Source organism: Oncorhynchus mykiss, chromosome 16, assembly GCF_013265735.2.
Source record: "Oncorhynchus mykiss isolate Arlee chromosome 16, USDA_OmykA_1.1, whole genome shotgun sequence".
Lineage (NCBI taxonomy): Eukaryota > Metazoa > Chordata > Actinopteri > Salmoniformes > Salmonidae > Oncorhynchus > Oncorhynchus mykiss.
The window spans coordinates 7,277,044-7,348,075 of NC_048580.1; the positions used below are offsets into that span (position 1 = coordinate 7,277,044).

General features: G+C 41.7%; 4 protein-coding genes and 1 long non-coding RNA gene across 8 annotated transcripts; 3 read left to right on the forward strand and 2 right to left on the reverse strand.

Moving 5' to 3' along the window:
• The first annotated feature begins 2,515 nt into the window (after nt 1–2,515).
• On the forward strand, nt 2,516–29,198 carry LOC110492810 (cadherin-related family member 1-like). 2 transcript variants are annotated; one of them, XM_036946071.1, is made up of 18 exons: nt 2,516–2,814; nt 2,961–2,963; nt 3,180–3,278; nt 4,408–4,553; nt 4,711–4,761; nt 4,886–4,975; nt 5,366–5,452; nt 6,311–6,427; nt 7,804–7,947; nt 8,322–8,400; nt 8,685–8,785; nt 9,855–10,061; nt 10,948–11,100; nt 13,485–13,649; nt 17,204–17,271; nt 19,383–19,611; nt 22,729–22,983; nt 23,834–26,452. In XM_036946071.1, exons 1-18 carry the CDS (start codon nt 2,742–2,744, stop codon nt 24,029–24,031), a joined length of 2,265 nt encoding a protein of 754 aa, XP_036801966.1. In that variant the 5' UTR covers nt 2,516–2,741; the 3' UTR covers nt 24,032–26,452. The 2 variants fall into 2 exon arrangements, with proteins under 2 accessions (XP_036801966.1, XP_036801965.1); XM_036946070.1 differs by having other exon boundaries at nt 2,524–2,814; nt 26,311–29,198.
• A 5,193-nt stretch (nt 29,199–34,391) lies between these two features.
• On the reverse strand, nt 34,392–39,079 carry LOC110491297 (leucine-rich repeat, immunoglobulin-like domain and transmembrane domain-containing protein 2). Of its 2 annotated transcripts, XR_005036427.1 has the most exons (4): nt 38,690–39,079; nt 37,638–38,425; nt 36,008–36,935; nt 34,392–35,958 (listed from the first exon to the last, which is right to left on the reverse strand). XR_005036427.1 is itself a non-coding variant. In XM_021564650.2 (3 exons), exons 1-3 carry the CDS (start codon nt 38,800–38,802, stop codon nt 36,088–36,090), a joined length of 1,749 nt encoding a protein of 582 aa, XP_021420325.2. In that variant the 5' UTR covers nt 38,803–39,079; the 3' UTR covers nt 34,392–36,087. The 2 variants fall into 2 exon arrangements, 1 of the variants encoding a protein (XP_021420325.2); XM_021564650.2 differs by having other exon boundaries at nt 34,392–36,935.
• A 4,353-nt stretch (nt 39,080–43,432) lies between these two features.
• Nucleotides 43,433–48,544, reverse strand: LOC110492811 (leucine-rich repeat, immunoglobulin-like domain and transmembrane domain-containing protein 1). The gene is made up of 4 exons (XM_036946072.1): nt 48,255–48,544; nt 47,210–47,673; nt 46,250–46,555; nt 43,433–45,081 (listed from the first exon to the last, which is right to left on the reverse strand). The coding sequence occupies exons 1-4, from the start codon at nt 48,377–48,379 to the stop codon at nt 43,997–43,999; spliced, it is 1,980 nt and encodes a 659-aa protein (XP_036801967.1). The 5' UTR covers nt 48,380–48,544; the 3' UTR covers nt 43,433–43,996.
• A 5,227-nt stretch (nt 48,545–53,771) lies between these two features.
• On the forward strand, nt 53,772–60,578 carry LOC110491298 (RPE-retinal G protein-coupled receptor). Of its 2 annotated transcripts, none has more exons than XM_021564651.2 (7): nt 53,772–54,225; nt 54,667–54,826; nt 56,284–56,405; nt 56,978–57,131; nt 57,850–57,967; nt 59,250–59,363; nt 59,534–60,578. In XM_021564651.2, exons 1-7 carry the CDS (start codon nt 54,150–54,152, stop codon nt 59,678–59,680), a joined length of 891 nt encoding a protein of 296 aa, XP_021420326.2. In that variant the 5' UTR covers nt 53,772–54,149; the 3' UTR covers nt 59,681–60,578. The 2 variants fall into 2 exon arrangements, with proteins under 2 accessions (XP_021420326.2, XP_021420328.1); XM_021564653.2 differs by lacking the exon at nt 53,772–54,225 and adding an exon at nt 54,296–54,449.
• Nucleotides 60,579–62,114: 1,536 nt separating this feature from the next.
• LOC118939502 lies at nt 62,115–63,230 on the forward strand. The gene is made up of 2 exons (XR_005036428.1): nt 62,115–62,327; nt 62,383–63,230. It is a non-coding gene; the product is annotated as an uncharacterized LOC118939502 (long non-coding RNA).
• Nucleotides 63,231–71,032: the final 7,802 nt, after the last annotated feature.

The following is a 71,032-nucleotide window of genomic DNA, read 5'->3' on the forward strand; positions in this document are numbered from 1 at the left end:
CTTAAAGCTTCTCTGTGGAGAACTGTCTGTGACAGATATCTCCTAGCCTCTCTGTGGAGAACATTCTGTGACATATCTCCGAGCCTCTATGTGGAGAACAGTCTGTGACAGATAACTCCTAGCCTCTCTGTGGAGAACAGTCTGTGACATATATCTCCTAGCCTCTCTGTGGAGAACAGTCTGTGACACATCTCCTAGCCTCTCTGTGGAGAAAGATTTGTGACATATCTCCTAGCCGCTCTGTGGAGAACAGTCTGTGACATATCTCCTAGCCTGTCTGTGGAGAACAGTCTCACATTTGGGGGTGAGAGCAGCAGTAGACGAGGTCTATCTAAGATGTCTGCTGTGGCTTTGAAGTAAAGAAGTACAGGTAGGATTAATACTGCTCTGAGCAACCTGGACTCAGGGGTAGACGTAACATAGTAAATGTAAATCCGGGACAGTCCAATTAGTTTGATGCAGTATACTAATGTTCTTTAGCTAGGTTTCTTAGCCCATACAGAGCATTTGGAAAGTATTCATACCTCTTGACTTTTTCCACATTTTGTTACGTTACAGCCTTATTCTAAAATGGATTACATGTTTTTTCCCCTCATCAATCTACACACAATACCCCATAATTACAAAGCAAAGACAGATTTTAAAAAAATGTTTGCAAATGTATTAAAAATAAAAAGAACAGATACCTAATTTACATAAGTATTCAAATGCTTTGCTGTGAGACTTTACATTTAGCTCATGTGCATCTTGTTTCCGTTGATCATTCTTGAGATGGTTCTACATCTTGATTGGAGTCAACCTGTGGTAAATTAAATTGATTGGACATGATTTCGAAAGCCACACACCTGTCTATATAAGGTTCCACAGTTGACAGAGCAAAAACCGAGCCATGAGGTCAATGGAATTGTCCGTAGAGCACTGAGACAGGATTGTGTCACAGATCTGGGGGAGGGTACAAAAAATGTCTGCAGCATTGAAAATCCCCAAGAACACAGTGGCCTCCATCATTCTTAAATGGAAGAAGTCAAACTGAGCAATCAGGGGAGAGGGCCTTTGTCAGGGAGGTAACGAAGAACCCGATTGTCACTCTGAAAGAGCTCTGGAGTTCCTCTGTGGAGATGGGAGAACCTTACAGAAGGACAACCATCTCTGCAGAACTCCACCAATCAGGCCTTTATGGTAAAGTGGCCAGACGGAAGCCACTCCTCAGTAAAAGGCACATGACAGCCCTCTTGGAGTTTGCCAAAATGCACCTAAAGGACTCTCAGACCATGAGAAAAAAAATTATCTGGTCGGATGAAACCAAGATTGAATTCTTTGGCTTGAATCCCAAGCATCACGTCTGGAAGAAACCTGGTGCCATCCCTACGATGACGCATGGTTGTTGCAGCATCATGCTGTGGGGATGTTTTTCAGCGGCAGGGACTGGGAGACTAGTCAGGATGGATGGAAAGATGAATGGAGAAAAGTACAGAGGTATCCTTGATTAAAAACCTTCTCCAGAGCACTCAGGACCTCAGACTGGGGTGAAGGTTCACCTTCTAACAAGACAACGACATTAAGCATACAGCCAAGACAATGTAGGAGTGGCTTCAGGACAAGTCTCTGAATGTCCTTGAGGGGCCCAGCCAGAGCCCAGACTTGAACCCGATCAAACATCTCTGGAGAGAGATGAAAATAGCTGTGCAGTGACGCTCCCCATCTAACCTGACAGAGCTTGAGAGGGTCTGCAGAGAAGAATGAGAGAAACTCCCCAAATACAGTTGTGCCAAGCTTGTAGCTTCATACCCAAGGAGACTCGAGTCTGTAATTGCTACAAAAGGTTATTCAACAAAGTACTGAGTAAAGGGTCTGAATACTTATGTAAATGTGATATTTATGTATTTTTGCTTTGCTTTGTCATTATGGGGTATTGTGATGTCATTACGGGGTATTGTGATGTCATTATTGTGTGTAGATTGATAAGGGAAAAAAAACAATTGAATCCATTTTAGAATACAGCTGTAACATAACATCATGTGGAACAAGTCAAGGGGTCTGAATACTTTCTGAATGTTCTGTATGTTCCGTTTCGTATGGGGTGTATTCATTTGTGGATGTCCATCTCCCATGATATGTTACAAATTACAACGCATATGATATATTACTAACTGCAATTCGTACAATATGTGCCGAATTTGCTAAACGTATGATAAGGTACGATATTCCAATATTATGCCACTAATGTTCCCTAGGTGGCTAACGTTAGCTTAGGGTTAAGGTTACGGTTAAGGGAAGTGTTAAGTATTAGCAAAGTAGTTGAAAAGTAGTAACTTATTGCAAAGTTGCTAATTAGCTTAAATGCTAAAGTTGTCCGTGATGATTTTTGAAAACACTACCGTTGGCATGCTGGACGTTCACGTTATACGCCCACCCATTCACCCCGACTAAACAACCTACTTTCATTTTAACCTCCTGTCTTATGTAACCATACCAAACATAACATATCATACTAATTTGAGTTTCCTGGATTTACAATTTACTATGTTACGTCTAGCCTATGAGACCAGGCTGCTCTGAGAAACTGCTCCAGCTTCTTACACAGAGCTGAGCCGTCTTGCGAGATGCCTGGCATATTGTAGACACCTCCAGAAGGACACTGACTCCGTTCCACTCAGCCTCTCAGCCGGTCTCCCCTCTTCCTGGTCTCTACCTCCGCCCTGTATGATCCTGACAAACCGTCTTCTGCCTCCTCCATCAGGATGAAGAACCAAAAGAAAAAAAGAGGGTTTATTTTTCTCTTAGTCTTCTTGGTTACTCTTCCTCCCTCGTTGGGTAGGTTTTTATTTTCTCTGTCCTGGTCTTTGTCTTGATATTGGGAGTTCACTGGGTTTTCTTTACCTTCTGTCAGATAATACCATTTTCTTAACCTCTTTTGACTTTGAACTGTCTTGTTTCTCTCTGCTTTCCTGCCGTTTCAGGAAGTGAGTACAATAATTCAAATGGAATATTCAGATAAACAGGTGTCAGACGTAACTGAATTGATTATGACAGCATGTGTTATAATTTCTGTACTGTATAAAAGTTTACTCGTCGTCCATAGATTGTCATCTAACTTTTTTTTTGCGATTGTGAATACGCTTGATAGTGCTGTTTTGTTATAAGTGACACATTTCGATTCATTTGTTTTTCTCCACCAGGGCAAACGTCAGACTATGCTCCCTATTTCTACGACAAAGGACCGAGCAGCACCGATGGGAATATGGCTCTCTTCAGTATCTCAGAAGACACACCAGTCGGTAAGTGTTGTGAACAATTAAATAAATGAGATGATTATTTAATATAATTATTCAATTGAGTCAGTGAAGTTGTGAATTGATAATATACAGTATGTCATGTGGTTTACAAATAGCATGTATAATGTGGCTAAATTAAAAGAAAATCACAGTGTGATGGATTTTGTGTTTCAAGAACAGTGTTATACAGTAGTTAAGGATCAGACCTGGCTTCAAATACTATTTGTAATAATTTCAAGGAGATGATGTGTGCTTCGTTGAGCTTGCCTAGCTTCGTTGACCAACAGAATATTCCCAAAACTGCAAACCCTGCACTCCATGCAGGCGAGAGCAAACACAAAAAAATATTTGAAAGATTTCAAATAGTATTTGAACCCAGGTCTGCTTGTGATGGACTGATCAGTGATCACTTGAGCAGCATTGAGCCTTAGATTTATCACCATAATGCCCTGCAGAGGACGGTGACGCGCGCTAACAAGCTTAGCCAGGGAAAATAATAACGAGGCATGGGTGGCTGTCAACAATAGGAAAAACAATCAGACAATACTACGGAATGCAACATTTCCAGGTTTTCCAGAAATCCCACTTGGAGGAATACCCAGATTTCCTGCTTGTTCCTGGTATTCTGGAAAACCTGGGTTTTTGGGAAAGGTTACACCTCAGAATTCCTATTCCTAAACAACTATGTCTAGGTCAGGTTAATGGTGCTGTAGGATATGCTCTCCTGTACAACTGGAGGTAGAGATGGGTTACCTTTCATGTATTTGATAGGTAATGTTATTACCAAATTCGGTAACACTTTAATATTTGAAGAGTAGCTACATAAAGACTTCATCACACATTCATAAGCATTCGTAACTCATACATGAGCATTCATAAGCATTCATAACAGATTCATAAGCATTCACCACACATTCATAAGCATTCATAACACATTCATAACACATTCATAAGCATTCATAATGCATACATAAGCATTCATAACACATACATACGCATTCATAACACATTCATAAGCATTCATAACACATTCATAAGCATTCATAACACATTCATAAGCATTCATAACGCATTCATAATGCATTCATAACAGATTCATAAGCAGGTGCTATCTCTGTCTCTAACCTTACAGGAACACAGGTATATATCCTAAATGGCACTGACCCAGAGGGGGATGCCGTGTGGTTTGGCCTGACCTTTGAGAAGGGCACCAGAGAATACCTGAGAGTGGACCCCAAATCAGGAAACATAACTCTCATTCAGGAACTAGACAGAGAGGTGAGTGTAATGCAGGGAGCTTTGAGAAAACTATATCTCTGGTAATCTCAGCAACCCAGAACCAAGTCTGCCGTCTGTCGCCAGAGACTATCATTACCCCCTAGTACCGGATGTGCTATTTAGAGTGCTGTTAACAACATGTTCTTTGTTTTGTCAGAAACAAGGTGAAATCTCAGCTCTCGTTAGCATAACAGATGGCCGGAATAAGGTGAGCTGAGCTTTGACAACAACATTTGTCTCTTCAAATGTATAGGCCAGTACACATACCAAATAATCATCCCTGGCTTCTCAGCCGGGCTGTTGTGATGTCATCTGTTTGTTCCTTCCTTTAGGTTGTCGAGACGATACGGGTGTTTGTCACCGATGCCAATGATGAAGAACCAGAGTTCCAGAACCTGCCTTTCGCCGTAGATGTCCCAGAGGTCAGTGTTAAACCCTCATCGGCATACAGACAGCTCTGTCTTTGGTTTAAAAGGTCTTTAGAGATAATGTTAAGTGATAACGACAGAGATGTCAATATTGGTTTCATGTCTTTAGAGATAATATTAAGTGATAATGACAGAGATGTCAATATTGGTATCATGTCTATAGAGATAATGTTAAGTGATAATGACAGAGATGTCAATACTGGTATCATGTTTTTAGACATAATAGGGCGTCACTACCCCAGGGGCCTGTCTGACATGCTGGCAAGTAATGACACCATTATTAAAGTCTAAGCAGATATGTACTAGATAAGTAAGTGCACAAGCACTTATCTAGTACATATTCTATTTAATGTCAAATGCCATCCATGTCTGTGTCATCTGCAGGACACTCCAGCTGGAAGCAGCATTTACAGAGTGCAAGCGGTGGATAAGGACATGGGCTCTGGAGGCAGTGTCACCTACTACTTACAGGTGAACAACGTCCATTAATCACTAAAGAAGAAGAAAATGGTCTGAAACAGGAACCCTAAAAAAAAAATGTTTATTTTCGTTGCTACTTGTTTGTTTGACCTTTATTTATCTAGGAAAGTCAGTTAAGAACAAATTCTTATTTTCAATGATGGCCTAGGAACAGTGGGTTAACTGCCTGTTCAGGGGCAGAACGACAGATTTGTACCTTGTCAGCTCAGGGGGTTTGAACTTGCAACCTTCCGGTTACTAGTCCAACGCTCTAACCACTAGGCTACCCTGCCGCCCCGTGTCATAATGAACACAGTCCTGGTTTGTCAGAGGGTTCTAATGTTATACAGTCTATACGGAGGATCCACTGTCATACTGTAGATGATCAACACAGGAAGTGAACCATCCTCGGAGAGAAAACCATTCATTTTTTTTTACACTGGAGTGGAGGCAGGAAATGGTGTTACTTTAGTGGATTACATTTCAATTACATTTCAGCAAGGTGTCGAGGGCTTAGCCGGAGCTTAGGGCTGCTTTTGGCCATCAGCAAGCAAACAGCCGTTGGCACCGTTCATATGTCGACTGGGAGATTCACAAAGCAGATTCTGGAGTCTAAAACCATCCTGATGATTTTAGATATCTGAAAGAACAACAGTAGAAAATGGTTGAAAGGCTGAAATGTAACGTTTTATCCCTCTTTAGGCCTGGATTTGATGTGTGATGTGGTCTTGGTTGTACTTCAAGTGTATTTGAAATGTCATTGAAACTAAAATCTTAATTGAATATCAAGTGCTTAGTTAGATCTGTCCTAGATCTCAGCGTACATCATCACAACGAAGGGTTTACTGATGGTCCTGTGTCTGTTCACAGGGAACTCCTACTACCAAGTTCACCATCGACGGCCACAGTGGGGTCCTGCGGATCAAACCAGGCGAGACGCTCGACTTTGAGACGACAACGTTACACTTTGTGACGGTGGTTGCCAAGGTTAGATGGCCACTAGTTATGTGTCAATCAATTATTTTTGTATTTTTTGTATTTTTATGAAGCCCTTTTTTTTATACAGCAGTTGTCACAAAGTTCTTTACAGATACCCAGCCTAAAACCCCAAACAACAATGTGTCATCCCAATCTATCCTCTCCTCTGAGTCCTGGGGGAAGGAAGCTTTCCTTCTATTTCTGTTCTCTGAGTCCTGGGGGAGGGAAGCTTTTCTTCTATTTCTGTTCTCTGAGTCCTGGGGGAGGGAAGCTTTTCTTCTATTTCTGTTCTCTGAGTCCTGGGGGAGGGAAGCTTTTCTTCTATTTCTGTTCTCTGAGTCCTGGGGGAAGGAAGCTTTTCTTCTATTTCTGTTCTCTAAGCCCTGGGGAGGGAAGCTTTTCTTCTGTCTCTATCCTCTTCTCTAAGCCCTGGGAGAGGGAAGCTTTTTTTCTGTCTCTATCCTCTTCTCTAAGCCCTGGGAGAGGGAAGCTTTTCTTCTGTCTCTATCTATTTCTGTTCTCTGAGTCCTGGGGGAGGGAAGCTTTTCTTCTATTTCTGTTCTCTGAGTCCTGGGGAGGGAAGCTTTTCTTCTGTCTCTATCCTCTTCTCTAAGCCCTGGGAGAGGGAAGCTTTTCTTCTGTCTCTATCCTCTTCTCTGATCCCTGTGGGCTGGGGGTCCCTCTGTCTTTAAGCCTCAGGGGGAGGATCAGCTCCTCTCCTCCATCCTTGGATCCGTCTCTAAGCTCTCGGGGAGGGTCTGCCCAGATTATTTAAGGCCACACTACGGCTCGGCCCTTGATCCCACACCATGGCAGTTGATTGACTAATTGTCTCGTGTGAAGGAGCATGTTGTTTAGGCCCTTTACTGTGCGTTGAGTGTATTTTCATGGGAGCCAGATTCTGAAGTTCACACACAAATAGAAAGCTGTTGAAATTCACATATCTAGCAGATGGAGATGTGTGACACTGAGTTCTCAGCCTGAAGTGTCGCTCCTTTCGCAATTGAAGAAGGCCTTTTTCCTTAGGGCGATGGAGGAGGTGGTACTCCTCACTAAGCAAACAGTGTTACATCCTTCCACACAGAGTATTTAAATGTTTTGGTATTTAATTAGGCAAGTCAGTTAAGAACAAATTCTTATTTTCAATGAAAGCTTACTGGGGAACAGTGGGTTAACTGCTTTGTTCAGGGGCAGAACGACAGATTTTTACCTTGTCGATCCAGCAACCTTTCGGTTACTGGTCCAACGCTCTAACCACTAGGCTACCTGCCGCCTTGTTTAACTTATGCAAACAGTACTGTTGCTTCGCAATTGTTTTTAGCGCTAAATAATCAGTCAGCACATGTGTCGTCGTCCAATGTCTAACCTTCTGTTGTATCCATCAGGATGGGGGTGGGCAGTACAAAGGGAAGCATCAGGTGTTGACATCTACAGCCACCATAACCATCAACGTCCTCGACGCCCAAGACACTCCTCCAGCCTTCGTTGGAACTCCTTACTTTGGCTACGTCTACGAGGTCTCACTTCCTGTAAGTACAACACAACCTTCTTACTTTGGCCACATCTACGAGGTCTCAGTTCCTGTAAGTACAACACAACCTCCTTACTTTGGCTACGTCTACGAGGTCTCACTTCCTGTAAGTACAACACAACCTCCTTACTTTGGCTACGTCTACGAGGTCTCACTTCCTGTAAGTACAACACAACCTGATGATCCTCTGGTCTTTCAAACATAGGTTTTAAAACTTTTGGGAACTTTTGCAAGCCATTTCTTTATATTCAATAAATTGTACTTTAATTATTTTGAATATCATGTCGCCGTATTAACATACAGTATGTTCAACAGATTTTTTGGAAAACTTTTCCAAGCCATTTCTTTATGATGTATAATTTCTATTTGCAGGGTTCTGAAATAGCCACTGTGTTTGCCAAAGATGGTGACGAAGGAAACCCTAATCCTATTCATTACTCTATTACCAATGGTAAGTTGGTAATACACACACACACACACACACACACACACACACACACACACACACACACACACACACACACACACACACACACACACACACACACACACACACACACACACACACACACACACACACACACACACACACACACACACATCACAAACTGATAATAACCTATCATTGTCAGCAGTTGAGCATGTGTGTGTCTACAGTTTCACAGGTATTTGTGATTTCTGTATGCGCCATGATTCACATACTATGGTGATGTTCTTACCTTTCTCCTCCTTCAGGTAGTGAGGATGTCTTCACCATCAATAGCACAACTGGTTGTATCAGCCTAACAACTTATCCAGTCACTCTGAGGAATGAATTATATGAAATCAAAGTCAAGGTAATAAGAGCTTTCTTATTCTGTTATTAGTGTCAGTGCTCTGTTATTAGTGTCAGTGCTCTGTTATTAGTGTCAGTGCTCTGCTATTACAGTGTCAGTGCTCTGTTATTACAGTGTCAATGCTCTGTTATTAGTGTCAGTGCTCTGTTATTACAGTGTCAGTGCTCTGTTATTAGTGTCAGTGCTCTGTTATTAGTGTCAGTGCTCTGCTATTACAGTGTCAGTGCTCTGTTATTACAGTGTCAATGCTCTGTTATTAGTTTCAGTGCTCTTTTATCACATTACTATTGCTCTGTTATTACAGTGTCAGTGCTCTGTTATTAGTGTCAGTGCTCTGTTATTACGGTGTCAGTGCTATGTTATTACAGTGTCAGTGCTCTGTCATTAGTGTCAGTGCTCTGTTATTACAGTGTCAGTGCTCTGTTATTAGTGTCAGTGCTCTGTTATTAGTGTCAGTGCTCTGTTATTAGTGTCAGTGCTCTGTTATTACGGTGTTAGTGCTATGTTATTACAGTGTCAGTGCTCTGTTATTAGTGTCAGTGCTCTGTTATTACGGTGTTAGTGCTATGTTATTACAGTGTCAGTGCTCTGTTATTAGTGTCAGTGCTCTGTTATTACGGTGTTAGTGCTATGTTATTACAGTGTCAGTGCTCTGTTATTAGTGTCAGTGCTCTGTTATTACGGTGTTAGTGCTATGTTATTACAGTGTCAGTGCTCTTTTATTACAGTGCCAGTGCTCTGTTATTACAGTGTCAGTGCTCTGTTATTACAGTGCCAGTGCTCTGTTATTACAGTGTTAGTGCTCTGTTATTACAGTGCCAGTGCTCTGTTATTACAGTGTTAGTGCTCTGTTATTACAGTGTCAGTGCTCTGTTATTACGGTGTTAGTGCTCTGTTACATGTTTAGCACATATTTTTTATTGTCTGATCTCTTTCGCTTGTGTGTGTCTCTCTCTCTCCTTCTCTTTCTCCTTCACTCTCTCTCTCTCTCTCTCTCTCTCTCTCTCTCTCTCTCTCTCTCTCGTGCTGTTGCTGCCATTCTCTCTGTCTCTCTGTCTCTGTGTCTCAGGCCACTGAGCTGGGGCCTAGCGAGGAGCTGTTGGACTACAATGCCATGACTATGGTGACGGTTCGAGTGGTGGATCTCAACAACCACCCTCCTACCTTCTACGGAGAGAACGGGCCCCAGAGCCAATTTGAGGTGACCATGTATGAGCACCCTCCAGAGGGGGAGATCCTCAGGGGGCTGAAGATAACGGTCAACGACTCAGATCAGGTACTGGAAGGCAAAGTCTGTTTCCCAAATCGCACCCTATTCCCTATATAGTGCACAACTTTTGATCAGTGCCCTGTGGGCCCTGGTTAGAAGTAGTCCGTTATATTGGGTAACATTTCGGATACAACCGGAGACATTCTATTTCCCACCTCTCGTACTTTCATGGAAATGACTCCTTTATGCTTCGTTATAGGCGTTGAGCCTGTCTCCTAAACATGTTTGTTAGCCCAACCCCAGAACACTTGACTGATACTAAGGGTATTGATAGCTCCAACGATGACTTTAGTGCTACAATCCCCGTTGTGTTTTATTAATGGGTGCTGGTTGTATTGTATTATATTATGTGATGTATTTGGCCGTAAAAATCTACATTTCATAAAGGAGGCTTTCATTAACCCCCACCCACACACACACACACCCACACACACACACACACACACACACACACACACACACACACACACACACACACACACACACACACACACACACACACACACACACACACACACACACACACACATACATACACACGCACACACACACACACACACACACAAAACAGTATGTGACATTATGTAAACCCATTTTAGAAATAAATATCTTGATCCCCATATTTGCCCAATAATACTATTAAGCATCCCAGGAATGTCAATAGTTAATTTAGATTAAGATGGCTGTCATTATCATCATTATTCCCAGAATTCTCATCTGCAATTTTTTTTACATTATATAATAATTGTATCCATTGACAGTTTTTTTTCCCCTCTCAGCCCATTAGATAGATTAAAATGATTGTTGTCAAACAGAGGTCAGAGATCTTGGTATCTGCCATGAATGTTGTCATAGATGGCAGATTCATGTAGGTGTGTGTTTTCTCTGACAGGGGGCGAATGCTAAATTTAAACTGAGATTGGTGGGGCCTGGTCGTGTACTCAGAGTGGTGCCCCAGACGGTCCTCAATGAAGCACAGGTCACCGTCATCGTTGAAGACTCTGCTGCCATCGACTATGAAAAAGGCAAATCCTTAACATACAAGGTATTTCACACCATTTTCAGCTGCATTTACAGTACCAGTCAAAAGTTTGGACACACCTACTCATTCAAGGGTTTTCTTTTAAAAAACAAAGATTTTCTACATTGTCGAATAATAGTGAAGAAATCAAAACTACGAAATAACACATTTGGAATCATGTAGTAACCAAAAGTGTTACACAAGTAGCCACCCTTTGCCTTGATGACGGCTTTGCACACATGGCATTCTCTCAACCAGCTTCACCTGGAATGCTTTTCCAACAGTCTTGAAGGAGTTCCCACATATGCTGAGCACTTGTTGGCTGCTCTGTGTCTCACAAAGACACAGCGGTTGGAACCCAAAAATCTCAAATTTGGATTTCCACCGGTCTAAGGTCCATTGCTTGTATTTCTTGGCCCAAGCAAGTCTCTTCTTATTATTGGTGTCCTAGAAGGGGTTTCTTTGCAGCAATTTGACCACGAAGGCCTGATTCTCACAGTCTTCACCGAACAGTTGATGTTGAGATTTGTCTGTTACTTGAACTCTGAAGCATTTATTTGGGCTGCAATTTCTGAGGCTGGTAACTGTAATGAACTTATCCTCTGCAGCAGAGGTAACTCTGGGTCTTCCTTTCCTGTGGCGGTCCTCATGAGAGCCAGTTAACTCTAATGAACTTATCCTCTGCAGCAGAGGTACCTCTGGGTCTTCATGAGAGCCAGTTTCATCGTAGAGTTTGATGGTTTTTGCGACTGCACCTGCATTTTTTTTAAAGTTCTTGAAATGTTCTGTATTGACTGACCTTCATGTCTTAAAGTAATGATGGGCTGTCGTTTCTCTTTGCTTATTTATTGAGTTTTTCTTGCCATATTATGGTATTTTACCAAGTAGGGCTATGTTCTGTATATCTTCTACCTTGTCACAACACAACTGGCTCAAACGCATTAAGAAAGAGAAAGAAATTCCACAAATTAACTTTTAAATTAACAAATGAACTACCTCATGAAGCTGGTTGAGAGAATGCCAAGAGGGTGCAAAGCTGTCATCAAGGCAAAGGGTGTCTACTTTGAAGAATCTAAAATCTAAAATATATTTAGATTTAACACTGTTGTTCTGGTTACTACATGATTCCATATGTGTTATTTCATTGTTTTGATGTCTTCACTTTTATTCTACAATGTAGAAAATAGTACAAATGAGAAAAACCCTGGAATGAGTAGATGTGTCCAAACTTTTGACTGGTACTCCATGACAAACTGGAATAACAAATGTTTGATCCTAAGAGGGACAATGTAGATTGGATATGATTTTATTTTGATGGTACAGAAATTACTAGGTATTTACTAAGAAATTACAATGGTAATTATACAGTTAGAAATTACAATGGTAATTATACAGTTAGAAATTACAATAGTAATTATACAATAAGAAATTACAATGGTAATTATACAATAAGAAATTACAATGGTAATTATACAGTTAGAAATTACAATAGTAATTATACAGTTAGAAATTACAATGGTAATTATACAGTTAGAAATTACAATGGTAATTATACAATAAGAAATTACAATGGTAATTATACAGTTAGAAATTACAATGGTAATTATACAATAAGAAATTACAATAGTAATTATACAATAAGAAATTACAATGGTAATTATACAATAAGAAATTACAATGGTAATTATACAGTTAGAAATTACAATAGTAATTATACAGTTAGAAATTACAATGGTAATTATACAGTTAGAAATTACAATAGTAATTATACAATAAGAAATTACAATGGTAATTATACAATAAGAAATTACAATGGTAATTATACAGTTAGAAATTACAATAGTAATTATACAGTTAGAAATTACAATGGTAATTATACAGTTAGAAATTACAATGGTAATTATACAATAAGAAATTACAATGGTAATTATACAGTTAGAAATTACAATAGTAATTATACAGTTAGAAATTACAATAGTAATTATACAATAAGAAATTACAATGGTAATTATACAGTTAGAAATTACAATGGTAATTATACAATAAGAAATTACAATGGTAATTATACAATAAGAAATTACAATGGTAATTATACAATAAAAAATTACAATGGTAATTATACAATAAGTCATTACAATAGTAATTATGTGGTAAGCAATTACATTGGTAGTTATACAGTAATAACCTATGACTTATAAAATAATAATAATTTAGCAGACTCTTTTATCCAAAGTCACTTAAAGTAGTGCTTCCATATATTTTGTATTTTTGACCCCAGTGGGAATCTAACCCACAACTCTGGCATTGCAGGCATCATGCTCATTCCTTCAACAATTCTTTACTATAGTATAACAGCAAGAATAGCAGTGAGTATTTTATGGCTTTAACATAGCATTTTCCTCTACCAGTTACTGGCTGTGGAGATTGACACCCCTGAGAGGTTCAGTGCGACAGCTGACATTGTGATTCACCTTTTGGACACCAATGACAACACTCCCAGGTTCACCTCAGAGTATTACATCGCACGTATCCCGGAGAACTCCCCCGGAGGCTCCAACGTTGTGTCTGTCACCGTGAGTACATCTGGATTATTCAACTCTACTCAAACATCACTGCCACCAAAATATGATTATGTAATCTCACAACAATAATCCACCGATAGATGGATATTAATGGTTATGGGTAATTGGAAGCTGAGAGGAAGCAGGGATTTCCAGCTTGAGGGATTTCCACAAAATGCCCGTAGAGACGTAATGCTTATATGATTGACTTTCTCCATACAATACTCAACTATGGAACCAGATTCAATAAATGCAAATAAATGTATTGAAACAACAATAATAGGAAAAAACAATACTCCAATATCAATTTTATTTCAATGTTGTTATCTGTATTTATTTTGGGATGAATCTGCTTCCATTCTACGAGTATTTATAATGTTACACTACTAGTAGTTACCGTTTAGCAGGAATTAGAGTTGGTGAGAAGGTAACAATTCTTTAGGGTCAATCATATTGGCCTTTACACTGTGGTGTCCCTGTGGTGTGACTGTGTCCTAATCACCCCAGGGAATGGGAGCCTAGTAGACAGACCCTGCTGGGGTGAAATCCTCCCCACATTGTTCGGTGTGTTTTAGCTTAGAGTAAGATCCTCTCTAGTGTGTTATCCTCAGACTGTTCCAATCAGCAAATGGACAGTGACCTTCAATCAATGACCTTGTGTCCCAATGGACACCCTACTCAACAACATTGTCCCCAAAAATCAGTTGTTAAAACGATAAATATTCATGTGGAAATTGTTGTTATTATTATGAATAATATTGTTATATAATATTGGAAAAATTAAATATTTGATATGCGTTTATTTCCTGGGTGATTGGATTATTTTTAAAGAGCCCTGACATGCTTATGCATAGGTACAAAAATTCTAACTCCTCTCCTCTCTGTTCCGTTCCAACATTCTACCTCCTCTCCTTTATGTTCTGTTCCAACATTCTAACTCCTCTCCTTAATGTTCTGTTCCAACATTCTAACTCCTCTCCTCTATGTTCCGTTCCAACATTCTAACTCCTCTCCTTTATGTTTCGTTCCAACATTCTAACTCCTCTCCTCTATGTTCCGTTCCAACATTCTAACTCCTCTCCTCTCTGTTCCGTTCCAACATTCTAACTCCTCTCCTTTATGTTCCTTTCCAACATTTTAACTCCTCTCCTCTCTGTTCCTTTCCAACATTCTAACTCCTCTCCTCTCTGTTCCTTTCCAACATTCTAACTCCTCTCCTTTATGTTCCGTTCCAACATTCTAACTCCTCTCCTCTCTGTTCCTTTCCAACATTCTAACTCCTCTCCTTTATGTTCCGTTCCAACATTCTAACTCCTCTCCCCTCTGTTCCTTTCCAACATTCTAACTCCTCTCCTCTATGTTCCGTTCCAACATTCTAACTCCTCTCCTCTATGTTCCGTTCCAACATTCTAACTCCTCTCCTCTATGTTCCGTTCCAACATTCTAACTCCTCTCCTTTATGTTCCGTTCCAACATTCTAACTCCTCTCCTCTCTGTTCCTTTCCAACATTCTAACTCCTCTCCTCTATGTTCCGTTCCAACATTCTAACTCCTCTCCCCTCTGTTCCTTTCCAACATTCTAACTCCTCTCCTTTATGTTCCGTTCCAACATTCTAACTCCTCTCCTTTATGTTCCGTTCCAACATTCTAACTCCTCTCCTTTATGTTCCGTTCCAACATTCTACCAAAATTCTAACTCCTCTCCTCTCTGTTCCGTTCCAACATTCTAACTCCTCTCCTTTATGTTCCGTTCCAACATTCTAACTCCTCTCCTTTATGTTCCGTTCCAACATTCTAACTCCTCTCCTCTATGTTCCGTTCCAACATTCTAACTCCTCTCCTCTATGTTCCGTTCCAACATTCAAACTCCTCTCCTCTATGTTCCGTTCCAACATTCTAACTCCTCTCCTCTATGTTCCGTTCCAACATTCTAACTCCTCTCCTTTATGTTCCGTTCCAACATTCTAACTCCTCTCCTTTATGTTCCGTTCCAACATTCTAACTCCTCTCCTCTATGTTCCGTTCCAACATTCTAACTCCTCTCCTCTATGTTCCGTTCCAACATTCAAACTCCTCTCCTCTATGTTCCGTTCCAACATTCTAACTCCTCTCCTCTATGTTCCGTTCCAACATTCAAACTCCTCTCCTCTATGTTCCGTTCCAACATTCTAACTCCTCTCCTCTATGTTCCGTTCCAACATTCTAACTCCTCTCCTCTATGTTCCGTTCCAACATTCTAACTCCTCTCCCCTGTTCCGTTCCAACATTCTAACTCCTCTCCTCTCTGTTCCGTTCCAACATTCTAACTCCTCTCCTCTCTGTTCCGTTCCAGCATTCTACCAACATTCTAACTCCTCTCCTCTCTGTTCCGTTCCAACATTCTAAGTCCTTTCCTCTATGTTCCGCTCCAACATTCTACCAACATTCTATCTCCTCTCCTCTATGTTCCGTTCCAATATTCTAACTTCTCTTTTCTCCTCTCTGTTCTGTTCAAGCATTCTACCAGGATTCAAATTTCTCTGTTCCCTTCCAGTATTCTGACTCCTCTCCTCTATATTCCTTTCCCAGCAATCTACCAGTATTCTGACTTCTATCCTCTCTGTTCCTTTCCAGCACTCTATCAACATTCTGACTTGTATCCTCTCTGTTTCTTTCCAGCACTCTATCAACATTCTGACTTCTATCCTCTCTGTTCCTTTCCAGCACTCTATCAACATTCTGACTTCTGTCCTCTCTATGTTCTGTTCCAACATTCTAACTTCTATCATTTCCTTTATGTTCTGTTCCAACATTCTAACTTCTATCCTTTCCTCTATGTTCTGTTCCAACATTCTAACTTCTATCCTCTCCTCTATGTTCTGTTCCAACATTCTAACTTCTATCATTTCCTCTATGTTTTGTTCCAACATTCCAACGTGTGTCCTCTCTATGTTCTGTTCCAACATTCCAACGTGCGTCCTCTCTATGTTCTGTTCCAACATTCCAACGTGCGTCCTCTCTATGTTCTGTTCCAACATTCCAACGTGTGTCCTCTCTATGTTCTGTTCCAACATTCCAACGTGTGTCCTCTCTATGTTCTGTTCCAACATTCCAACGTGTGTCCTCTCTATGTTCTGTTCCAACATTCTAACTTCTATCCTTTCCTCTATGTTCTGTTCCAACATTCTAACTTCTATCCTCTCCTCTATGTTCTGTTTCAACATTCTAACTTCTATCGTCTCCTCTATGTTCTGTTCCAACATTCTAACTTCTATCATTTCCTCTATGTTCTGTTCCAACATTCCAACGTGTGTCCTCTCTATGTTCTGTTCCAGCATTCCAACATGTGTCCTCTCTATGTTCTGTTCCAGCATTCCAACGTGTGTCCTCTCTATGTTCTGTTCCAACATTCCAACGTGTGTCCTCTCTATGTTCTGTTCCAGCATTCCAACATGTGTCCTCTCTATGTTCTGTTCCAACATTCCAACGTGTGTCCTCTCTATGTTCTGTTCCAACATTCCAACGTGTGTCCTCTCTATGTTCTGTTCCAACATTCTAACTCCCTTTCTCGTTTTTTTGCATTCCAGGCCAATGATCCAGACTCTGGCCTTTGGGGTGAAGTCAAGTACTCCATCTATGGATCCGGATCTGATTTGTAAGTACAGTGGAGTCCTGCCAATACCAATGATTGTTGAACATGAAGAGTTGAATAAAAGCCATTCATCTGTTGGTGTGGAGCCAGTTGAATAGACCAAAATGGGCAGAAATGATCACTTAAGCAATATAATAATTTGTTATGCCTGATTATGCGTGAGGACAAACGTGGGGAAACCCGCTGGGTCTTTGTATTATTGGGTCCCAATCGTTTAAGCAACAGTGATAGAATGGTAGAAAAACGTGGGGAAACCCGCTGGGTCTTTGTATTATTGGGTCCCAATCGCTCAAGCAACAGTGATAGAATGGTAGAAAAACGTGGGGAAACCCGCTGGGTCTTTGTATTGGGTCCCAATCGCTCAAGCAACAGTGATAGAATGGTAGAAAAACGTGGGGAAACCCGCTGGGTCTTTGTATTGGGTCCCAATCGCTCAAGCAACAGTGATAGAATGGTAGAAAAACGTGGGGAAACCCGCTGGGTCTTTGTATTGGGTCCCAATCGCTCAAGCAACAGTGATAGAATGGTAGAAAAACGTGGGTTCACAGTGAATAAAGTACAGCGGAGTATATTTTATATGGCTTTTTCCGGCAATAGATGTGAAAAATTTAAAAAAGTAGTGTAAACGGTGTTTACTTGTGTCTACTCTCCACCCAGACCTAACAACAACGCTCACCATCAGATGAACCAACCTCCTACTGACTGATCAGTCTCAGAGAGATTCACATTTTTCATGGCATTCCATCTGTGATTATTGTGGATAAAAATGAATGAGTTTGACTTGGGTTAACTAATCCTGCTCCAGGTCAACCATCTCTCAACTCAGATTCTTCCCCTTTGATTGGAAGATGGGAGAAGACAGTATTTCAGTATTAGGTTGGCTATGCTTGTAGCTCTTCTCCTCCCTCCTGTAACAGCTTACTCTTAAGATTGGGGCACGATACTGACTGGTTAATCTTGTAATTGGATTGCAGGGTGAAAAATAGCCTGCCAGGCCTGGATGTCTCGTGTAGAGAGGGCCAATTAACATGCAATGTGGCAGCTGGAGCTCTGCTATGGAAAGTAAGGCAGGCAGGCTGCAATACAGGCAGAACATTGAAAAAAATAAGTGTCAAGTTATCTTCCAGTTTTGCTTGCCGTCTTGACGCAGGAAGTAAATGATAAATGTGTGAAAGTTAACAGTTTGCCTCGTATTTGTTAATTTTCACAGGGAATACGTTCTAAAAAAAGAAAATGTTGGAAAATGGCTGAATATGTGCCACTTTAACAGAATATTGGACAAAAAAAAATGTGTACTGGACAAAAAAAACGACCTTGGTGATAATACAGAATAATTTATCATCTGCAACACGGGTCTTGATATATTTTTCCCATGAGATTTAATCCAAGATTAAACTGTTGTGCACAGTACATACAGTAGTGCATAACCTTGATTGTTACATAACTCCCAATATACTGCTAATGCACTGCTAAAATACTGCCAATATACTGCTAATGCACTGCTAAAATACTGCCAATATACTGCTAATGCACTTCTAAAATACTGCCAATATACTGCTAATGCACTGCTAAAATACTGCCAATATACTGCTAATGCACTTCTAAAATACTGCCAATATACTGCTAATGCACTGCTAAAATACTACAAATATACTGTAAAAAAATACTGCCAATATACACTCTTAGAATAAAAGGTACCAAAATGGTTCTTCGGCTGTCCCCTTAGGAGAACCCTTGATGGTTCCAGGTAGAGCCCTCTGTGGAAAGGGTTCTACCTGGAACTAAAAAGGGTTCTTCGAAGGTTTCTGCTATGGGGACAGCCGAAGAACCCTTTTGGGTTCTAGATAGCAACTTTTTCTAAGAGTGTACTGCCTAAATACTGCCAATATACTGCTAATATACTGACAATATATTGCTTGTATACTACCAATATACTGCTAATATACTGACAACATATTGCTTGTATACTACCAATATACTGCCAACTTACTCTTAATATACTGTCAATATAATGTTAATATACTATCAATATACTGCCAATATAATGCTAAAATACTGCCAATATTCCGCTAATATTTGTCAATATCCTGCTAATACACTGTTGTGTATTCCAGGTTTCTCATCCACCCGTCCTCAGGCATCATCTACACCCAGGCCTGGGCCACTCTGGATGCTGAGGTCAAGTCCAAGTACAACTTCTACGTGAAGGCAGAGGACACAGAGGGCAAGTACAGCCTGGCGGAGGTGTTTGTCACTGTCCTTGACATGAACGACCACGTTCCAGAGTTTGATGACAGCTTTGTGGAGAGGACCATGATCATCGGTGCACCTGTTAGGGTAGAGGTATGTACAGTGGCAATAAGATAGGATAAGATAGCACTTTATAGATCCCTAAAGTAGAGGTATGTACAGTGGCAATAAGATAGGATAGGATAACACTTTATAGATCCCTAAAGTAGAGGTATGTACAGTAGCCATGTGGTGTGTAGAGGTATATTCTAGAGCAGTGGTTCCGCAACGGTGGGGCTGTAATAGTAACAGTAGAATGAAGGTGCACTTTCACAATTGTGTAGTGCATCATCAGTGTTCCTCTTGTCATGTCAGTCATTGGATATCTTCCAGAGTTATTACCAACTGGTCATGTCCAGATCAACTATCCCATGTTAGCTAACGTTATTTAGCTAGGTTTCTTAGCCTATACAGTGCATTCGGAAAGTATTCAGCCCCCTTGACTTTTTCCACATTTTGTTACGTTACAGCCTTATTGTAAAAAATATATATATATTTTTTCCCTCATCAATTTACACACAATACCCCTTAATGACATCACAATACCCCATAATGACATCACAATACCCCATAATGACATCACAATACCCCATAATGACATCACAATACCCTATAAGCACAAAGCAAAAACATGTTTTTAGAAATTGTTACAAATGTATTACAAATAAAAAACCTGAAATATCACATTTGCATAAGTATTCATACCGTTCACACAGTATTTTTTTGAAACACCTTTGGCAGCGATTACAGCCTCGAGTCTTCTTGGGTATGACGCTACAAGCTTGGCACACCTGTATTTGTGGAGCTTCTCCCATTCTTCTCTGCAGATCCTCTCAAACACTGTCAGGTTTGATGGGGAGTGTCGCTGTAGAAAAGGCCCATGGAGTTGGTGGAATAATCCTTTAATTCATTGCCATTTACTCAGCTGGGCCAGGGGCGCTTTAATTAGGTCAGGTGGAAATGTCTGTCAGATCTCAACTCCATAAAAGGCGGAATTTGCCATCGCCTGATCTCGCTGCTTTCTCTTCCTTAATTACATCTGATCCAGAAGTTCTGTGCATCCATGAATCCACGTAAGTCCACCGACTCTGTTACCGTTCATCTGAACTATCTGTTGCGATCCGGAGATGGGCCATCAGTTATTGTTTATAGTTATTGCGGCTTGGAGCGCACGCTTCAAACATATTGTGTAATGTGAATTGTCAATGATCCCGGCCCTACGGATCCTCATAGGCCAATTATGCAATCGATATGGTTCATATGTTTTGAAATTAATTATATGTACACATGAAGACAATTGAAAGAGTGAAATGAGAAACATCATTGTTTACTAACTGATTGACTTTGATAATGGGGATTATAGATTGTATAACCATTCACTGTTTGTATTCTTTCATGATTTATGATAAATAGTTACGAGCCTAAATGACTCGCGGATGATTACTATTGACTTCTTAATGAACTGGACTGTTGAATTCCCTAACTTGTGTTAATAATGAATGATCTGATTTGATCTTTGATTATGAATCTGATTGGATACATGTTATTTGTTTCCTTTGTGATGCAACACAGACTACTCAGTAAATATACCACTTTATGGTTAAAGGAATTCCTGCCTCAGTCTCATCCATTCCTCTGTCACCTGACACGTGACCACCTGTTCACCTTTACTGTCAGTCATCCTACCTGTCCAGCTACCCACACAGATTCCACTAATCTTTCAGTCGCTGCACAGCTATTTTCGGGTCACTCCAGAGATGTTTGATCGGGTTCAAGTCCGGGCTCTGGCTGGATCACTCAAGGACATTCAGAGACTTGTCCCGAAGCCACTCCTGCTTTGTTTTGGCTGTATGCTTAGGGTCGTTGTCCTGTTGGAAGGTGAACCTTCACCCCAGTCTGAGGTCCTGAGTGCTCTGGAGCAGGTTTTCATCAAGGATTTCTCTGTACTTTGCTCCGTTCATCTTTCCCTCGATCCTGACTAGTCTCCCAGTCCCTGCCACTGAAAAACATTTCCACAGCATGGTTTTGCCACCACCATGCTTCACCATAGGGATGGTGACAGGTTTCCTCCAGACGTGACACTTGGCATTGAGTTTGGCTGGGCGGCCAGCTCTAGGAAAAGTCTTGGTGGTTCACTTCTTCCATTTAAGAATGATGGAGGCCACTGTGTTGTTTTTGATACCCTTCCCCAGATCTGTGCCTCGACACAATTCTGTCTCCGAGCACTACCGGCAATTCCTTTGACCTCATGGCTTGGTTTTTGCTCTGATATGCACTATCAACGGTGGGACCTTAGACAGGTGTGTCCCTTTCCAATTCATGTCCAATCAATTCAATTGACCACTGGTGGACTCCAATCAAGATGTAGAAACATCTCAAGGATGATCAATGGAAACAGGATGCACCTGAGCTCAATTTCGAGTCTTATAGCAAAAGGTCTGAATACTTATGTAAATAATGTATTTCTGTTTTTTATTTGTAACAAATTAGCAAACATTTATAAAAAAAAAACAGGTTTCGCCTTATCATGTGTAGATTGATGAGTCAAAACATTTTCCCTGATGCTGGAAGGGGGGCCTGAGTGAAAAGGTTTGGGAACCCCTGTCCTAGAGTTGTAATGGTTCACTGGCCATCGGTTCGGTTTGATCCTAAACACTGTGTGAATCATTACACCCCTGGTAAACACTGTGTGAATCATTACACCCCTGGTAAACACTGTGTGAATCACTACACCCCTGGTAAACACTGTGTGAATCATTACACACCTGGTAAACACTGTGTGAATCATTACACCCCTGGTAAACACTGTGTGAATCATTACACCCCTGGTAAACACTGTGTGAATCATTACACCCTTGGTAAACACTGTGTGAATCATTACACCCCTGGTAAACACTGTGTGAATCATTACACCCCTGGTAAACACTGTGTGAATCATTACACCCCTGGTAAACACTGTGTGAATCATTACACCCCTGGTAAACACTGTGTGAATCATTACACCCCTGGTAAACACTGTGTGAATCATTACACCCCTGGTAAACACTGTACATTGAATGCTTGTTTTTGTTGGATGATAATCATCTGAAAGAACCGTTCCAGTCCAGCGCAATTTTTAAGTAAATAATGTGTTTCGTTTTTCTGCTTTTTCGTTTTTTTTTATCCATTCAGGCCATAGATGCCGATGCAGAGTCGCCCAATAACGTCATTGAGTATTCCATTATGCAAGCTGAGCCGGACAACATCTTCGACATCAACGCAGAGACTGGAGAGATCAAGCTCAAGTCGTACATCAAGTCCATGGAGATCGTGCAGAACATCACCAAGCAGAAGGACTGCAGGTGGTCTCTGGTGGTCCAAGCCCGGGATCGAGGGTCTCCGTCCTTCAGCACTACCGCCGTGGTCAACATCGACATCACTGAGGCGGTAGGTTGAATATTTCCTGATCTTAACCGTAGAGTAATAACCCTAACCTAACTGCCAAACCCTAACTGCCTAACTACTTAATTTCCTAACCCTAACTGCCTAACTTCCTAACCCTAACTGCCTACTGCCGAATTTCCTCACCCTTACTGCCTAATTTCCTAACCCTAACTACCTAATTCCCTAACCCTAACTGCCTAATTTCATAACCCTTACTGCCTAATTTCCTAACCCTAACTGCCTAATTTCCTAACCCTAACTGCCCAATTTCCTCAACCTTACTGCCTAATTTCCTAACCCTTACTGCCTAACCCTAACTGCCCAATTTCCTAACCTTAACTGCCCAATTTCCTAACCTTAACTGCCTCGCCCTAACTGCCTAATTTCCTAACCCTAACTGCCTAATTTCCTAACCCTAACTGCCTAATTTCCTAACCCTAACTGCCTAATTTCCTAACCCTAACTGCCTAATTTTCTAACCCTGCTGTCACACCTTATTCATAGGCTGCTTACAGGGTAAGGAAATCAATAATTTGGGTAAACTAACGCCAGCAGCATTAGCTCTGTCAAGCCTGTTAAGTGATATTTTAAAAACAAACTCTCCTCTAATAGAAACATGAAGAAAGTGCTATTTCAATTGTTTATATTTTGTTTGTTTTTATATTCTAAAAATGTACATACTCATTAAGTGTATTTTTGTTTCCAAATTTGCATTCATTGATTGCATGAATTTTAAAGCCTACCTTCCTCTTTGTTAACTTTAACATCATATCCGAGAAGAATAGAATACCACAATATTATCTCTGTGTGAATATTATCTCTGTTGTCTTCTGTGTTGCATTGTGCTTTTCAGATCAAAGCTCGAATAATTGCAAACTTCCTGAACCTCATCAAGCGCCCATCAAATGTTATTGGACTTTTTTTGGGCATAGTCGGCTTCACAATCTTACTAACAATCTGTATATCCACTACCTTGTACTGTAGAACAGTGAAGAAAGCTCGCGTCAACCCCCAGGCCAATTTCATCAGAGTTATCCGAAGGCCCAAATGACCATGAGACCCATCCCACTGGACTATACAGACTACATTTTATATATCACCTTATTATGTCTGCAAGACATTACTTTATGATACTTTAAAGACAATATATTTTTTTTACTTCTTTGTCTGTAAAAGAGTAGCAAAGCACATTATAAAGGATAGGATTTTTCTATTGGATTCTTGTATTGGTATTTGGTATGTTATTAGGATCCCCATTAGCTGTTTACAAAGGCAACAGCTACTCTTCCTGGGTTCCACACAGAACATGAAAATTGACATAATACGGAACATGAATAGACAAGACCATCTCAAGGACGGCACTACATACTGGAGTACATTATATAGGAGAGTACTGGAGCACATTATATAGGAGAGTACTGGAGCACATTATAAAGGAGAGTACTGGAGTACATTATAAAGGGGAGTACTGGAGCACATTATAAAGGAGAGTACTGGAGCACATTATATAGGAGAGTACTGGAGCACATTATAAAGGAGAGTACTGGAGTACATTATAAAGGAGAGTACTGGAGTACATTATAAAGGGGAGTACTGGAGCACATTATAAAGGAGAGTACTGGAGTACATTATAAAGGGGAGTACTGGAGCACATTATAAAGGAGAGTACTGGAGCACATTATAAAGGAGAGTACTGGAGCACATTATAAAGGAGAGTACTGGAGCACATTATAAAGGAGAGTACTGGAGCACATTATAAAGGAGAGTACTGGAGCACATTATAAAGGAGAGTACTGGAGCACATTATAAAGGAGAGTACTGGAGCACATTATATAGGAGAGTACTGGAGTACATTATATAGGAGAGTACTGGAGTACATTATATAGGAGAGTACTGGAGCACATTATATAGGAGAGTACTGGAGTACATTATAAAGGAGAGTACTGGAGCACATTATAAAGGAGAGTACTGGAGCACATTATAAAGGAGAGTACTGGAGTACATTATAAAGGAGAGTACTGGAGTACATTATATAGGAGAGTACTGGAGTACATTATAAAGGAGAGTACTGGAGCACATTATAAAGGAGAGTACTGGAGTACATTATATAGGAGAGTACTGGAGTACATTATATAGGAGAGTACTGGAGCACATTATATAGGAGAGTACTGGAGCACATTATAAAGGAGAGTACTGGAGCACATTATAAAGGAGAGTACTGGAGCACATTATAAAGGAGAGTACTGGAGCACATTATAAAGGAGAGTACTGGAGTACATTATATAGGAACAGTAAATAAGTACACACACACAAAGGTTTTGACCGGTCGTCATTGTAAATACGTTTTTTTTTCTTAACTAACTTGTAATATGATTATATGATCATATTGTAATATGATATTATATAAAACAATTATAGTTCTTTCATATCCATCTTTTATATTTGATTGGGATATGTTTTTCTACTCCTAAAAATGTATTTTTATCTACTTTATTTTTATCTCTATTTACTGTTTTGATCATATTGTCAAATTCTAGTGCTAGTATTATAGTATGTAGGACTTATTTTATAGTAATTCTCCTACGTCAGAGCATATTTTAAACAGTTTGACTATACTGAAGTAACAAAGATGAAGTCATTTACTTTCAAGCCAGTGTCTTAAACTCAAGGTTAATCCCTTTGTCAGAAGAAGAGTAATCTCTATTTTTCCATTTTTTTTCCTTCATATCCATGCAAATAATACTCTCAAACCAAAGACCCAGTAGCATTCAACGTAGGGCTTTAGGAACCTGTCACAGGAAGTTAATCCACAGTACAATCCTTATCGGAAAACATGTCACGGCGCGTGAACAAAAAGAACAAACTGTTCTGATGCACCTGCCACACGCCCGACAACAGTCAGTGTGTGTATGACCCAAATGGCACAGCCTAAAGTAGAGCACCACACCCTAAATCATATCATATCATACAGACACAGCAGTTTGGGATGAAAGGGTGTTTGGCAACGTATCATTACAGTGAGAACATACATTATTAGTACATGTATGGACTAGCTGTGGGAATTGAACTCCCCAACCCTGTTGTTGTTGTTAGCCCCGTGCTTTTACCAACTGAGCCACACAGGACTTCCTGCGGCCATCATGCTGCTAGCGTTATAGAGATGTTGTCTGTCTGGGGCTCCTCTGTCAGTGCTTGGCTCATGTCTGACCTCTGACCCTGCTGCTTGCCTGCATGCTTTTGGACCAAAATATGAAACGTTTTAAAACGTTTGATGATCTAGTCCCCGTGGATGGGCATGATTAAAAGTATTATCTTTGTGCTCTTTTACAGACTCAACTCAAGGGGCCTATGGCAGCCTTTTTATTGCAAAGTAGGCACAACCCAATGAAGGCCCTAGGCATGGTCGCTGGTGTCATTAGCATATTGGTAGGCGTCACTGTCTTGATCTCCACGGCTATGTTCTTGCGCAACACAAAGTCCAACAGGATAATGCCGGCGCGTCGCATCATCATCAGACGGAGACCGTCAAGAGACCGTAAGCCGTGGACGTTTAACGTACCGTTCCGTGGCGGCGGTGGAAATGACCCGTTGAACAAGTTTGTTGTAGGCGACCCGGAAGCAGGGAGTGTCAGCATCAACCCCAACAAAAACATCAGACCCCGGTGCTCTAGATCAAAGCCCAATCCTCTGCCCCCCAGAGCCCCCTGTCTGTCTCCTCCATCCTGTCCCCCTCTGTCCGCCGACCCCAGGCCCAGTGAGAGGCCCCGGGCTGCAGTGCCGACCGTCTCTGGGGCCCTGGCTTCAAAGGGCTCCAGGAGATCCAGCCAGAGCAGAGAGAGCAACATCAGCTCTGAGACTACTAGAATCCCCGTCAGCTCAGCCCTGGTCTCTGAACTCAAAAGGAGACTGGAGCAGAAAATCATTGAGAGCAACTCAAGCTATTATTGAACCTGATAGGTGTGGTGTGCTGGCGCTCTATCCAATCTGTCAGTAAATTGTCTGGACTTGCTTAATGTGCTCAGTCCTAGGATTGTAAAACTGCGATTGTAAAAGAAGGTTGAGGACAGTAGGTAAATTCCCTTCAAAACTGTATTTGTTTTCAATGCAAGTCCTCTGTCAAAGCAATGTTGCAACACTGTCCTATTATTGAACCTACTGAATTCTAACGAGCTCTACACATTTTCTTCAAGATGTTATAACATAACGTTGGACACTTGGATCCATGGGCCCCGGTCCAGAATAGTGCAGTTTACAGGGAATAGGGTGTCATTTGAGACACACACTGTCCTCCAGAAATAACTAGAGATGTTTCTGCACTGCCATCTTGAGATGTGTAATGGGATCCTTGTTAGATACGTCTCTGCATTGCTGCCATCTTGAGATGTGTAATGGGATCCTTGTTAGATACGTCTCTGCATTGCTGCCATCTTGAGATGTGTAATGGGATCCTTGTTAGATATGTCTCTGCATTTCTGCCATTTTGAGATGTGTAATGGGATCCTTGTTAGATACGTCTCTGCATTGCTGCAATCTTGAGACGTTTAATGGGATCCTTGTTAGATACGTCTCTGCATTTCTGCCATCTTGAGATGTGTAATGGGATCCTTGTTAGATACGTCTCTGCATTGCTGCAATCTTGAGACGTTTAATGGGATCCTTGTTAGATACGTCTCTGCATTTCTGCCATCTTGAAAAGTGTAATGGGATCCTTGTTAGATAAGTTTGCATTGCTGCCATCTTGAGACGTGTAATGGGATCCTTGTTAGATAAGTTTGCATTGCTTCCATCTTGAGGTGTGTAATGGTATCCTTGTTAGATAAGTTTGCATTTCTGCCATCTTGAGACGTGTAATGGTATCCTTGTTAGATAAGTTTGCATTTCTGCCATCTTGAGACGTGTAACGGGATCCTTGTTAGATACGTCTCTGCATTTCTGCCATCCCGAGGGGAAACAACATGTTAACAAGAGTGACTAAGGGGGAAATACTGGACCATGTCTGAGGAAAAGACTACTGCATATTTCTGTGTCATATTCCTGAAACGTTTAGTTTAATTTGTTTAAGACCCTGCAATGTTTTCAAGAATAGTGCTGAAATATATGATTAGGATTGATATGTAGCCTATGTTGCCAGAATGCAAAATGGAATTCAAATTACGGAATTAATTTGGCTAAAAGGACGCCTCAAAATAGCCTCAATCAGCCTTGCTTCTGTAGCTAGCTAGCTAGCTTGTTTACAATGATTTGATGCAGTCCAGACGGGCACTAGCAGATGGCATAATAGGTAACATATGGCAGCAAGGAGTTGGTGTAACTAGTGCCGCACGCCGGAGCCCCTATTCCTCTCTCCACTCACCTCTTCCCCACCTTTCTACTGATACAAACAAAGGGACTGCAGCGAGCAAGTCTCCATTGAAGTTTTCCAAAACAACTGTTTTCTTTAAAACACGTAGTATTTCTACTATCATGATTTTGTTGTAACAGTGAAAACATTTCAAATGGCCCATCTCTAAAAAATGTACCAACTTTGACTTGTGCGTCAGATCGAAGCAGCTATACGACACAGCTATAAAAAAAATAAACAAGAGATATTTTTGACAGGATAAATGCCATTGCTTAAAACACGAGTGCTCGTGGACCTGTGTTTGTGACATTCTAATGGTGTTTGTCATATTTAGATAAGTAGATGTTCAAGGATTATGATGTGCCACTGCCTGTTTCCAAGACAACAAAAACTCTTGCTTGTTTGAAATCAGTAACTTTTTTTCTTTATTTTATTTTATTTTATTTTGCTGAAATGCTTTTTTATTTCAAAAGGGGTCTTCTTTTAATTTGGGGGGGATTGGTGTTGGATTACTCACTTAAATGAAGGAATCATTTTGTTGTTTCAGTAAATATCAAACTGTATGAACGGAGATGTTGTAAAATTGGCCATAAACTAAAGCATTAATTTCCACGCTGTGCAAACTACATGAAAATTAATGGGATACATAACGATACAATATATTCTATATATGTGTGTGTGTATGTATGTATGTATATATTCAATAATAATAATGTATGTGGTGTAACACTTGCCTGTTTCTTGAAGTGAAATCTTGATTGTCTTTCTTTTTTTGTTTTGAATAAATGTATGAAAAATAATTGTTGTGATTTTGTTGGTTCATAACTAGCGAGATATACAGTACGTTTTAGACAACAACAATAAACGGAGAGAAGAAAAAATAAGTAATCCGCACACTGCTCTTGATCGTATCACTGCTCTTGATCGCATCACTGCTCTTGATCGTATCACTACTCTTGATCGTATCACTACTCTTGATCGTATCACTACTCTTGATCGTATCACTGCTCTTGATCGTATCACTGCTCTTGATCGTATCACTACTCTTGATCGTATCACTGCTCTTGATCGTATCACTACTCTTGATCGTATCACTGCTCTTGATCGTATCACTACTCTTGATCGTATCACTGCTCTTGATCGTATCACTGCTCTTGATCGTATCACTACTCTTGATCGTATCACTACTCTTGATCGTATCACTGCTCTTGATCGTATCACTGCTCTTGATCGTATCACTGCTCTTGATCGTATCACTGCTCTTGATCGTATCACTGCTCTTGATCGTATCACTACTCTTGATCGTATCACTGCTCTTGATCGTATCACTGCTCTTGATCGTATCACTACTCTTGATCGTATCACTGCTCTTGATCGTATCACTGCTCTTGATCGTATCACTACTCTTGATCGTATCACTACTCTTGATCGTATCACTACTCTTGATCGTATCACTGCTCTTGATCGTATCACTGCTCTTGATCGTATCACTACTCTTGATCGTATCACTACTCTTGATCGTATCACTACTCTTGATCGTATCACTGCTCTTGATCGTATCACTGCTCTTGATCGTATCACTGCTCTTGATCGTATCACTGCTCTTGATCGTATCACTGCTCTTGATCGTATCACTGCTCTTGATCGTATCACTGCTCTTGATCGTATCACTGCTCTTGATCGTATCACTGCTCTTGATCGTATCACTGCTCTTGATCGTATCACTGCTCTTGATCGTATCACTGCTCTTGATCGTATCACTGCTCTTGATCGTATCACTACTCTTGATCGTATCACTACTCTTGATCGTATCACTGCTCTTGATCGTATCACTGCTCTTGATCGCATCACTGCTCTTGATCGTATCACTGCTCTTGATCGTATCACTGCTCTTGATCGTATCACTGCTCTTGATCGTATCACTGCTCTTGATCGTATCACTGCTCTTGATCGTATCACTGCTCTTGATCGTATCACTGCTCTTGATCGTATCACTACTCTTGATCGTATCACTACTCTTGATCGTATCACTGCTCTTGATCGTATCACTGCTCTTGATCGTATCACTGCTCTTGATCGTATCACTGCTCTTGATCGTATCACTGCTCTTGATCGTATCACTACTCTTGATCGTATCACTACTCTTGATCGTATCACTGCTCTTGATCGTATCACTGCTCTTGATCGTATCACTGCTCTTGATCGTATCACTGCTCTTGATCGTATCACTGCTCTTGATCGTATCACTGCTCTTGATCGTATCACTGCTCTTGATCGTATCACTGCTCTTGATCGTATCACTACTCTTGATCGTATCACTACTCTTGATCGTATCACTGCTCTTGATCGTATCACTGCTCTTGATCGTATCACTGCTCTTGATCGTATCACTGCTCTTGATCGTATCACTGCTCTTGATCGTATCACTACTCTTGATCGTATCACTGCTCTTGATCGTATCACTGCTCTTGATCGTATCACTGCTCTTGATCGTATCACTGCTCTTGATCGTATCACTACTCTTGATCGTATCACTGCTCTTGATCGTATCACTGCTCTTGATCGTATCACTACTCTTGATCGTATCACTACTCTTGATCGTATCACTACTCTTGATCGTATCACTGCTCTTGATCGTATCACTGCTCTTGATCGTATCACTACTCTTGATCGTATCACTACTCTTGATCGTATCACTGCTCTTGATCGTATCACTGCTCTTGATCGTATCACTACTCTTGATCGTATCACTACTCTTGATCGTATCACTGCTCTTGATCGTATCACTACTCTTGATCGTATCACTGCTCTTGATCGTATCACTGCTCTTGATCGTATCACTGCTCTTGATCGTATCACTACTCTTGATCGTATCACTGCTCTTGATCGTATCACTACACTTGATCGTATCACTACTCTTGATCGTATCACTACTCTTGATCGTATCACTGCTCTTGATCGTATCACTGCTCTTGATCGTATCACTGCTCTTGATCGTATCACTGCTCTTGATCGTATCACTACTCTTGATCGTATCACTGCTCTTGATCGTATCACTACTCTTGATCGTATCACTGCTCTTGATCGTATCACTACACTTGATCGTATCACTACTCTTGATCGTATCACTACTCTTGATCGTATCACTGCTCTTGATCGTATCACTACTCTTGATCGTATCACTGCTCTTGATCGTATCACTACTCTTGATCGTATCACTGCTCTTGATCGTATCACTACTCTTGATCGTATCACTGCTCTTGATCGTATCACTGCTCTTGATCGTATCACTGCTCTTGATCGCATCACTGCTCTTGATCGCATCACTGCTCTTGATCGCATCACTGCTCTTGATCGCATCACTGCTCTTGATTGCATCACTGCTCTTGATCGTATCACTGCTCTTGATCGTATCACTGCTCTTAAATTAGCTTTACGCATCGCCCTCACAGCCTTTGTCAGAGCTTAAGATAACAATAGACTACAATACAGAAATAATTTTGTGATCTGCAATAAATTACATAAAAAAAGAAATACATGTTTATGTGTAGATGTGTACCAGTGGAGGCTGCTGAGGGGAGGACGTCTCATAATAATGGCTGGAACGGAGCAAATGGAATGGCATCAAACCATGTTTGATGTATTTGGTACCGTTCCACTGATTCCGCTCCAGCCATTCGCATGAGCCCGTCCTCCCCAATTTAAGGTGCCACCAACCTCCTGTGATAGGTACGGTACTATATGTCATTATTCAATCAAAGGCGTGTTGTCGACAAGTGCATTGCACTTGACTTTTAAAGATAATTCACACACATGAATGGTCTCAGGATGCTTTACTGTTGGCATGAAGCAGGACCGATGGTGGCGCTCACCTCGTCTTCTCCGGACAAGGTTTTCTCCGGACGTCCCAAACAATCGGAAAGGGGATTCATCAGAGAAAATGACTCAGTCCCCAGTCCTCAGCAGTCCAATCCCTGTACCTTTGGCAGAAAATCAGTCTGTCCCTGATGTTTTTCCTGGAGAGAAGTGGCTTCTTTGCTGCCCTTCTTGACACCAGGCCATCCTCCAAAAGTCTTCGCCTCACTGTGCATGCAGATGCACTCACACCTGCCTGCTGCCATTCCTGAGCAAACTCTGTACTGGTGGTGCCCCGATCTCGCAGCTGAATCAACTTTAGGAGACGGTCCTGGCACTTGCTGGACTTTCATGGGTGCCACAACAATTACACCGCTCTCCTTGAAGTTCTTGATGATCCGATAAATGGTTGATTTAGGTGCAAACTTACTGGTAGCAATATCCTTGCCTGTGAAGCCCTTTTTGTGCAAAGCAATGATGACGGCACGTGTTTCTTTCAGGTAACCATGGTTGACAGAGGAAGAACAATGATTCCAAGCACCACCCTCCTTTTGAAGCTTCCAGTCTGTTATTCGAACTCAATCAGCATGACAGAGTGATCCCAAGCCTTGTCCTCGTCAACACTCACACCTGTGTTAATGAGAGAATCACTGACATGATGTCAGTTGGTCCTTTTGTGGCAGGGCTGAAATGCAGTGGAAATGTTTTTTGGGGGGATTCAGTTCATTTGCATGGCACAGAGGAGATGTGACAGTTGGAGATTGTCCGAAAATTGCTAAGAGCTGAAGAATCTATATTACTTTCCTTCAGAAGGGGTTTCACCATAGCAGTTTTTAGTGAAGTGGGGAAAGTGCCTGTGAACAGGGAGTGATTAACAACAGCTTGCACTTCTTCAGATAGGCAATTAAAAACTATTTTGAAGAAGGTTGGGGGGGGGGGGTAGGATTGAGAAGGCAGGTAGAAGGCTTAAATTGTGATATAACTTTTCCTGAGCATATCTGTGTCAAATCCATAGTGCCTTTGTGTGGTAGACTAGGGACAATATCATCAAGCTTCTCATCAGACCTTGCTTATGCAGCACACTCCTCATATTTAACCTTGGAAGAAAGTTCACATAGGTTTGAGGTAGAATTTATGAGTTTATGGTCCCGTGTAGCTCAGCTGGTAGAGCATGGGGCTTGCAACATCAGTGGTAAGGGTTCAATTCCCACGGGAGGGCCAGTGTTAAAACGGTATGCACTCTGTACTGTAAATTACTCTGGAGAAGAGTGCATGCTAAATTACCTCCACAAACATGAGGCCATCAATGGTTGAGAAGAGCACTCTCAAATTATTCTGATTAAGTTAGAAAAATGAACACGTCTGCAATGTCTTGTTATACAGGATATGCCAAGTTGCTCTTAGAATATAATAATGGCAACCAAATCTCTCTTAGGGCCCCCAAAAGGCTATAGCCGGCCCTGATTGTCTTCATAAGTGAATGCTGTCCCTGGGTAAACGGGTGATATTAACCCTTTAAACCTTACCATTAACACCCTATTCTACAGTCAAACTGACCTGCTTGACCCTCTCGTCTCTATTCACTCATTCATGGGTAATGCTCACTTAGACATAATTGGCTTTTGTCTTTTGGCGGCTGAGAATGTTGATAGCAAATTCCGGTGAATCTTTCAACTGGGAAACCTGAACATTTTGTGAAAGTTATCTGAATTTTAGGCGTAATAAATTGAAAGACGTAAACTTACGATGATACAAATCAAAGAAGTAGAATATCTTTGACTCCACAATAGATGTGCTTTTATTCAAGACTATACATGTTTTGATCACATTGGCATGTGAAAGACAGATATTTTAGGCAATTGTTGAATACAAAAATACATTCAAGTAAATTAAGGACTAAATGATTTACCCCCTTAATGTGACAGACAATATATATTTTATATAGATAAAAAAAAAAAAAAACTAATATCAGAAATGATCATCTAATGCAGCTTTCAGTAAACTCAGAGAATATCTCATGTTGTCTATTCTCTCTGAGAGACATGGTTAGGATCTATGTGAGACCCAAATGGGACCCTATTCACATTGTAGTGCACTACTTTTTATCAGGGCCCATACGGAGTAGTGCACTACTTTTTACCAGGGCCCATACGGAGTAGTGCACTACTTTTTACCAGGGCCCATACGGAGTAGTGCACTACTTTTGTCCATGTCCCACCGGGAGTAGTGCACTACTTTTGACCAGAGCCCATAGGGGTAGTGTACTGTATAGGGAATAGGGTGGCATTTGGTACACAGGTGTGGTTAAGATTAAGATCTAGAGAGATACAAGATACAGATGATAAAAAAAACAATATATGATAATCTCTTTACCAGTGTATGAATAAACACGCACCAAAACAACGCTTCTACATAACACATCCTTTGGAGTTGTGGTGCTAAAATCAAAGTGTTAGTCTGTGAACATGCACTCCCTTCCTGTTGGCCCTATCCCTTGGATGTTTACAGATCTGCAGGAAGTCCCACAACTAAACCTCTTATACCTATCCTATCCTATCCTATCCTATAGGATAACCTATCCAGACAAGGGTTACGAAATGACAGTAACTTTCCTAAAATTCCCAGGTTTTCCAGAAATCCTGGTTGGGCAATTGCAGATGTCCTGCTTATTCCCTCCTGATTCCATGAATCTCCAACCAGGATTTCCTGATTCCATGAATCTCCAAACAGGATTTCCTGATTCCATGAATCTCCAAACAGAATTTCCTGATTCCATGAATCTCCAAACAGGATTTCCTGATTCCATGAATCTCCAACCAGGATTTCCTGATTCCATGAATCTCCAACCAGGATTTCCTGATTCCATGAATCTCCAACCAGGATTTCCTGATTCCATGAATCGCCAAACAGGATTTCTGGAAAACCTGAACATTTTGTGAACGTTACCAGAATTGTACAACCCTAATCCAGACCCTTCAGATTTGTAAACATCAAAAGCTTAAGGTCAATGGGATCTGGGTAGGGAGCAATTAGGATGGTGTTGTCTCAAGTGTCCATCTTCACCCCTAACTCTAATCCCAACAACCTTCACCCCCAAGTCTAATCCTCACCATCCCACCCCCACGATCCCAAAGTGAGTCAAAAACAGGAAAAGAGTAGCAAAGAAGCCTCATACATTACGTAGGTAGTAGTGCAAAGGCTGTATACAGTATGTATTCATGTATATTTAACTGAACCTAGGAGAGGTTCATCGAACCGTGAAGAAATGCAGTCCATTACATTCTGAAGACAAGAACATATGTGCAACTATATTGCATGTACAGAATTAACAGGTTTTTTTTTTGCCAGATGAGATGAATTCTCCATTTTTCTTTTAAAACAGAGATCAATCAAGATAAATAGATACAGTATATAAACTCATTAACAATATACTCTTTCTACAGACATGGAGAAAGGCGTTTCACTCTTAACATGACAACTTGAAGCTTAACAAATGTATTTCCTAACGCTTCACTTCACATAAGACTGTTCCCCACTATTACAGATAAGTGTTCCTCTAGACGTCTTGTACACGTTTTAAAACGTTAAACCTACAGCGAATATAGCTTTGTCTCCAGTGGTTGTCTCTAGTGGTTGTCTCTAGTGGTTGTCTCTAGTGGTTGTCTCTAGTGGTTGTCTCTAGTGGTTGTCTATAGTGGTTGTCTCTAGTGGTTGTCTCTAGTGGTTGTCTCTAGTGGTTGTCTCTAGTGGTTGTCTCTAGTGGATATTTTTAAACTTTAAACCTACAGCTAATATAGCATTGTCTCTAGTGGATATTTTTAAACTTTAAACCTACAGCTAATATAGCTTTGCTCCAGTGGTTGTCTCTAGTGGTTGTCTCTAGTGGATATTTTTTTACTTTAAACCTACAGCTAATATAGCTTTGCTCCAGTGGTTGTCTCTGGTAGATCTTGTGCTTTTCCCCTGTGGTTGTTTTTTTCGTCTGAGGACTTACTCCTCTTCTTCATCACCTCTTCAGAGTCTCCACAGAGTCCTTCATCGCTGGCGGCCTGGAGGCTGTCGAAGGTCCCCTGTCTCTCCCCATTGGTCCTCAGGGTCTTCTCCTGCCTCCTCCTCCTCTTACACTGCTCCGTACAGCGGTCCAGGCAGCTGAACTTACATCTGGTGTCGGTGGTGCAGGCGTACATCCCCACGGGCACCGCCAGCACCATGGCGCACACGATTACGATAATATGGATGAGCTTCTCCCGTTGTTCCAGCTGACTGATGTCACTTCCTGTTACAAACACGATGCACTGGCCGGCGCGGGGCATCTGGTTCTTCAGCGTTACACACACCTCGTATTTAGTAACCGGTAGGAGGTCGTTGACCGAATAGGTGTTGATGCCCGGGCCGATGTATGTCAACTCCTTTTTGTCAGAGTGGTATTTCCCCAAGTGGATGGTGAACCAGGTCTCTGCAGGGTTGTCCGTCGCAGCGTACCACTCCAGAGTGATGCCGTAGACCGTCTGCTTGGAGATGCGGATGTCAATGTAGACGTTCTCGTCGGCTGAGGCCAGGGGGAACGGGGGCAGAGACATGGCGGCACCGACGGAGGAGGAGGATGCGTTGAAAGACTTGATGTTGACCAGGACACTGACGGAGGAGTTGCCTATGAAGTTGTTGGCGAAGCAGGTGTAAGCGCCTCGGTCCGCCAGGTGAAGGGATGGGATGACCAGCTGAGATCTGATGGTCTCATCGTCCACACGGGTCTCTGAGACTGGAGAGAAAGGAGAATTATGTTACAACTTAATCAACAAGGGTGGATAAAAATCAACATATTGTACATGTATAATATGCAGTACTGTTTATGTTATTTGTTGCATTAGGCATTATTGTTGAGTTTGCCTACAAGAAAGGCAGTGTCATACACTGTTTAAAGCAATCTATAAACATCAATAGCCAACCAAACCCCGTTTCAATCTATAAACACCAATAGCCAACCAAACCCTGTTTCAATCTATAAACATCAATAGCCAACCTGTTTTAATATATAAACACAAATAGCCAACCTGTTTTAATCTATAAACACCAATAGCCAACCTGTTTTAATCTATAAACACCAATAGCCAACCTGTTTTAATATATAAACACTAATAGTCAACCAAACCCTGTTTCAATCTATAAACACTAATAGTCAACCTGTTTTAATCTATAAACACCAATAGTCAACAAAACCCTGTTTCAATATATAAACACCAATAGCCAACCAAACCCTGTTTCAATCTATAAACACCAATAGTCAAATGAATGTATGAAATAAACATGCTTTAGCCTACTTGGCTTAAATCCTGTCATCAGAGTGGTGTAGTTATGAGTGACTGACATGTGATATCAGTCACTGGTAAATACCCTACCGCAGCAAAGTCACAGCAATCTAATAGATGGTAGTTTAGAAGTTGCAATTAAATAAAACCTTTACCAGTAAATCCCCGTATAATCTTCAGGCTGTATGACCAGTGGATGGCGGGGTCAGGCCTGGCTTTGACTAAGCACCGGAGGGTTACCTTGTCCCCCAGTGACACCGTCATGTTGCTTTCTGAGGCCGAGGCCTCGGGCTTCATACATGTTTTCAAACCGACTTCGTGGAAGAACTTTCCCGCTCTGGAACTGGGGCCCGTGCACATCAGGTACGAGTTCATCAGAATTAGAGGCGGACTAACACTTTTGATAAACTCTACGAAACCTTTGAGGCGGCAGTCACACAGCCAAGGGTTGTCGTGCAGCGCTAAAACAACGTTGGCCTCTCCACTGCTGGGCTCTGTACCTCCTTTTCTCTCCTGAGCGTTGAGGAGAGGCCAGTTGAGGAAGACATCCCTGGATATGACAGTAAGCTGATTGAAGGATAAGTCTAAATAGGTCAGGCCTGGAAGTTGTCTCAGGGCAGATTCCGGGAGCACGTCTAGTCGGTTATGTTTCAGGTCCAAAATCTTCAGGTTCGGCGTATCCTGGAACGCTGTCCATGGGACTGAACGCAGCTTGTTCCCCTGTAGCCGTAGTTCGGTTAGATTCGTCAGCCCCTCCAGACTCTTGATGTTCATTAGGGTGATGTCGTTGAAATTCAACCACAGAGACACCAAGGCACTAACTTTAGAGAAGGAGCCGCGGGGTAATTCGGTCAGATGAGAATTCTCTATTCGAATTTTACTGAAATCATTTGGAACATTGTCTGGGATTCGTCCCATGGCTGTTTCCATGCAAAGTAGGGATCTAAAATGAAACAAAATTATGTTGGTTAGAGTTATAATTTAATGTTTAAATGAAATAAACAAAACTAGGTTATTTATGTTCTCTTAGAGTAAGTTATCTCTCCACATTGTGCATTGTTAAAACAAGTTCTGAAAAACACCATTGAGTTTAGCAATAGGCTAAAGTCGATCAGTCAATAGGTCTACTGCATAACGTACTGACACGGTAAAGAAACTCGGTACAAAACTAGTTAGCCTACAAAATAATTGACAACAAACAATTTACCTTCCCAAGTTGTCATTTGTGCAAGAGCAGCCGGGTAAACAAGATGTTGATCCAGGAGTAACTCGACAGAATAGCAACGCTATAGTTAAAACTGAATACAAGGTGGCGGCCATATTCCTTTAACAGAAACGCATGTGAAGCATTTGAGCAGGGCATCTCCACCGGGACGGACCGTATAGGTAAAGCTATTACTTTAATCTTCCTAGTGACGCAATTTCTTAAGACCCCAAAGGACATGATAAACACACCGGAGGTTTGTATTTTTAGCAATGAGCCTCATTGACTGACTGTCTATATGTGCCTCTACTAAACATATGTCCACTAATCCCTATGAATTAATGGGAAGGTTTTCAGGAATAATACAACTTGATATTGAATATGTACTGACAGTGACCTGGCCCCAAAAAATAAAAATAGAAATAGATTATCAGGGAGCATAATACGCAATCTATAGATTTGTCTTACTACAAACCAGCTGAGAAAATGGCACCATATACCCAACACCTATTATTTGTATACTGCGTGAAACCAAGGATCACAAAAAAAACAAAGAGCTCGCGGTGCCTTTTTAATTGAGGAACGTTGGAAGAGGTCTTCAGACATACATAGTCTGCAGATGTTAGTGTACAAAGTAAAGGACTTACTGGGGCGGCAGGGTAGCGCGTTGGACTAGTAACCGGAAGGTTGCGAGTTCAAACCCCCGAGCTGACAAGGTACAAATCTGTCGTTCTGCCCCTGAACAGGCAGTTAACCTGTTCCCAGGCCGTCATTGAAAATAAGAATTTGTTCTTAACTGACTTGCCTAGTTAAATAAAGATAAAATAAAGTGACCATGACACAAACAAACACTGGTCTAATGTACTTAATACTGGAAAGTACTACTTAAATCGTTTTTTGGGGTATTTGTACAGATGTTAGTGAACAAAGTAAAGGACTGCAGTGACCATGACAAGGAAACAAGTTGTACACCAAACAAACACTGGTCTAATGTACTTAAGTAAAAATACTGAAAAGTACTACTTAAGTTGTTTTTTGAGGTATTTGTACTCTATTATTTATATGTTTTGCCAGTGTTTACTTTTACTGCATTACATTCTTAAGGAAAATGATGTGCTTTTTACTGCATACATTTTCCCCGACACCCAAAAGTACTCATTACATTTTGAATGCTTAGCAGGACAGGAAAATTGTCTAATTCACACACTTATCAAGAGAGAATTTCTGGTCATCCCTACTGCCTCTGATCTGGCGGACTCACTAAACACAAACTTCGCATGTAAATGATGTCTGAGTGTTGGAGTGTGCCCCTGGCTATCTGCAAATAAAATGGCGCCATCTGGTTTGCTTAATATAAGGAATTTGAAATTATGAATACTTTTACTTGTACTTTTGCTTTTGATACTTAGGTATATTTAAAACCAAATACTTTTAGACTTTTACTCAAGTAGTATTTTACTAGGTCACTTTTACTTGAGTAAAAGGTATCTATACTTTTACTCAGGTATGACAATTGGGTATTTTTTCCAACACTGCACAGAAAACATATCACGTGGCACTATCCATGGTGCTGATCGCAACCAATTATGTATATAATACATTAGATGACTGACAGGGGGCGCTGTTTTGAAGCCACCGAGCTTAAACAGACGGATTTTGATGTGGATTTGTGTATTATGCTAATTAGATGTCCGTGCTAGACATCGACTCTAGGGGGTTAAAGTATAGTTTTTAAGAGAGTACCAATATCACTGTCCCCACTACAGCAAAAAAAGATTAAATGCATTTGCTCCCGAGTGGCGCAGAGGTCTAAGGCACTGCAGACGCCGTGGTTTGAAACCAGGCTGTATCACATCCGGCTGGGATTGGGAGTCCCATAGGGCGGGGCACAATTGGCTCAGCGTTGTCCTGGTTTGGCTGGGGTAGGCCGTCATTGTAAATAAGAATTTGTTTTTAACTGACTTGCCTAGTTAAATAAAGGTTAAATCCAAATATATATATAGATATATCAAAAATTGTCCTTGAAATATTTCATTTAAATACTGAAGAATTCTATTACAGTTTTTTTACAATCACTTTGGCACTAATTTCGGAACCTTGATGTCATTTTTCAAAACTCCAGACACAAAACTCACAATCAAGGATCAAAATGCAAATTTTTCAAAACTCTAACACTAACACTTTTTCCACGGTGTTGTACGTTAAGAGATGCCCTTCTGCACACCACTGTTTAAAACAGCTGTTATTTGAGCATGTGTGGCCTTTCTGTTAGCTTGAATGAGTCTGGACATTCTCTTCTGACCTCTCTCATTAACAAGGTGTTTTTGACCACAGAACTGCCGCTCACTGAATGTGTTTTGTTTATCGCACCATTCTCTGTAAACTCTAGAGACTGTAGTCTCTATCCCAGGAAGGCAGCTGTTTCTGAGATGCTGGAATCACCATGTGTGGCATCAACAATCATACCACAGTCAAAGTATCTTAGATTATGCATCTTGCCCGTTCTAATGTTAGGTCGAACAACAACTAAAGCTCTCTACTCTTGAGTTTCAGGCAGCCACATGATTCGCTGTTCTAATGTAACCTTCTTTGATGGGCTAAATAAGGTCTAGAGCTGATGGCATGACCTACAGTATGTCATTGTGTGGGATAATGTCAGGTTCCACCATGCTCAAATGGTGCAAGCATGGTTTCAGGCCCATCCACAATTTACTCTCCTTTCCTAAAACCAGATTGAGGAATTTTTCTCCACATGGAGGTGGAAGGTATATTGTAGGCGCTCTCATGAACAGGCCACCCTTCTCCAGGCCATGGATGATGCATGCAATGACATCACGGCAGATTAGTGTCAGGCCTGGATTCGCCCGAAGATTCTTCCCAAGATGTTTGGCTAATGAAAACATCCATTGTGATGTGGATGAGAACCTGTGGCCAAATCCACAAGACAGGGTTGATGGAAATATAGAAGTACAGTAATCAATCCTTTGTTTTTCTTTTTACAGTAAGCCAGGTGAGGAACACTGCAGTGATGTTTCACAGTAAGCCAGGTGAGGAACACTGCAGTGATGTTTCACAGTAAGCCAGGTGAGGAACACTGCAGTGATGTTTTACAGTAAGCCAGGTGAGGAACACTGCAGTGATGTTTTACAGTAAGCCAGGTGAGGAACACTGCAGTTGATGTTTTACAGTAAGCCAGGTGAGGAACACTGCAGTGATGTTTTACAGTAAGCCAGGTGAGGAACACTGCAGTTGATGTTTTACTGTAAGCCAGGTGAGGAACACTGCAGTGATGTTTTACAGTAAGCCAGGTGAGGAACACTGCAGTTGATGTTTTACAGTAAGCCAGGTGAGGAACACTGCAGTGATGTTTTACAGTAAGCCAGGTGAGGAACACTGCAGTGATGTTTTACAGTAAGCCAGGTGAGGAACACTGCAGTGATGTTTTACAGTAAGCCAGGTGAGGAACACTGCAGTTGATGTTTTACAGTAAGCCAGGTGAGGAACACTGCAGTGATGTTTTACAGTAAGCCAGGTGAGGAACACTGCAGTGATGTTTTACAGTAAGCCAGGTGAGGAACACTGCAGTGATGTTTTACAGTAAGCCAGGTGAGGAACACTGCAGTTGATGTTTTACTGTAGTTTTTTTCTTTTTTTGTAGCAAATTATTTTTGCTTTAATTCAAAGAAATCTATGAGTGATTTTATTGTATTTCATCAATAAATGTCATATTTTGTTCAATGATTCCACTGTGTCTGTAGTATTCTCTCCACTAGTCCTTTTACAGTGATGTATTTACGTGTAGTACCATAATGAAACATGTATCACATATTTTGTACTACAATATTTAATGATTGAACGAACAACTACACAGTGAAACTATCGGTATCTTGTGTGTGGGTGATCTAAATGAATGGTCCTATGGTATTTCATGATAAATTAGTTATTTGAACCAATGATTCTGCAAGTGCAAGGTTTCTTTAAAGATATGAATGCACAATGCAATGTTTTGAACATTGGACAGCCTGTGTTACAAGTGATGACCGTTTTGAGTTTTGTGTCTAGAGTTTTGAAAAATGACCACAAGGTTCTGAAATTAGTGCCAAAAGGATTGTAAAAAACGGTAATTCCTATGGATGGTTGAGCCTTCTGAAGAGTACCAATATGGCTGACCGGTGGCTTCAAAGCCTCTCATTGGCCAATATGGGAGTGGAGCTGGAATGGAGCGAGGAGTGGAGCTGGAATGGAGCGAGGACGCTCAATTTGACTGGAGCGTGGAGCGAGTTTCCCAAAGGCTGGAGCGCCGGCCTTCTCGCCCGCTCCAATTTCGCTCCAGTAGCGCACCAGGAACGCTCACGGTATGCCCGGACCAGCATGCATTTGTAGTCTACTTGTGTGCTGCTATAGCCCCTTGCTTTAGCCACTGTCAGGGAGTTTGCTAAATATTTAAAATGCCTAAAGAAAAAAAATATATATTGGGAGGAAAATGCTTTTCCGGAGCAGGTAAGGATTTAAGAGGACACAAACATTTATAAAAAAAAGTTTTAATTTTGTCATACATTTATACATACACATCAGATCATAGATACATATTACAAAATACATAGTATGTTAGCTTTGATTGGACAGTAAAGCTGGCACATTAACATATATGGTAAATACAAAAAAAAGTATAAAATATCACTAGAGATGAGTTCTGCTTCAACAATACTTTACAAATACTTTATTTTGTCAAATAACAACAATTCTGAGGTCAGATTAATTTCAGAACAACTCTGCCATTCCTCTTTCTCCTTGCAAAACTTCATTAAGAAGATGGGCTTAATGTATTCTAGTAGAATGGGCCATTTAGAGTTCCTTATTCCATTCTGAATCTGGGAATCTTCCACACAAGAGTTTCTGTAAAACCTGGGAATTTTGGAAAAGTTAAATACTGCCCTTAAAAGTGCATGACAAATACAAAATGTTTCTTTGCAGATCAGAAATCATTTATGACAAAAAAATATATAATATATATAAAATATATAAAAAAGTTTTTTATTACAGTTCACCAGGTCAAGGGTTGCCTGTATTCCCATAATCACACTTATGTCGACAGTTATTTATCTAACTCACATATTCACCACACGTTCTTTTTTTCCAAAGGAAAGAGTGTCAATGCAACTAGCCTTTTGTTTCTGTCCAGTCTCTGAGCAGTTTCACTCATGCTACTGTCAACTACTGGCTGAAATCATACAAAACCTTAGTAACAAATATTTAAGTTCTACTTGGAACTTAAGTTCTGCTCTAAAGGCTTGAGGCCATCAGTTGGTATCAACAAAAGTACTCGTTAGGCGGTCCCTCAGTCCTACAAATGGCCTCGGAGTCCACACTGCACCTAGCAGAGAGCAGTCTGTTGGACTCGTCTGGCTGTTGCCTGGCAAGGTACTCCCCCTCCATCCCCTTAGGGTTCTGTCCCGGGGATAGGGTCTCGAATGTCACATATGATTCTTGGATATCTTTGGATTTTCTCCCCAGTAGCTTTTTGCAGCGCTTCTTGAGCGCCCCGCAGCAGACGATCAGTGTCAGGGGGACAGCGATCACGCAGGCCACGGTGATCACCACCACGTTAATGAGCTTCTGGGTGCCGCTTGCGCTGGCTGCCTCGTCCGTCGAGAAGATTACACACTGCTCCTTTTTAGGGATCAGGCCTTTGACGCAGACGCAGGCGATGTACTTTGTCCTTGGCACAAGGCCCTCAATTGTGATCCGGTTCTTTCCCGCAGCAACGTTGATCCTCCGCATGTCCCTCTCGCCGAACACGGCGTACAGGACGCTGAACTCGGTGGTGTTCTTTGCCGCCGGGGCCCGCCAGTTCAGGGAGACGGTGTGATCGGTGTCCCCGATTATCTTCACCGAACGCACCACCCGTTTCTCCGGCGGTTCCGGCGCCTGTAAAGAAGAGGCGTCGGCTGCTAGATTGCTAAGGACCTCCTTCTCCACTTCCTGCATCGCCGTCTCCGTGATGGGAGGACCGGGCGTCTGTCCGTCAACCACGCTGTTGGAGATATCGTAGCTCTCGATATCATACTTTCCTGTAAAACCGCCCGGTCCTAGTGGTTCGATGATGGGCGTGACTGCCGTGGTGGTTGGTGGAGGTAGGTATTTTGCAACAAGTTTATCCTGGTAGGCAGCTTTCCCAAACCCACCGGTTTTCCGTCCCCTTTGTTTTTTAGTCTTGGAGCTGCCACCTTGTTCCTCATTTTTTAAGGAGTCTGTGATAACTAGGGAGATGATGGCATCTGCAGTCCCCAGGAAGTTGGTCGCTTTGCAGATGTATTTCCCAGAGTCCCTGTAAGAGACAGCACGAACACTCAGGATGGACCAAATGATTCCCTCCTTTGAAACTTCTTCCTGAACTATCAAAGAAATACGAAAGAAAAAGTGGTTAGATCAATTAGTGAAAAGAAATCAGGCCACCCATCTGTAATCTAGGAAATAAATCCATCCATCTGTAATCTAGGAAATAAATCTATCCATCTGTAATCTAAAAAATAAATCCATCCATCTGTAATCTAGGAAATAAATCCATCCATCTGTAATCTAGGAAACAAATCCATCCATCTGTAATCTAGGAAATAAATCCATCCATATGTAATCTAGGAAATAAATCCATCCATCTGTAATCTAGGAATTAAATCCATCCATCTGTAATCTAGGAAATAAATCCATCCATCTGTAATCTAGGAAATAAATCCATCCATCTGTAATCTACGAAATAAACCCATCCATCTGTAATCTACGAAATAAACCCATCCATCTGTAATCTAGGTAATAAATCCATCCATCTGTAATCTAGGAAATAAATCCATCCATCTGTAATCTAGGAAATAAATCCATCCATCTGTAATCTAGGAAATAAATCCATCCATCTAATCTAGGAAATAAATCCATCCATCTGTAATCTAGGAAATAAATCCATTCATCTGTAATCTAAGAAATAAATCCATCCATCTGTAATCTAAGAAATACATCCGTACATCTGTAATCTAGGTAATACATCCATCCATCTGTAATCTAGGAAATAAATACATCCATCTGTAATCTAGGAAATACATCCATCCATCTGTAATCTAGGAAATAAATCCATCCATCTGTAATCTAGGAAATAAATCCATCCATCTCTAATCTAAGAAATAAATCCATCCATCTGTAATCTAGGAAATAAATCCATCCATCTGTAATCCAGTCTATTTCAGCTTCTGACTGTACAGTGCCAAAAATAGATTTCCTAAGTACGTACCTTTTTTAGGCAATAGGCAGACATGTATTCCCTGGTCCCAGATCTGCTTGTGCTGTCTTGCCAACTACGCCAAACATGACCAGAAGAGTTTCCAAGACAGCACAAACAGATCTGGGACTAGGCTACAACCTGCCATGACTGGAGCAGGTTTAGCCAAACTAACTGTTTTGTGTTACCCTTTATCCCTTTTTTTAACGTATGTACTGTAGCTACTGCTTGTTCTTGGCTGTATATCTATTTGTTACACATTAAATGCATTCAATCAATAAATCAATGGAACTCACCAGTGCCGTTCATCTGTTTACCGTCTGCCCGGGTCCAGGACAGCTCTGGTACTGGGACTCCGATTGTCCCACAGCGCAGCAGGACGTTGTTCCCCAGGGAGCTCCTGACCCGGGCCACAGCCGTGTGGACACGGGGCTCCTGGCACTTCCGGAGCTCCGTCTCGCTGAATGACACTCCCGACAGGCTCTCTGGGTCCGCGCAGTGCAGCCTGGTGTCGATCAGAGTCACGGATGGCGACGGAGACTTCTGGAACTGGACCACGTCATAGAGCCGGCAGTCGCACAGCCACGGGTTGTCATGGAGACCTACGTCAATGAAGAAAATAAACATTTCACCAGAAAATACATTTTTGTTTTTGTTTATTAGACGCTCTTATGCAGAGCGACTTAAGAGTGAGTACATTCAACTAAAGTAGGTAAGGTAACAACAATGGTAGCTAAACAAAGGTAAAATAAAAACAACATCACTTTTAGCATGGCAATAGATAAGATAGATATGCTTTTTGGTCTTAACGTTTTTGCTCTGTCTGAACTATGACCATGTATTATGTGTTTACAATGGCAGTTTAGCAACAAAAAAAAAAGTAATTGAAAGTAGAAGTAATCATGCTAGTTTGAAGTGAGACTAGTGAATGTAGTCACAATTAACACTACAGTATGGCTACCTTTACTATAATTAGAGTAATCCTTACACTACTCCCAAATGCTGATGCTGTCTCCTCCAACTGTCCATGTAATGCTATGTAACACACCAAAGGTGCTCATGAAATGCATGTTGGGATAAAACCACCTTGACAAGCAATGTTGTAGATAGCATATTTTTAAAACCTTTTCCTGTGTATCAATTTCATGTCATTTAAGGCTTGCAAACCAAATGGGATTCCCTCTAGGTAAATAAAGATAGCTTTAATTGGAATTGATTGATTAATTAATTGCTTAATTGGTTGTTTAGATCCTTACCTAGAATATATTTGGAACTTTCCCCATCTCCTTGAGATGGTTTCACAGATAACCACGTAAAGAGAACCTCAGGAGGAACCGTGACTAGGCTGTTGCTAGATAAGTCCAGGTAGGTCAGGTTCTTGATATAGATGGCCGCCTCGGCCGGGATCGACGATATCTTATTATTATGCAAGTCCAGTAGCCTCAGGTCGGGCATATCAGTCAGAGATTCCCAGGGGAAAGAGGTGAGAGCGTTCCCTTCCAGTCTCAGCTCATCCAGACTTCTCAGGCCACGAAAGCTGTCTACATTCAAAGAGTTCAGAGAGTTGAAAGAAATGCAGAGCAATTCCAAACTGTTGAGGTAGTGAAAGGTTTCGCTGGAGATCCTTGTGATGGCAGTCTTCTCGATCCGCAGTTTCGAGGTGTCTGTAGGAAAGTTGGGTGGGATTAGAGTGATCTCTGGGTCATTGCAAAGGACACTCCTAGATCGATGGAAAGAAAGGTAAACACAGGTTAGTGAATGTCACTGTATAACCTATTATAACAGGGTTATGTAGATAATTCAACTGTATTACAAGGTTGACTCAATTAACCGTGTGTTCATGACATAGGATAGCTTGACAATTAATGCATACAAAAAAAATCACACTAAATATTTGATTTGCTCTGTTTTTAATCGTTGGTTTTTTCGCTTATTTTATTCCTCTGGGTCTAAACGTGGTGAATACACCAGGATCAATGAAGAGCGGTAGATAGCCGAGTGTGTTGGGCCAGTAACCAAAAGGTTGCTGGATCGAATCCCAAGGTTAAAAATCTGTCATTCTGTCCCAGAACAAGGCAATTATCCCACTGTCATTGTAAATAAGAATGTGTTCTTAACTGATTTGCCTAGTTAAAATGAAAGGGGATTAGAGCAGCGCAAATTAATCCTCAGACCTATATAAACAAATAAAGAGCTGATTTTACCTGCATATTCCGACCCAGTAGCACACAACAGAAAACAACATATAGAAGGTGTTGACATTAAGATTTTAATTATTTGTAATAATTGCATTGGTCTTACCTTGCTTTGGATCCGTCCGATAGTTTGTGAAAGAAACAGCTACATTGAAACGGACACGTGCTGCATACACACCGTCCGAGGCAAAGTAATGCCAAGCAGAAACACAGACTAAAACCTTGAACCATTTTCTCTCCGAAACTTCACTATCAAATATAGAAGATAGTTAGATCTTTTTTAAAAGTACTGTTTATTTTGTTCTTCCCGAGCCTGCGATGCATCATGTGTGTGTCCTGCTATCTCAGTATCCCATATTGGTCTGAACGTCGTTCCCGAAGCCTGAGATAAAAAAGAACGGAGGGATTAGTGGAAAGGAATTGGTTTATTTTCATTTACGCGAGTATTGCCTTCTGGCCTGGCAGTTGATTAACGAGCTGTGTAAGTTTGCTTATTTTTATATGCAGAGTAAAAACGCTTATCTATAGTTGGGGTTTATTATAGAGATGGGAGTGCACCATCAGTCTAAATGCAGAGTAAAACACTTCCCTATAGTTGGGGTTTATTATAGAGATGGGAGGGGACCATCAGTCTAAATGCAGAGTAAAAACACTTCCCTATAGTTGGGGTTTATTATAGAGATGGGAGGGGACCATCAGTCTAAATGCAGAGTAAAACACTTCCCTATAGTTGGGGTTTATTATAGAGATGGGAGGGGACCATCAGTCTAAATGCAGAGTAAAAACACTTCCCTATAGTTGGGGTTTATTATAGAGATGGGAGGGGACCATCAGTCTAAATGCAGAGTAAAACACTTCTCTATAGTTGGGGTTTATTATAGAGATGGGAGGGGACCATCAGTCTAAATGCAGAGTAAAACACTTCTCTATAGTTGGGGTTTATTATAGAGATGGGAGGGGACCATCAGTCTAAATGCAGAGTAAAACACTTCTCTATAGTTGGGGTTTATTATAGAGATGGGAGGGAACCATTAGTTTATATGCAGAGTAAAACACTTCCCTATAGTTGGGGTTTATTATAGAGATGGGAGGGGACCATCAGTCTAAATGCAGAGTAAAACACTTCTCTATAGTTGGGGTTTATTATAGAGATGGGAGGGAACCATTAGTTTATATGCAGAGTAAAACACTTCCCTATAGTTGGGGTTTATTATAGAGATGGGAGGGGACCATCAGTCTAAATGCAGAGTAAAACACTTCTCTATAGTTGGGGTTTATTATAGAGATAGAGATGGGAGGGGACCATTAGTTTATATGCAGAGTATAACACTTCCCTATAGTTGGGGTTTATTATAGAGATAGAGATGGGAGGGGACCATTAGTTTATATGCAGAGTATAACACTTCCCTATAGTTGGGGTTTATTATAGAGATAGAGATGGGAGGGGACCATTAGTTTTGGTGGGTTATTTATTTTTATAGAAGCACTGCATGCATTTTCTTGAATGTGACAATATAAGGTAAGTGCAAAAGGAAGCTATTATTTTTTCAAACATAACTATTACCATAGTCTGTCATTAAAAGGTTGCATACCGTGATTTTGACATAGAACTCATTATTTCTTACATTTTTGAAACTTTGTGCAGTATTTTCAGGCTAAATATCTATTAACAAAGTCAGACCGATGAACGATATCCACCAGTATTATCAAAACCCATACCAGTAGCAGCCTCCTTTCCCCCAATGCACTGTGGGGTACAGTGTTCTAGACCCCCGTGGGACCCTACATAACATGGAACGCACCACTAGATGGCAGCGAAGAGTAATAGAAAACAATCCATCCATTTGATTTGTAAACTTTCTTAACCTGTATATTTTGGTGAGTCAGGGTCAGGGTTTTAGAGTCAGAGTTGTGGTTCTAGAGTCAGAGTCAGAGTAAGAGTTATAGAGTCAAAGTCAGGGATCTAGAGTCAGAGTAAGAGTTCTAGAGTCAGAGTAAGCGTTCTAGAGTCAAAGTCAGTGTTCTAGAGTCACAGTTCTAGTCAAAAGTCAGGGTTCTAGAGTCAGAGTAAGAGTTCTAGAGTCAACTTCAGGGTTCTAGAGTCAGAGTAAGCATTCTACACAAGGGCTTCTGACGGTTTCAACATTCTATGACTATGCTTCTTCATCCACTTAATGTTTATAGCCCCTTGTTCCTGTAGGTCTGGACATCTATTAGTCTGCAAAACTACTGATCCCTCCCCATGACACACTTTCCATCTGTGAGAGTGGCTTAGTGTGAGTACACAGTCTGTCCCCGGTCTCTGTTCAGACACTGATGTAAAATGCATCACGAAATGGCACCCTATCCCCTATATAGTGCACTACTTTTGACCAGGGCCCATAGGGTAGTAATGCACTATATAGGGAATAGGGTGCGGTTTGGGACCGGCCCATAAACAGCCAGGTGCAGACAAAAGCTTTAAAGATTTCAAGCGAATTTGCGACCAGGAGGCAAATCCCAGCCCCCAAACAACTATGTGTCTTTAATCCAGTCATCTATCTATGGCCCTTATTAATACATCTTAAACCCACTTTCATTCTGGAGGGGTTTTCTAGCACATGAAAAAAACCTCCTCCACTAGCATGTTTTATCTGGGCTCTAGGTTGTGTGTGTGTGTGTGTGTGTGTGTGTGTGTGTGTGTGTGTGTGTGTGTGTGTGTGTGTGTGTGTGTGTGTGTGTGTGTGTGTGTGTGTGTGTGTGTGTGTGTGTGTGTGTGTGTGTGTGTGTGTGTGTGTGTGTGTGTGTGTGTCCTAAGTAATGTGAATTAGTATTTATAAAGAGGGCTGCCTTCTGCTTTAGTAATAAACTACAGTCTAGGGGCTGACAGATCGAGGAATGAGTTGAGTTTTGAAATGTTAAACAATTGTGTGTTATTCAATGTCTAAAGTCCAAACTAAGGCATCTGGACTTACATCAACAGTGCAATCTTTGTTTTATTGCTACATCAACAGATTATAACGGTAGGTGAAATGAACTATGTCCCAATAGGCAACACAGGCACACTACACTAGCGGTAGAATTGATTAAAATCCATATCGGAATCTGTGGGTGTTGTTTCTCGTGCCATAAAAGTTGGGGTCTTTGATTACAATGTAATATTATTCATCCAGTTTAAGTGGGATTCAAATTCTACCCTTTTCCCTATGTAGTGAACTGGTCTGGTCCTGGTCTCTGGTCAAAAGTAGTGAACTACTGGTCCTGGTCGCTGGTCAAGAGTAGTGAACTACTGGTCCTGGTCTCTGGTCAAGAGTAGTGAACTACTGGTCTTGGTCTCTGGTCAAGAGTAGTGAACTACTGGTCCTGGTCGCTGGTCAAGAGTAGTGAACTACTGGTCCTGGTCGCTGGTCAAAAGTAGTGAACTACCGGTCCTGGTCTCTGGTCAAAAGTAGTGAACTACCGGTCCTGGTCTCTGGTCAAAAGTAGTGAACTACTGGTCCTGGTCGCTGGTCAAGAGTAGTGAACTACTGGTCCTGGTCTCTGGTCAAGAGTAGTGAACTACTGGTCCTGGTCTCTGGTCAAGAGTAGTGAATTACTGGTCCTGGTCGCTGGTCAAGAATAGTGAACTACTGGTCCTGGTCGCTGGTCAAGAGTAGTGAACTACTGGTCCTGGTCGCTGGTCAAGAGTAGTGCAGTAAATAGGGAATAGGGTGCCATTTGGGACGCATTCAAGCTCTATTGTTTAAGTCTTTACTGTTGTTACAGTACATTAGGACCATCTCTAGGCTATCCAACGCTTTGGGCTCTACTGATGAAGTGTGAACCTGGGACCATCTCCAGGCTATCCAACGCTTTGGGCTCTACTGATGAAGTATGACCCTGGGACCATCTCCAGGCTATCCAACGCTTTGGGCTCTACTGATGAAGTATGACCCTGGGACCATCTCCAGGCTATCCAAGGCTTTGGGCTCTACGGATGAAGTATGAACCTGGGACCATCTCCAGGCTATCCAAGGCTTTGGGCTCTACGGATGAAGTATGAACCTGGGACCATCTCTAGGCTATCCAAGGCTTTGGGCTCTACTGATGAAGTATGAACCTGGGGCCATCTCTAGGCTATCCAAGGCTTTGGGCTCTACTGATGAAGTATGAACCTGGGACCATCTCCAGGCTATCCAAGGCTTTGGGCTCTACGGATGAAGTATGAACCTGGGACCATCTCTAGGCTATCCAAGGCTTTGGGCTCTACTGATGAAGTATGAACCTGGGGCCATCTCTAGGCTATCCAAGGCTTTGGGCTCTACTGATGAAGTATGAACCTGGGGCCATCTCTAGGCTATCCAAGGCTTTGGGCTCTACTGATGAAGTATGAACCTGGGGCCATCTCTAGGCTATCCAAGGCTTTGGGATCTACGGATGAAGTATGAACCTGGGGCCATCTCTAGGCTATCCAAGGCTTTGGGCTCTACGGATGAAGGATGAAACTGAGCTAATGTATCACATACCAACTCAAAGAGCCTAGTCATAATGCCATCTAATGCTTTGACCCATATATATATATATATATACATATTGATATTGAATTTATAACTTGTAAAATTACATAGAGATATCAGTTGATATCCGTTTTCTCCATCTTGATGTACTGTACTTGGCATTAACACTGAAGTAGACAATTCATTTATACTATAGGAGGCTTGATCTGTTCCCGGTGACATGAATACATTAAACTGGCTGCTTTCTTTTTGATTTGTCATGCTCCCTGTATGACAATATGGTGTCGACTGTGATTGCTTTGTCTGTTCCGATTCTTGGTGTTCATTTTTGTGTTGTGTGTATATATATATATATATTTATTATACAAAATGTCTTAATGACAATAAATGTATAACCAATATCCTGTGTACAGGTTGGGGTGACGTAGGGACATCGCTAACAGAGTTACGTTCCGTGGAAGTCAGATTTGATTTCACCCACCAAGTTTAGCCAGACTGAAGGATTATTAAATGTCAACATGTTGCTTTGTGAAAATGGTGAAACCGATAATGCACTGGACCAGGGTCTGTCAGTCCATTCAATATGCTTTGTCAGCTTCCAGCTAGCACTTTAAGCTACTGTAGGTCTATGTTTATGATGTCATGGATGGTGAAGGCAGCAGGTAAAGATGTAGGATCTTAATTTGATCACTCTTTGGTTGCTGAGCATTTTCCTGCATAGTAGGAAATTCTAACTTGTAGTGTATTCGAGGTTTAAAAAGGCTTCTAAAGTTTGTAATTTATACTTTAAAATGTCAGACTTGATTAGCCCTATCCGTTAATTATAATCCACATAATAATTCACGTTTCCCGTTGGTGCTGGATCATTTTCCTGCCATAGCAAACTGGCTCAAACTAAGATCCTACATCTGTAGGCCTACCTATCTAAATATATATTTATATGTTATTTAAACTTTATTTAACTAGACAAAGTCAGTTAAGAACAAATTCTTATTTACAATGACGGCCTTACACCGACCAAACCCTGACCAGGACGACGCTGGGTCATTTGTGCGCCGTCCTATGAGAGATATCCTTCATTGTCATGTGCCGTATAATGTCTACTAAGGATAATCTACGACCTGTGGGTTTAGAGTTCAGTGACTACCACTGGTCAGTAGTAGCCTATAATGTGAGATAGGCGGGCTCCTTATCAGTTGTTTTATAGATCGGCGAGCTGCGCATGCGCACTAGGTGCGCAGAAACCACCACAATGAACACAAAGAAAAATATATTTTCGGAAAAAGAAGAAAATAGTTAATATCCAATGTGTAGCATACTCTATCATTATCACTGTACCTCTAATTAGAACATTCCTGTAGGGATCGGTAAGGTTTTTTCTTGAGATAAGTCCTTGAATGCCTTTTCACGTGAAAGAGCGTTTATAAGGAGTTCAGTCTTAGAAACCTCTGGGCACTTTTAGAAGCGAAAATAAACGTAGAGGAATTATCTGTAGTGTCCCGACAATTATAGTAGCCATTAAAAAAATGACAGCATACACATTACCGGAGGGATTCTCCGATTTTGACATGTTTGCATTCGGTTCAGCTCTTCTTGTTGGGGGTAAGTGAAATATTTTATGCTAAATATGTTGAAACGAAAGTTGTTATTTATTTGCACTAGAGAAACGGCTGCCAGAGGATGGAGCCCTGTGGGCTTTTAAAGGGATCTTAAATGGATAGGCCTAAAGAATTTAAAGTCGGACAAAACAAAAATAATTTGGCCCGGGAAATGCTTTGAAGATTCTTCAAGTAATGACAGCAATTTGGCAACTTCAAATCATCCATGTATGTCAATGTGATAATTGCTATTATGTGCTATAATTGTAAGATTATGTTTTTGTAAGGTTGAAATGTGAAAGTGAAATAAAAGTATGTGTGCTTAAAATTCAACAATTTCGGACATATCCAATACGTGTAACCTCCATTTAGTCTGTTTATATCATGGAATCTATCACAAGTTGTTTCCCTTGATGCTTTCTTTCTTTCCTGTGTGTGTTTTTAGGTCTTCTTGGATTCTTCCTCAACGCCATTTCAATATTGGCCTATATTAGCGTAAAGCAAATGCGAACTCCCAGTAATTTTCTTGTGTTTAACCTCGCTGTGGCTGACATCGTGCTCAATTTAAACGGCCTGATCGCTGCTTACGCCAGTTTATTTTATAGGTATGAATTTTTGTCCTCTGACACTGCATTAACTCCTTTGGAGGTTGCCTAATTTATGTGTACATTAGTTGTTGCAAAACATGCGTTTATGCATTGATCTAAAAGTGGTTTACAGAATGATTTGTGCTGACATCCTTTCTAGAGAGGCATTCAAGTAAGGCACATGTATCATGTATTTCTGAGTAGCTATAATGGATATATGCTATACTACACAAAAGGGTGATTCCTCACGAAACTAGGGAAAAAATGACTCTTTTTTTTTTTAGATTTTCATGAAATGTAATCCATATAAGGGTCCTTTGGAGGAAGCATTGTTGACATGTATCTGACATTTGTATCTTCAAGCATAATTGAACATTTTTTTTTTAATGCAGTTTGAAAATTTGTGACATTTTGGCCTGACCCAGGTCTCCTTTAAGACACCAACAAAATGGGCGTCAACTGTAGCTTTTCTACTTGTTCTCTAATATGAGTAGTAATTTGATTTCAAAAACATATTTTATAATTATTGAAAAATATAGAAATGTTGGTTAGGGCAAATTGTTCAACATAAATGTTGAACATCATATACTCTACGGGCATATATACGTTCCAGAGGGATCTCTGCTAGTTTTAAAGTTATGACCCATTTTATACAGAGAAAATGGTAGAGTAGGCAATGTGACCAATCACAGCCCTCCTTTTATTTGTATAATTTCACATCCTGCAAATCACCGGTAGAGGGTGATAATTATTTTAATCAATTTTCGCATTCACCCTGTTGGTAATGCATACTAATTGGATCATAACTCTAAAAGTATCAGGGATTCCATGGGTGGAACTTTGATATGCCTGTTATTATGCAAAAAAAACAATATTTAAAAATACTGTATTTAATGTATTTATATTTTTCAATATTGACAAATTAATGTACTTTATAACAAGCAGAACAAGAACAAGCAGCAGAGTTTCATATGACACTGATTTTCATCTACAGATGAAACAATATGGAGTCTTAAGGGACGAAAGGGTAAGGCCAAAATGTCACATATTAAAATGTCAATTAATTATTTCTCAATTATGCTTTTTAAGATACAAATGTCAAATATATATCAAGAATCCAACCACCAAAAGGAACCTTCTATGGATTAAATTATGTAAAAAATCCCCCAAAATCATGGTCTTCTTTTGTTACGAGAGGAATCGCCCATAACTGTAATGTTGAACAGTTGTTAATGTATGTGATCCTGATGTCATAGTTCAACTGTATAGAATCACAACCTAAAGCAGGTGTATTTGATATAACAATTTGCAGCAATATGAGTCACCATGTTTATGCCTGATGGGAATACATATATATAATTTTTTGTTGTTTGACCAATCAGATCGATCTTTTGTAAATAATCAGGCAAAATATCGGAATTGGGCTGCCTGTGTAAACGCAGCCTAAATGTGCTCCTCTCGTCTCGTCACCCTAGACACTGGCCCTGGGGCCAAGACGGATGTAGCAACCACGCCTTCATGGGGATGACAGCAGTTCTGGCCTCTATCAGTTTCCTGGCTGCCATCGCCTGGGACAGATATCACCAATATGTGACCAGTGAGTAGTATCCTACTGTACGGCGACAGGTAGCCTAGTGGTTAGAGCGTTGGGCCAGTAACCGAGCTGACAAGGTAAGAATATGTCGTTCTGCCACGGAGCAAGGCAGTTAACCCACTGTTTCCCGGGCGCCGTGGATGTTGATTAAGGCAGCCCCCCTTGCACCTCTCTGATTCAGAGGGGTTGTGTTAAATGCGGAAGACACATTTTTTTAATTATTTAAAAAAAACAATTTTACCCCCTTTTTCTCCCTAATTTTGTGGTATCCAATTGTTAGTAATTACTATCTTGTCTCATCGCTCATCTCGCTCATCTCCCGTACGGGCTCGGGAGAGACGGAAGGTCGAAAGCCATGCATCCTCAAATGCGGAAGACACATCTCAGTTGAATGCGTTCAGTTGTACTACTGACTAGGTCTCCCCATTTGCCCTTTCCCAGTATGTGTTCATGTCATTTACTATAGCGTTATGGATTTATTAAACATTTTATTTATTGATGTATACTATATACATCTACAAAGCTACAAACATACTCTTGCAAATTCCAATAAACATAACTTCATTATGTTCCAGATCAGAAGCTGTTTTGGAGCACGGCCTGGACTATTTCAATCATTATCTGGGGGTTGGCCATCATCTGGGCGGCCGTCCCTCTGATTGGTTGGGGAGTTTATGACTTTGAGCCCATGAGGACCTGCTGCACACTAGACTACACCAAAGGAGACATGTAGGCTACGTTTATATTAAATTGTAGGTTATTTAGCAGACATTCTTATCCAGAGCGACTTACAGTCAGAAAATGCGCACACCCTCATGTTCTCTCTCATCTGTGGTGCAGGGAATTCCAGACCTGAAGGTAATTTAATTGTAAAACAACAACTTCCTCACACACTGTTACCTCTACACATGTTGATGTTTCAACCAGAGACCCTACAAGTCTTTACAAAGTCTAAAGATTGACTCCCAAATACCCTTCTGTCTAAACCAGCTGTTGACATCACTGTTTTGCTTAGTCAAATGTCAACAATGGAATAACAGAAACTGGGATTTAAGACAACCAAGCAGATTACCTCAAAAGTAGGCTCTTTACCCCAGTTGAAAACATCCAACATTTCACACACAGAACGAGCACTTCCAAAAAAATCTCTAATGGATTGGGATTATTCATTTCGGACAATAAAAACAACGCTGTCTAGCAATGTCTCCCGCTGACTATGGTTGCAACATTCCAAGGTTTTCCATAAGTCCCAGTTGGAAGATTCCCGGAATCAGAAGGGAATAAATGAGGAACTGAATCCTCTAGGATTTCTGGAAAACCGTGGAATTTTTGGAAAATTACCAGAATTTAGCAACTCTAGACAAGTGAGGATACCCCATGTTTTAAAGATGCACAGTATAATACAGTGTATGTCGTTATACCGTCCGTGTTCATCTCCATTCAACAGGGACTACATGACCTATATGGGGGCCCTGACGGTCTTCTACCTTATCTTCCCTGCTTATGTCATGAAGTCCAACTACGACGCCATTCACGCATACTTCAAGACGATCCACAAGCACAGGGTAAATAAACCCTCCAACATTCCACCGTTAGAACATGTGAATGTTCTTTGGAACATTACAACGCATTATAATAATACCATTCATATTTGGCCAGAAAAACATACTTCTCAATATACAGGGCATTCGGGAAAGTATTCAGACCCCCTTGACTTTTTCCACATTTTGTTACATTACAGTCTTATTCTAAAATAGATGAGAAAAAATACACACAAATACCTCACAAAGCGAAAATTATTTTTTTGACATTTTTGCAAAAAAAACAAAACAGAAATACCTAATTTACATAAGTATTCAGACCCTTTGCTATGAGACTCGAAATTGAGCTCAGGTGCATCCTGTTTCCATTGTCACTATGTTCTGTGTGGGGGTACATATAGTCACTACATTCTGTGTGGCGGTACATAATAGTCACTATGTTCTGTGTGGCGGTACATAATAGTCACTATGTTCTGTGTGGCGGTACATAATAGTCACTATGTTCTGTGTGGCGGTGCATAATAGTCACTATGTTCTGTGTGGCGGTGCATAATAGTCACTATGTTCTGTGTGGCGGTACATAATAGTCACTATGTTCTGTGTGTCGGTACATAATAGTCACTATGTTCTGTGTGGCGGTACATAATAGTCACTATGTTCTGTGTGGCGGTGCATAATAGTCACTACATTCTGTGTGGCGGTACATAATAGTCACTATGTTCTGTGTGGCGGTACATAATAGTCACTATGTTCTGTGTGGCGGTGCATAATAGTCACTATGTTCTGTGTGGCGGTGCATAATAGTCACTATGTTCTGTGTGGCGGTACATAACAGTCACTATGTTCTGTGTGGCGGTACATAATAGTCACTATGTTCTGTGTGTCGGTACATAAGTCACTATGTTCTGTGTGGGGGTACATATAGTCACTATGTTCTGTGTGGGGGTACATAATAGTCATTATGTTCTGTGTGGCGGTACATAATAGTCACTATGTTCTGTGTGGCGGTACATATAGTCACTATGTTCTGTGTGGCGGTACATAAGTCACTATGTTCTGTGTGTCGGTACATAATAGTCACTATGTTCTGTGTGGGGGAATATAACAGTCACTATTTTCTGCTCTTTTATACATTATGTGATTTTGATATGTTATTGTGTGACTTCAAAAGCCAGAAAAGTCTAAACAGGATTAAAGTAAGTGTAGGGGTTAGAATGTATGGTAGGGACATCCCAAGGATTCCAGATAGCTCTAACCCTTAAAAGTCCCATTCAATACAACTTTATTGACTGTCCTTGTATTCCAGTGGAACACCAGCATACCACTGAGGGTTCTGTTGTTCTGCTGGGGACCCTACGAAATCATGTGCATCTACGCCTGCTTTGGCAACGCCAGACTGGTCTCTCCAAAGCTGAGAATGGTGAGCAGTTATTTTTCTTCTACCTTTTTCCCCTTTATTCTATTTTTTTTGTCTTTTTTTTCCTGTTCCTTTCTCTCTGTGCTTGATAATTCTTTAGTTCAATGAAATTTGAATGGAGATTTGTTTTATTTACATCTTTTAACAAGAAAACATCTTTATTCATCTCCTAGTTGCTTCCTGTTTTGGCGAAAACGAATCCTATTTTCAACGCGTGGCTCTATTCCTTTGGGAATGAGTTCTACAGAGGAGGGGTGTGGCAGTTCCTGACTGGCCAGAAGTTTACTGAGCCGGTCGTTGTGAAGTTAAAAGGAAGATAAAGGAAGTTTTCCATTCTGACATTCTAATTCCATGGTTACACTACTGTACAGGCCATGGAATTAGAATGTTCCATTCTCACATTCTAATTCTATGGTTACACTACTGTACAGGCCATGGAATTAGAATGTTCCATTCTCACATTCTAATTATATGGTTACACTACTGTACAGGCCATGGAATTAGAATGTTCCATTCTCACATTCTAATTATATGGTTACACTACTGTACAGGCCATGGAATTAGAATGTTCCATTCTCACATTCTAATTCTATGGTTACACTACTGTACAGGCCATGGAATTAGAATGTTCCATTCTCACATTCTAATTATATGGTTACACTACTGTACAGGCCATGGAATTAGAATGTTCCATTCTCACATTCTAATTCTATGGTACAGGCTATATCCAAACAACATCCTCATCATGCACTCTCATTGCAGTAGGTTTCACATTGGAAGAATGGTATTTGTACAAGGTGGTGAACTTAATGTTAATTGTTTATTTAGCTGGCTTGGGAAACCATGGGTCCAATGTAGCTTGTCAATAGCGGTATGGTGGCTGACTCTCCATTCAAATAGACTTTGGGGAGAAGCACCTGCTATTAGATTGAAGGATGTCTCATGATTGACTAGACATAGGACACTCAGTGACCTACGTTGTAATACAAATACCACAGTAGTCTTAATGCCATGTTCATGCTGAGGGATTTGAAGGTAATACGATCAGAGATCAACTTAAAAGTGGACCAAACTTAAGGTTCAAGCCATGTTAATGTAATGCCGTTTTTTAAATATTTTTTTATAGCCAATAGCTTTACTTCTAGAAGTTTCCCTGATGTATCCCTCCAGCACTGTAATAAACACAGCAAGGTATTCTGCCAGGCAGCCGCTCTTCAATCTGACTCCACTGACCTTACCTGGAAATGGTGTGATTCTCAGCATGCTGCTGTACCTGTACAGCTGTAAAAGAATGAGACTTCAAAAAAGAGCTATACTCTTACCAGACCTGGGTTCAAATACTATTTGAAATCTTTAAAATACTTTAACCTGCCTGGAGTGCCAGATGGGCAGGGTATACAGTTTTTTAAACTTTTTTTTTTTTTTTTTTTTTACAGTATACAGTTTTAAGGCAATCTCAATCGAGCCAGGATAAAGTATTGGAAATTATTTCAAATAGTGACTGAACCCAGGTGTCATTCAGCCAAGACATTTCATGCTATGGAGGTTGTTGTGTTGTTCTGACCAAGTAGATTTATTGTGTCACTTTTGGTTCCTGAGGAGTTTTAGGATTGTGTCCCAAATTACACCCTATTCCCTATTTAGTGCTATTTAGTGCACTATGCCACTGTCATGGTTCAATTTGAAATCTGAAGACAAAAGCCTTGATGTGATGTAACCTCTTCACAGTATAGCCACCAATCTTTCTGTGAAGAACTATTCTCTGTAGATACTTACTGTGGAGACAGAACTTAAAGAAGCAGGATCATCAACTTTTTTAAAGGAAGTGGCGAAAACCACTTCCTTTAAACACTGAATCCCACGGAGGAAGTTTGTGAATGACCAATGCTCCCCATGTTGCGTTACATAGTCTTACAATACATTACATCCCCATATAGTCTGGGGTAAACTAGATTTAACCTAATAATGTTTGGTGTATTGAATGTGTTTTTATTTTGGTTCTAATATAATATGCCATTTAGCAGACAGATTGACAGTCATGCGTGCATATATATATTTTAACGTATTTGTACGTTCAAACCGTAATCTTAGACTGTCACATTGTGTCACGTTGTGACGTTTTAACTTCGTCTATCTTTGTGTAGCAGATGCCGGCATGCATAACCTTACAAAAAAAAAAACAGTCAATCTACTCCATTGCAGTTGTTTGCAATGTTGTCTTTCTCAGTTTTGTCTCTACTCCCAGTCATGTGTTCTGGTCCCAGGTGAGGTAAGCATGGCAGACATCAACACAGTGGTGTAACGCGCCAGCGCCTGTCACTGTGTCGTCTGAGCTGCTTAACATGGAGTCTCCAGTCCTGAAATAAACCTTTAACGAGTGGAGTGAACTAATGCAACTAAGTCCCTGACACAGCCGCCTGTCACAGTAATCCTGTTTGGCACAGCACCAGGGCCTGTCAGAGCCACATCACCCAATCAGCAGGGGTGTTGCAAATGGCAACCTATTCCCTATATAGTGCACTACTATGATCCAAGACCTAATAGCCACCTATTCCCTATATAGTGCACTACTATGATCCAAGACCTAATGGCCACCTATTCCCTATATAGTGCACTACTATGAACCAAGACCTAATGGCCACCTATTCCCTATATAGTGCACTACTATGAACCAAGACCTAATGGCCACCTATTCCCTATATAGTGCACTACTATGAACCAAGACCTAATGGCCACCTATTCCCTATATAGTGCACTACTATGAACCAAGACCTAATGGCCACCTATTCCCTATATAGTGCACTACTATGAACCAAGACCTAATGGCCACCTATTCCCTATATAGTGCACTTCAACAGAGTGGGGAATAGAGTGTCATTTGAGACGCAAACTGCAAATAGACAACAGCCTTCCTCCGGGGGAGGAGTCGGCTTTCTCCTAACTCACCTGGATGTTACAGTTTGTCAGGTTCAGAGAACCCTGTTGACCAATAAAAAGGGTCCTGGATGTTACAGTTTGTCAGGTTCAGAGAACCCTGTTGACCAATAAAAAGGGTCCTGGATGTTACAGTTTGTCAGGTTCAGAGAACCCTGTTGACCAATACAAAGGGACCTGGATGTTACAGTTTGTCAGGTTCAGAGAACCCTGTTGACCAATAAAAAGGGACCTGGATGTTACAGTTTGTCAGGTTCAGAGAACCCTGTTGACCAATAAAAAGGGACCTGGATGTTACAGTTTGTCAGGTTCAGAGAACCCTGTTGACCAATAAAAAGGGTCCTGGATGTTACAGTTTGTCAGGTTCAGAGAACCCTGTTGACCAATAAAAAGGGACCTGGATGTTACAGTTTGTCAGGTTCAGAGAACCCTGTTGACCAATAAAAAGGGACCTGGATGTTACAGTTTGTCAGGTTCAGAGAACCCGATTGACCAATAAAAAGGGACCTGGATGTTACAGTACTCTAAGAAAGTGATTACTACACACCATCATTACAGTATGTTTTAGGAGTGTTGACAGAATGATGTAACCAACCATTTATTTTTATACAAATTGGGCAACATCTTGTATTTTCCTGAAATGTATACAAAATACAGTTCTGAGATCATTTTTAGTGAGAGCAGAATTGGTGGAAATGACAGAATGCCAACTAGTTCTGGATAAATCAACAAAATGTTTAATTTTTTTTAGCTAGATGTGGAGTTTTTTAAAAATGTAGCGATAAATTAGATCAATCCTGAACTGTGAGATGTAGTAGGGAGTTGTAATTTCCAACAGGCCAACATTGTACATAGTTTACCGCAGAAAACTTGGTAATTAACTACAATGACTATAATCTTTCCCGCTGAGAGAAGAGAGAAGCACCGATCGAGGGATAGAAAGTTTAGCGAACCTGAAAATACGTGATTTTAGATTTTCAGCCGTCATAAAAAGTATGCCATATTTACTTTGAAGAAATACTAAAATAGTGATTTTGTCAAACAGCATAGGCAGTAACTCTAGTAACTCTATAGAGATGAGATGTTGACTTGGAATTAAATAATAAAGTCGTTGAAAAAAAGGGTTGGTTCCTTTAAGAGGTTTAAAGTAATGTGACTGCTGTTAATTGTTTTATTCTGTGTTAAAGCGTTTAACCCACATAATGCATAGCACATTTCTTTTAAATGATAGAAATTGAAAAACGTGAATCTTTTTTAATAATCGAACCGAAACTGAACCGACCTCAAAAAGAACTATTCGCTCAGTACCTAGATACAGCATAATCTTGTCATGTTGTGTCTTGTCTCTGTCCTTTCCCTTCACCCTGTCTCCCTCTGCTGGTCGTTGTTAGGTTACCTTTTCTCCCCCGCTTTCTCCCAGCTGTTCCTTGTCTCCTCTAACTACCCATTCACCCCGTTCCCCACCTGTTCCCTTTTTTCCCTCTGATTAGGTCCCTATATCTCTCTCTGTTTCTGTTCCTGTCCTTGTCGGATTCTTGTTTGTATTTCATGCCTGAGCCAGACTATCGTCATGTTTGCTGTAACCTTGTCCTGTCCTGTCGGAATCTGCCGGTCTATCTGAGCCTACCTATGTTTGGTTATTAAAGAAGCTCTGTTTAAGTTAGTTCGCTTTTGGGTCCTCATTCACTCACCATAACAGAAGAATCCGACCAAGAATGGACCCAGCGACTTCGGATCCTCTCCACTCAGCCGTCGGGATCCAGGGAGCGATGCTAGGCAGACACGAGCAGGAAGTGTCTGCTGCTCGACATGCCGTTGAGACCCTGGCCACCCAAGTCTCCAACCTCACAGAACAGGTTCACCATCTCCGCCTCGATCCACCGGCCACTTCCAGGGCTTTCGAATCTCCGGAGCCCAGAATCAATAACCCGCCGTGTTACTCTGGGGAGCCCACTGAATGCCGCTCGTTCCTCACCCAGTGTGATATTGTGTTTTCTCTCCAGCCCAACACTTACTCCAGGAGCACTGCTCGTGTCGCCTACGTCATATCTCTCCTTATTGGACGGGCTCGTGAGTGGGGCACGGCAATCTGGGAGGCAAGGGCTGAGTGTACTAACCAGTATCAGGACTTTAAGGAGGAGATGATACGGGTTTTTGATCGATCTGTTTTTGGGGAGGAGGCTTCCAGGGCCCTGTCTTCCCTATGTCAAGGTAATCGATCCATAACAGACTACTCTATTGAGTTTCGCACTCTTGCTGCCTCCAGTGGCTGGAACGAGCCGGCTTTGCTCGCTCGTTTTCTGGAGGGTCTCCGCGCAGAGGTAAAGGATGAGATTCTCTCCCGGGAGGTCCCTTCCAGCGTGGATTCCCTGATTGAACTCGCTATTCGCATTGAGCGACGGGTTGATCTGCGTCACCGAGCTCGTGGAAAGGAGCTCGCGTTCTCCGTTGCCCCCCTCTCCGCATCACTACCATCTTCCTCTGCCGGCTCGGGAGCTGAGCCTATGCAGCTGGGAGGTATCCGCATCTCGACTAAGGAGAGGGAACGGAGAATCACCAACCGCCTCTGTCTCTATTGCGGTTCTGCTGGTCATTTTGTCACTTCATGTCCAGTAAAAGCCAGAGCTCATCAGTAAGCGGAGGGCTACTGGTGAGCGCTACTACTCCTGTCTCTCCTTCAAGATCCTGCACTACCTTGTCGGTCCATCTACGCTGGACCGGTTCGTCAGCTTCCTGCAGTGCCTTAATAGACTCTGGGGCGGAGGGCTGTTTTATGGACGAGACCTGGGCTCGGGAACATGACATTCCTCTCAGACAGTTAAAGGAGCCCACGGCCTTGTTCGCCCTGGATGGTAGTCCTCTCCCCAGGATTCAGCGTGAGACGCTACCTTTAACCCTCACTGTTTCTGGTAATCATAGCGAAACCATTTCTTTTTTGATTTTTCGTTCACCTTTTACACCTGTTGTTTTGGGCCATCCCTGGCTAGTTTGTCATAATCCTTCCATTAATTGGTCTAGTAATTCTATCCTCTCCTGGAACGTCTCTTGTCATGTGAAATGTTTAATGTCTGCTATCCCTCCTGTTTCCTCTGTCTCTTCTTCACAGGAGGAGCCTGGTGATTTGACAGGGGTGCCGGAGGAATATCACGATCTGCGCACGGTGTTCAGTCGGTCCAGGGCCACCTCTCTTCCTCCACACCGGTCGTATGATTGTAGTATTGATCTCCTTCCGGGAACCACCCCCCCCCCCGGGGTAGACTATACTCTCTGTCGGCTCCCGAACGTAAGGCTCTCGAAGATTATTTGTCTGTAGCTCTTGACGCCGGTACCATAGTCCCCTCCTCCTCTCCCGCCGGAGCGGGGTTTTTTTTTGTCAAGAAGAAGGACGGGTCTCTGCGCCCCTGCATAGATTATCGAGGGCTGAATGACATAACAGTGAAGAATCGTTATCCGCTTCCTCTTATGTCTTCAGCCTTTGAGATCCTGCAGGGAGCCAGGTTTTTCACTAAGTTGGACCTTCGTAACGCTTACCATCTCGTGCGCATCAGGGAGGGGGACGAGTGGAAGACGGCGTTTAACACTCCGTTAGGGCACTTTGAATACCGGGTCCTTCCTTTCGGCCTCGCTAACGCTCCAGCTGTCTTTCAGGCATTAGTCAATGATGTCCTGAGAGACATGCTGAACATCTTTGTTTTCGTTTACCTTGACGATATCCTGATTTTTTTCACCGTCACTCCAGATTCATGTTCAGCACGTTCGACGTGTCCTCCAGCGCCTTTTAGAGAATTGTCTTTTTGTGAAGGCTGAGAAGTGCACTTTTCATGCCTCCTCCGTCACATTTCTCGGTTCTGTTATTTCCGCTGAAGGCATTAAGATGGATCCCGCTAAGGTCCAAGCTGTCATTGATTGGCCCGTCCCTAAGTCACGCGTCGAGCTGCAGCGCTTTCTCGGCTTCGCGAACTTCTATCGTCGTTTCATCCGTAATTTCGGTCAGGTGGCCGCTCCTCTCACAGCCCTTACTTCTGTCAAGACGTGTTTTAAGTGGTCCGTTTCCGCCCAGGGAGCTTTTGATCTCCTCAAGAATCGTTTTACATCCGCTCCTATCCTTGTTACACCTGACGTCTCTAGACAGTTCGTTGTCGAGGTTGACGCGTCAGAGGTGGGCGTGGGAGCCATTCTTTCTCAGCGCTCCCTCTCTGACGACAAGGTCCACCCATGCGCGTATTTTTCTCATCGCCTGTCGCCGTCGGAACGTAACTATGATGTGGGTAACCGCGAACTGCTCGCCATCCGGTTAGCCCTAGGCGAATGGCGACAGTGGTTGGAGGGGGCGACCGTTCCTTTTGTCGTTTGGACTGACCATAGGAACCTTGAGTACATCCGTTCTGCCAAACGACTTAATGCGCGTCAGGCGCGTTGGGCGCTGTTTTTCGCTCGTTTCGAGTTCGTGATTTCTTATCGTCCGGGCTCTAAGAACACCAAGCCTGATGCTTTGTCTCGTCTCTTCAGTTCTTCAGTAGCCTCCACTGACCCCGAGGGGATTCTCCCTGAGGGGCGTGTTGTCGGGTTGACTGTCTGGGGAATTGAGAGGCAGGTAAAACAAGCGCTCACTCACACTCCGTCGCCGCGCGCTTGTCCTAGGAACCTTCTTTTCGTTCCCGTTCCTACTCGTCTGGCCGTTCTTCAGTGGGCTCACTCTGCCAAGTTAGCCGGCCACCCTGGCGTTCGGGGTACGCTTGCTTCCATTCGCCAGCGTTTTTGGTGGCCCACCCGGGAGCATGACACGCGTCGCTTCGTGGCTGCTTGTTCGGTCTGCGCGCAGACTAAGTCCGGTAACTCTCCTCCTGCCGGCCGTCTCAGGCCGCTTCCTATCCCCTCTCGACCGTGGTCTCACATCGCCTTAGATTTTGTCACCGGACTGCCTTCGTCAGCGGGGAAGACTGTTATTCTTACGGTTGTCGATAGGTTCTCTAAGGCGGCTCATTTCATTCCCCTTGCTAAGCTTCCTTCTGCTAAAGAGACGGCACAAATCGTCATCGAGAATGTTTTCAGAATTCATGGCCTTCCGTCAGACGTCGTTTCGGACAGAGGTCCGCAATTCACGTCTCAATTTTGGAGGGAGTTTTGCCGTTTGATTGGGGCTTCCGTCAGTCTCTCTTCCGGCTTTCACCCCCAGTCTAACGGTCAAGCAGAACGGGCCAATCAGACTATTGGTCGCATCTTACGCAGTCTTTCTTTTCGCAACCCTGCGTCTTGGTCAGAACAGCTCCCCTGGGCAGAATACGCCCACAACTCGCTTCCTTCGTCTGCGACCGGGCTATCTCCTTTTCAGAGTAGCCTCGGGTACCAGCCTCCGCTGTTCTCATCTCAGTTCGCCGAGTCCAGCGTCCCCTCCGCTCAGGCTTTTGTCCAACGTTGCGAGCGCACCTGGAAGAGGGTCAGGTCTGCACTTTGCCGTTATAGGGCGCAGACTGTGAGGGCTGCTAATAAGCGTAGAACTAAGAGTCCTAGATATTGTCGCGGTCAGAGAGTTTGGCTCTCCACTCAGAACCTTCCCCTTAAGACGGCTTCTCGCAAGTTGACCCCGCGGTTCATTGGTCCGTTTCGTATTTCTCGGGTCATTAATCCTGTCGCAGTTCGACTTCTTCTTCCGCGATACCTTCGTCGCGTCCACCCGGTCTTCCATGTCTCCTGTATTAAGCCCGTTCTTCGCGCCCCCGCTCGTCTTCCCCCCCCCCCCCCCCATCCTTGTCGAGGGCGCACCCATCTACAGGGTCCGCAGGATTTTGGACATGCGTCCTCGGGGCCGTGGTCACCAGTACCTTGTCGATTGGGAGGGGTACGGTCCTGAGGAGAGGAGTTGGGTTCCCTCTCGGGACGTGCTGGACCGTGCGCTGATCGAGGATTTCCTCCGTTGCCGCCAGGTTTCCTCCTCGAGTGCGCCAGGAGGCGCTCGGTGAGTGGGGGGGTACTGTCATGTTGTGTCTTGTCTCTGTCCTTTCCCTTCACCCTGTCTCCCTCTGCTGGTCGTTGTTAGGTTACCTTTTCTCCCCCGCTTTCTCCCAGCTGTTCCTTGTCTCCTCTAACTACCCATTCACCCCGTTCCCCACCTGTTCCCTTTTTTCCCTCTGATTAGGTCCCTATATCTCTCTCTGTTTCTGTTCCTGTCCTTGTCGGATTCTTGTTTGTATTTCATGCCTGAGCCAGACTATCGTCATGTTTGCTGTAACCTTGTCCTGTCCTGTCGGAATCTGCCGGTCTATCTGAGCCTACCTATGTTTGGTTATTAAAGAAGCTCTGTTTAAGTTAGTTCGCTTTTGGGTCCTCATTCACTCACCATAACAAATCTATTTAACAGATGAGATGGTACGCCAAACTAAACAATGTGAAGGAAGTGTCCAAAATGGCACCCTAAATTATACCCTAAATGGCCCCCTATTCCCTATGTCGAGCACTACTTTTGGTAGGGAATAGGGGGCCCTTTGGGATGCGTATGAAGTCTGAGGGGTTCATGAACTGACATTAACATACTTCGAAGAACTCAAACACAATTGGTGACTGCCTGGTACAGTACACAATGCTAACTACAGATGTAGGATCTTAATTGGATCACTCGGATGTCGCAGGAAATTTCCTGCACAACAGGAAATGCAAACGTATAGTGTATTCAAGGTTTAAAAAGGTGTGTAAAGTTTGTCATTTCCATTTAACAGACTTGAACTAATAAAAAAGTATCAACACCTTCAAAAATGTCCAATCATTGTAATTCACCCATAATTCAAATTTCCTGTTTCTGACATGGCATGCTATTCACTATATAGTGTCCCACATTTGGCTACAGTAGAACTTGATACCATTAGCTGGGAGGCGTGTAGAATGTCATTCATTGTATGCTGTAGCATTTAAGATTTCCCTTCACTGGAACTAAGGGGCCTGAACCATGAAAAACAGCCCAAACCATTATTCCAAATTTTACAGTTGGCACGATGCATTCTGGCAGATAGCGTGCTCAGATTCTTCCGTCGGACTGCCAGATGGTGAAGCGTGATTCATCACTCCAGTGTCCAAAGGTGGTGAGCTTTACACCACTCCAGCTGACGCTTGGCATTGCGCGTGGTGATCTTTGGCTTGTGTGATCTTTGGCTGCTTCACCATGGAAACCATTTCATAAAGCTCCCGACGAACAGTTCTTGTGCTGACGTTGCTTCCAGAGGCAGTTTGGAACTCGGCAGTGAGTGTTGCAACCCGAGGACAGACGATTTTTTACGCGCTTCAGCATTTCCTGTTCTGTGAGCTTGAATGGCCTATCACTTCGCGGCTGAGCTGTTGTTGCTCCTTTCCACTTCACAATAACAGCATTTACAGTTGACCGGGGGAAGCTCTAGAGAGGAGAAATTTGACAAACTGACTTGTTGGAAAGGTGGCGTCCTATGAAGGTGCCACAAAGTGACTGAGCTCTTCAGTAAGGGCCATTCTACTGCCAGTGTTTGTCTATGGAGATTGCATGGCGGTGTGCTCGATTTTATACATCTGTCAGCAACAGGTGTGGCTGACATAGCCAGATCCACTCATTTGAAGGGATGTCCACCAATGTTCCCTTGCACTGAGCAAATTTTTGGTCTGCTGAGCTCAAACTTGGTTCTGTGCAACTTCCAGTGTGCGTTTACTATGAACACTGAGGCTGTACCTGCTTTAAGTTACAGGTTTAACAGTGGCCAAGTAGCCTACAGTGACTATTTGATCCTACCAGAGTGGCCTACCATAAAAAACAATGGAGAAAATGCATCCCATAACATTTTATCATGGAAATAGCTGTCCTAGTATTCAGCCGACAGTAACAGCCAAAGTTTGGTGTTCAATGTAGGCCCACATTCCATGAGACTTAATCTGTTTATCAACTTAACCTTCAGACAAGGAGGTGACTGAAAATGTTGTTGTGTTGTTTGATGCAGGAAATCACTTTACAAAATAAAATGCATTATTATTCCCAAACCATTATTGCTGAGAATCAGACAAATTATGCTTCTCTCTGCCTATTGGCTACTTAGCTTATTCAAGCCTGTTTCAAAATACAACACTGCCCCTTTAAAACATAACCTGACTTGGTTTTCAAAGATGTCCGAGAAAAAAATCACTCCACCTATTGCTGACTACAAATCATTTTTAACTGGGCTAATAACTCACTAACTAGTAAAGGATACGAAAATTTTTTGCACACGTGGCTACATGCAGCTCTTGATCACATAATCTTTCACATTTGGATTCACATTTCTGCAAACCAAAAGGAGTCATTCTGATACACAGTGCTTTTAACACATATTTGACAACATTGTGTGTATTTATAGAGTAATTCATGTACAACATGTTGTTACCACATCCTCTTGGTTCACAGCATTCCAATCTTCCTGCTCCGCCACAATGTCTGTTGTCAGTAACTGATTTCACCTGCATTCCTACACTTTGGACTTCGAAGAAAATCTCAGCTTTGTTTAAAAACGATTATATTTATTATAGTGATTCAGGGGTAACATTAAAAGAATATACAGAATCACTCAAATGACTGAAATAAGTAAATTAAATCAATGATGAGAGAATAGTCAGATTAACTGAGGACTATAATAGCAGTACAGAGGACGCTCTTTTGATAAGTGCAGAGATGTATTATAAGTAATGAATGTTTTAAGAAAACACTGCTGACTTTGTGGCGCAGCAGAATGATCAGTCTACTTCCAATCCAG

Excerpts from the sequence above, each read along its gene's own strand:
- LOC110492810 (XM_036946070.1), top strand. The coding sequence starts at position 2,742 with ATGAAGAACCAAAAGAAAAAAAGAGGGTTTATTTTTCTCTTAGTCTTC. Across the intron at positions 3,279-4,407 it reads CTCAGAAGACACACCAGTCG|GAACACAGGTATATATCCTA; the intron begins GTAAGTGTTGTG and ends CTAACCTTACAG. Across the intron at positions 5,453-6,310 it reads GTGTCACCTACTACTTACAG|GGAACTCCTACTACCAAGTT; the intron begins GTGAACAACGTC and ends GTCTGTTCACAG.
- LOC110491297 (XM_021564650.2), bottom strand. The coding sequence starts at position 38,802 with ATGGCCGCCACCTTGTATTCAGTTTTAACTATAGCGTTGCTATTCTGT. Across the intron at positions 38,426-38,689 it reads ACAAATGACAACTTGGGAAG|ATCCCTACTTTGCATGGAAA; the intron begins GTAAATTGTTTG and ends GTTTCATTTTAG. Across the intron at positions 36,936-37,637 it reads GATTATACGGGGATTTACTG|TCTCAGAGACCCGTGTGGAC; the intron begins GTAAAGGTTTTA and ends CTTTCTCTCCAG.
- LOC110492811 (XM_036946072.1), bottom strand. The coding sequence starts at position 48,379 with ATGGTTCAAGGTTTTAGTCTGTGTTTCTGCTTGGCATTACTTTGCCTC. Across the intron at positions 47,674-48,254 it reads TCGGACGGATCCAAAGCAAG|GAGTGTCCTTTGCAATGACC; the intron begins GTAAGACCAATG and ends CCATCGATCTAG. Across the intron at positions 46,556-47,209 it reads AAGTTCCAAATATATTCTAG|GTCTCCATGACAACCCGTGG; the intron begins GTAAGGATCTAA and ends TCATTGACGTAG.
- LOC110491298 (XM_021564651.2), top strand. The coding sequence starts at position 54,150 with ATGACAGCATACACATTACCGGAGGGATTCTCCGATTTTGACATGTTT. Across the intron at positions 56,406-56,977 it reads ATATCACCAATATGTGACCA|ATCAGAAGCTGTTTTGGAGC; the intron begins GTGAGTAGTATC and ends ATTATGTTCCAG. Across the intron at positions 57,132-57,849 it reads GACTACACCAAAGGAGACAT|GGACTACATGACCTATATGG; the intron begins GTAGGCTACGTT and ends TCCATTCAACAG.